The sequence below is a fragment of the Haematobia irritans genome, chromosome 3 (assembly GCF_050003625.1).
Source record: "Haematobia irritans isolate KBUSLIRL chromosome 3, ASM5000362v1, whole genome shotgun sequence".
NCBI classification, from domain to species: domain Eukaryota; kingdom Metazoa; phylum Arthropoda; class Insecta; order Diptera; family Muscidae; genus Haematobia; species Haematobia irritans.
In genome coordinates, this window is record NC_134399.1 from 20,015,981 (window position 1) to 20,088,069 (window position 72,089).

Genomic DNA, 72,089 nt, shown 5'->3' on the forward strand with positions numbered 1-72,089 from the left:
CTATACAAAGTGATGCTAAAATTGGATATGGGTATGGGTATTTCCCATAGCCAAAGAATGGAATCTGACAGGTCTAATTTGAAAGAGGAAGAGAGAGCTCTCTCTCTCTCTCTCTTCCTCTTTCAAATAAGACCTGTCAGAGAGAGGGAGAGTTCAACACTTGTGGCAGCATCATAGCGTAGCAATTTCAGCGAACGACAACTGACAGTGATAACTGATTCATCCTAACGACTCGAATTTCCTACATCCCTCTGAACTTTTCCATTGGAGGCCTTAAGACTGGCTAGATGGATGAATTTTGGAGAGAAAACATAGTCTGCCCTAGGTTAGGTTAGTTGGCAGCCCGATGTATCAGACTCACTTAGACTATCCAGTCCATTGTGATACCACATTGGTGAACTCGATTCCATGTTAAGCTCAATGACAAGGGACCTCCTTTTTATAGCCGAGTCCGAACGGCGTTCCACATTGCAGTGAAACCACTTATAGAAGCTTTGAATCGCTCAGAAATGTCACCACCATTACTGAGGTGGGATAATCCACCGCTGAAAAACTTTTTGGTGTTCGGTCGAAGCAGGAATCGAACCCACGACCTTGTGTATGCAAGGCGGGCATGCCAAGCATTGCACCACGGTGGCTCCCAGTCTGCCCTAAGAACCTCACTCTCTGTAAGAAATCAACTAACTTTTAGTAGCCACACATAGGAGAGAAAAATTTAAGCCACCAATTCTGGTAGACTGCAGACTGTGACTTTGAACATCACGATCTTCCTATTTACGGTTAGATGTTTATCGTTCTACGGTTGGCTATTTGAAAATCGTTCTGCTAATAAGCAATACATTAGTGGGCGCGTAAATCATAGTAACACAATTCCACCATTGAGACTCTTGAGCCTACAACTGAACCTCCGAGTCTAGAGCTTAGAGGTCCACCACTTAGATCTTCGGAACTACAGTTCTTCTACTGAGTATTTCGGTTCTATAGTTCGACCACTGTGACCTTTGGGCCTACAGTTCCACCAGTAGGAGTAGGAGCATCTACAGTTCCGCAACTGAGAACTTGTGGCCTACGGTACAACCACTGAGTCCAACAGGCCTACAGTTTCACCACTTAGACCACAAGGTTTTCACACTGAGACTTTTGGGGCTACAGTTCTCCTACTGAGACCTTAGGGCCGACAGTTCCACCAATCTTCGGACCTACAGTTCCACCATTGAAATCTTCGCATCTTCAGTCCCGCCACTGATTCTTTCGGCTGTACAGTTCAATTTCTTAATCCTACAGGCCTCAAATACCACCACTGAAATCTTCGGATCTACTGCTTCCGACTAAGACTTGCGAGCGTAGAGTTAAAAAGCAGAGTCCTAGAGTTCAACCTCTGAGTCTAGAGCTTAGATCTTCAGATCTGAAATTCTCCTACTGAGAATTTCTGGCCTTTTATTCCACCACTGAGACCTAGTTTTCTACAGTTCCACCAAGGAGATTTTCGGGACTTTCGAGCATGTAGTTCAACCACTGAGTCGGGAGCCTCCGTGGTGCAATGCCCGCCTTGCATACACAAGGTCGTGGGTTCGATTCCTGCTTCGACCGAACACCAAAAAGTTTTTCAGCGGTGGATTATCCCATCTCAGTAATGCTGGTGACATTTCTGAGGGTTTCAAAGCTTCTCTAAGTGGTTTCAATGCAATGTGGAACGCCGTTCGGACTCGGCTATAAAAAAGAGGTCCCTTGTCATTGAGCTTAACATGGAATCGGGCAGCACTCAGTGATAAGAGAGAAGTTCACCAATGTGGTATCATAATGGACTGAATAGTCTAAGTGAGCCTGATACATCGGGCTGCCACCTAACCTAGTCTCACCTAACCTACATACCTACAGTTTAACCTTTGAGTCCCACTGGCCTTAATTTCGACAACTGACGTCTTCGGATCAACAGTTCCCCGCTGAGACTTTCGAGCATGCAGTTCAACCACTGAGTTCTGCATGCCTAGAGTTCAACCTCTGAGAGTTCAGATTTCCATCACTTAGATCTTCGGACCAACAGTTTCCCGCTGACAGTTCAACCACTGAGTCCTACATACTTACCGTTGACCCCTTGAGTTATACAAGTCTAGAGTTCCACTGTAAATCTTCGGATCTACAGTTCTCCTACTGAAAATTTCGAGCATACAATTCAGCCACTGAGTCCTACGTGCCTAGAGTTCAACCTCTTAGTCTAGAGCCTAGGATTCCAACCAGGGCTGTGGAGTCGGAGTCGGAGTCTTGGAGTCGGAGTCTGAAGATTTTGCTGGAGTCGGAGTCGTAAAAATTTTGCTCGACTCCGACTCCGGCTAAACCAAATTTTTTAAAACACTTCACATATTTGTAACTAAGCAAGTTTTTACGCAAATTAGTTTCCATTGCGTTATTCATTCGATCAATGTACAGCATGATTGTAAATGAAAATCAACTTCTAATTACGGCTATCTTTTTATGTTTCCTAGAATGTTTGACTAGCAGATGGACTGGATCGATCCATTTTAATGCCCATATCAATTTATTTGAAATGTTTCGAACAATCGATATGTGGAATATTGGCAGAAAATTTTTTCAAAGTTGTTTTTATAGAAAATTGTGTCAAAATGTTATTTCTATAAAAAGTTTTGTCAAAATTTTATTTCTATAGCAAATTTTGTCAAAATTTTAATTCTATAAAAATTTTATTCAAAATTTTATTACTATAGAAATATTTTTATACCCTGCTCCACACTGTGGAACAGGGTATTATAAGTTAGTGCATATGTTTGCAACACCCAGAAGGAGACGAGATAGATACATGGTGTCTTTGGCAAAAATGCTCAGGGTGGGCTCTTGAGTCGATATAGCGATGTCCGTCTGTCCGTGAACACATTTTTGTAATCAAAGTCTAGGTCGCAGTTTTAGTCCAATCGACTTCAAATTTGGTACAAGTATGTGTTTTGGCTCAGAATAGATCCCTATTGATTTTGGAAGAAATCGGTTCAGATTTAGATATAGCTCCCGATATGGACTTATATGGCCCCAGAAGCCAGAGTTTTACCCTTATTTGCTTAAAATTTTGCAAAAGAAGAACAACTAGTACTATAGTCAAGTGTGCCAAATTTTATTGAAATCGGTTCAGATTTAGATATAGCTCCCATATATAGCTTTCGCCCGATTTACACTCATATGACCACAGAGGCCAATTTTTTCCTCCGATTTAGTTGAAATTTTGCACAGGGAGTAGAATTAGCATTGTAGCTATGTGTGCCAAATTTGGTTGAAATCGGTTCAGATTTAGATATATCTCCCATATATAGCTTTCGCCCGATTTACACTCATATGACCACAGAGGCCAATTTTTAACTCCGATTTAGTTGAAATTTTGCACAGGGAGTAGAATTAGCATTGTTGCTATGCGAGCCAAATTTGGTTGAAATCTGTTCAGATTTATATATAGCTCCCATATATAGCTTTCGCCCGATTTACACTCATATGACCACAGAGGCCAATTTTTAACTCCGATTTAGTTGAAATTTTGCACAGGGAGTAGAATTAGCATTGTAGCTATGCGTGCCAAAATTGATTGACATCGGTTCAGATTTAGATATAGCTTCCATATACATGTTTTTCTGATTTCGACAAAAATGGTCAAAATACCAACATTTTCCTTGTTAAATCGCCACTGCTTAGTCGAAAAGTTGTAAAAATGACTCTAATTTTCCTAAACTTCTAATACATATATATCGAGCGATAAATCATAAATAAACTATTGCGAAGTTTCCTTAAAATTTTAGACTTTCCTTACTTGTTAAATGTATGTATTTGGGACAAACCTTTATATATAGCCCCCAACACATTTGACGGATGTGATATGGTATCGAAAATTTAGATCTACAAAGTGGTGCAGGGTATAATATAGTCAGCCCCGCCCGACTTTAGACTTTCCTTACTTGTTTTCTATAGAAAATTTAGTCAAAATTTTATTTCTATAGAAAATTTAGTCAAAATTTTATTTATTGAGTCAAAATTTAGTTTCTATAGAATATTTTGCAAAATTTTATTTCTATAGAAAATTTTGTTTGTTACACAAAATTTTTTTTTTTTTTAAATTTTATTTCTATTGATAATTTTATTTCTATAAAAATTTAAGTCAAAATTGTATTTTTATAGAAAATTTTGCCAAAATTTTATAGTAATAGATTTTCTTATTAGAAAATTTGGTCAAAATTTTATTTCTACAGAAAATTTGGTCAACATTTTATTTCTATAGGAAATTTTGTCAAAATTTTATTTCTATAGAAAATTTAGTCAAAATTTTGTTTCTGTAGAATATTTTGCAGAATTTTATTTACTATACAAAAATTTTTCTAAAATTGTATTTTTATTGATAATTTTTTCAAAATTTTATTTCTATAAGAAAAAATTGTAAAATTTTATTTCTATAGCAAATTTTCTCAATTTTTTTTCTTACTGATGCTCACTGATACTCACTGCTTTAAAAATGTATTCAAAATTTTATTAATATAGAAATATTTTTTTCTATATAAAATTTAGTCAAAATTTTACTTCTATAGAAAATTTAGTCAAAATGTTGTTTATATAGAATATTTTGCAAAATTTTATTTCTATAGAAAATTTTGCAAAATTTTGTTTGCTACACAATTTTTTTTAAATTGTATTTCTATTGATAATTTTTTCAAACTTTTTTTCTATAAAAAATTTTGCCAAATCCTATTTCTACAAAAATTTTATTCAAAATTGTATTTCTATATATTTGGTCAAAATTTGATTTCTATAGAAAATGTTGCCAAAATTTTATTTCTATAGAAAATTTAGTCAAAATTTTGTTACTGTAGAAAATTTTCCAAAATTTTATTTCTATATAAAATTTTGCAAAATTTTATTTACTAGACAAAATTTTTTCCAAAATTGTATTCAGTGAGCATACAATTTTGGAAAAATTGCTGCTAAGTCGAAAGTTTGTAGAAATGACTCAAATTTTCAATGAATGAATCATAAATGCATTTTTGCGAAATTGTCTAAACAATTATAAATATTTCCCAAATATTGCCCGAGTTTTGTAGAAGTCTGATTTGAGATTTTATCAAAATGTAGATCTAAATACAAAGGTGTGCAGAGTATATTATAATCGGCCCGCCCGACTTTAGACTTTCCTTGCATTTTTATTTTTCGTTAAAATTGTGTTACGTCCCATAACGTTAGATTTAAATTTTAAGAACATAGATTTTGTAGAAGTATATACAATTTTGTCTTCAGATTCAAATTCATGTATATGGAAATATAAACCTTTATATAGCTCGCAACAAATTTAAAGGATTTGAAATAGTATCAATAATTTTGGTCCACAAATAAATATACTGTTGGTATATTCTCATATTATGATGGGTATTTATATCATTATTTTATTTTTTAAACATTGCCATAAATTTGAAATATAGAATTCAATTGGCATCTAATGTGAAATTAAGATCTTTTTTGGCACACATAAATAAACACGATACTTTATATCGTCCACTTACGGTACCCCCACAATAGAACTACAAATTAGTGGTATTAAAATGAGATTTAGTTATATTACCCGGAGTCGACTCCGGAGTCGGAGTCGGAGTCGAGCTGATGAAAAATGCTGGAGTCGGAGTCGGAGTCGAGCAAAATTGGCTCGACTCCACAGCCCTGATTCCAACACTCAGATCCAAAGTTCCAGTTAGTTAGTTCCAAAACTGAGATCTTGGTTCCTACAGTTCCACCAATACGAACTTCGAGCCTACACTTCCACCACTGACATCTTCGGATCTACAGGCATAGAAATCCATCACTATGATCTTCGTATGTACAATTCTCCTACTGAGAATTTCGGGCCTTCAGTTCCACCATTCGCATCTACAGTTTCGCCACGGAGAACTTCAAGCCTAGGTTAGGTTAGGTGACAGCCCGATGTATCAGGCTCACTTAGACTATTCAATCCATTGTGATACCACATTGGTGAACTTCTCTCTTATCACTGAGTGCTGCCCGCTTCCATGTTAAGCTCAATGACAAGGAACCTCCTTTTTATAGCCGAGTCCGAACGGCATTCTACATTGCATTGAAACCACTTAGAGAAGCTTTGATACCCTCAGAAATGTCATCAGCATTACTGAGGTGGGATAATCCACCGCTGAAAAACTTTTTTGGTGTTCGGTCGAAGCAGGAATCGAACCCACGACCTTGTGTATGCAAGGCGGGCATGCTGACCTTTGCACCACGGTGGCTCCAAGCCTACCGTTCAACCAGTGAGTCCAACAGACCTACAGTTTCACCATTTATATCTACCGTTCTCCCACTGAGACTTTCTAGCATACAGTTCAACCACTGAGTCCTGCATACCTAACATACAGATCAACTTCTGAGTCCTACAAGCCTCAAGATCAACCACTGACATATTCGGATCTACAGTTCTCCCACTGAGAATTTTTCGCATACAGTTCAACCATTGAGTCCTAGTTACCTACAGTTCAGCCTTTAAGTTATATAGGCCTAGATTTTCACCACTTTGATACTCGAATCTACAGTTCTCCTACAGAGAATTTCGGGTCCACAGATTTACCACTGAGAACTTCAGGTCTACCGTTCAGCCATTGAGTGAAACAGACCTACTGTTTCACCACTTAGATCTGCAGTTCTCTCAACTGAGACTTTCGACCCTACAGTTCAACTACTCAGTCTAAAGTTTAATGGTGATTTCGATTGGGAAAAAGGTGCAACATTCTCTAAGTTGATTGCAAACTATGATTGACACTGTCATAGATTTTTGATCCTGTATCTCTCACAATATTATGAGTTAATAATAACTTTGGAATGACACTGTCATTTGAGCGAAAATACAACGAGGGAAGAAGTAGTTTAACACCACGGCAACATATTTTTTGCGAAACGAAAACGCCCTAACATATGAGTCCTACAGGCCTTAAGTTCCACCACTGACATTTTCGGATCTATAGTTCTAACACTGAGTGAATAGTCTAAGTGAGCCTGAATCTTAATCGGGCTGCCACTTTAACCTAACACTGGGAGTTTCGAGCATACGTTTCAACAACTGAATCCTACATACCTGCAGTAAAACCTATGAGTCACACAGGCTTAGAGTTCCACAACTTAGATTTTAGGATATACAGTTCTCCCACTAAGACTTTGGGCCCACAGTTCCACCTCTAAGATCTTCGGATCTACAGTTCTCCCACTGAGACTTTCGGGCCCACGGATCAAACACTGAGTTCTACAGGCTTAAAGTTCCATCACTGAAACCTTCAGTTCCACTACTGGGATCTTCAGATCTACATTTCCCAAGTAGATTTGATTGCATGATGATCGTCGGTAATATTACAACTAACCAAGAGCGACCACCGACCCGGGTCCACAGATATACCACTGAGAACTTCAAGTCTACCGTTCAGCCATTGAGTGAAACAGACCTACAGTTTCACCACTTAGATCTGCAGTTCTCCCAACTGAGACTTTCGACCCTACAGTTAAACCACTCAGTCTAAAGTTTAACATCTGAGTCCTACAGGCCTTAAATTGCAACACTGACATTTGCACCATTTGACATTTACATTTCAACAACTGAATCCTACATGCCTGCAGTAAAACCTATGAGTCAAACAGGCTTAGAGTTCCACAACTTAGATTTTAGGATATACAGTTCTCCCACTAAGATTTTTGAGCCCGCAGTTCCACCACTAAGATCTTTGGATCTACAGTTCTCCCACTGAGATTTTCGGTCCCACGGATCAAACACAGAGTTCTACACTGAGACCTTCAATTCCACTACTGGGATCTTCAGATCTACATTTCCCACCAGCAAGATAAAGTAGATTGTATGATGATCGCAGGTAATATTAAAACCAACCGAAAGCGACCACCGAGCCGAAGCCACCGCCATAGCCGACATGACTACCGCACTACTACCGATATCGAAGGTACGGCTAGACCACGTCTACATATCATATCCAAGACAATAGTAACAATCAACTGCATCAACCGTTGGAAGCATCAGGAATTCCCGATCACCTAAAATCGAGGAATAAACCAGTTCCTGATCAACTATAAATCACCGAGAAAACAAGTTTCAGATCAAATGGAAATCTATTACTCCGATACTCAATGATCCAAACAACTCTACAAAGACCAATCATCTACCTATCAACGTATGCAACAGTCTCCGATCTCCAGCGATCGTAATTCTTATTAGCTACCAAACTTAGAAATAAATCAGATATGGTTGTCTAACATTTTGGGAGAAAAAATAAGATACTGAAGCCATAAGCTGGTAGTACTTGCAGAACACATAAGGGAACCTTTGAGTAAATTATTTGTTCATTCATGAAGACAAAGAAACAGCACCCACATATTGAGTCCAAAATGTTTTCACTGCAAACTCCCCAACACCCACCTGATCAAGTGGAATAGAGTAAATCATTGTCGTCGCTTCCAAGAAGTTACGCTCTGAAAAGTCCTAACTAAGTACCTTTTCTGGAGTTAAGAGGATTTGAATCGAGGATGTTGATGATCCGCTAACATTAAAATTTTTGCGAAATCGAGTAACAAAATTGCTTCCATAATATTTGTAACAGGAGAAAGGAAGACTTATTGATTGATACGAGTCTCCCAAATGTGTCTAGTATCGGAACAACTGTTCTTATATTCTGACCGTTCGTCAGGAATATAAGGTGCTACGGCATACATTTAAGGTGTAGAACAAGAATGTGGTTTAATATTATCTTAGCCTGATAGAGGGCTTATGACATATTATTGGATTATTTTAACAGGTCCAAATTTGCTCGCACGCTCAGCCCTTCTGCTGAAGGCCAATGCGAATTTTCACGTATTGCCATTCGAAGTTTGCCCCCCAAATCAGATACTGTCCTTCCGCTTGGAAGATGAGAGATTCAGAATCGCCTACCACAGCCGCTTGAATTCGATATACTTGCGTATGCTTGAACTACGTCGCTTAAATGTAGCTACATGTCAATCGATCTTCTTACTCCATAGACTTAGAGTTCTAGCCTGGATCAGGTTCTATCTAGCATCTTTCGATGTTTCCTTAGGGAAATTCTGCAATGCTTCCTTCTTGTATTCTGCAAAGATTCTTCCTCCAGAGAATATCAGGCTTCCTTATTGAATATGTAAAGCCCCATAATTTTAGTTTAACCCATACATGCCTCTCTTTTACCTATGTGAAATGAAACTTACCTTCGAACTGCAGATTATGGCAGCATTTGTTGGATTGTTAGTCCTTTTGTTCATGATCTGGAGCGGAAACAAAATTATTTGTTAGTTTGGTTCACGTCTCTTGTTGGGAAACATTATGCCTTCGTTTGGTTTTTATTTCATTTTCTGTTTCATTCCATTCTTTCTTTGTTTGTTACCTTTAGTTTAGTTTTCCTTTAAGCTTTTTATGGTAGAACAAAGTAAATATGCATGTGTATGCATACATAAGTTTGTATATGTGCATAGAACAATTTATAAACACTTAGACATTATTTTTGCTCTATTAGGACCTAGACCGAAAATGCAGACCAGGCGATATTCTAACATTTGATTATAAGAACAAATGCATAGGCCAAGCGACAACGTAGATGTTATGGAGGATTCAAGTTACCAGATAGTTGAAAAAAAAAAACAAGTATATATGGCCGTAAGTTCGTCCAGGTCGAATCTTATGTACCCTCCACCATGGATTGCGTAGAAACTTCTACGAAAGACTGTCATCCACAATCGAATTACTTGGGTTGTGGTATCTTAAAACGTCTTAACATCGTTTTCTAAATTGTGAGTTAGTCCATACGTGGTATATATTAGACAAAAAAGGTATGTATTGGTAATTCCACAAATAATTACGAATCGATATGGACTTTTACACGGTACGTACAGAGCTAGAATTGAAATATAGGGGTCGCTTATTTGTGGGCTATATACAATTATGAACTTGATATGGACCAATTTTTGTGTGATTGGGGATCTATTTATCTGAGGGCTATATATAACTATAGACCGATATGGACCTAGTTAGACATGGTTGTTAACGGCCATATACTAGCACCATGTACCAAATTTCAAGCAGATCGGATGAATTTTGCTTCTCCAAAAGCACCGGAGGTCAAATCTGGGGATCGGTTTATATGGGAGCTATATATAATAATGGACTGATAGGAACCAATTCCTGCATGGTTGTTGGATACCATATACTAACATCACGTACCAAATTCCAACCGAATGGGAAGAATTTTTCTCTTCCAAGGGGCTCTGGAGGTCAAATCTGGGGATCGGTTTATATGGGGCCTATATATAATTATGGACCGATATCGACCAATTTTTGCATGGGAGTTTGAGGCCATATATTGACACCACGTACCAAATTTCAACTGAATCAGATGAATTTTGGTCTTCCAAGAGGTTCCGGAGGTCAAATGTGGTGATCGGTTTATATGGGGGCTATATATAATTATGAACCGATCTGGACCAATTTTTGCATGGTTGTTAGAGACCATATACTTACACCATGTACCAAATTTCGGCCGGATCGGATGAAATTTGCTTCTCTTAGAGGATCCGCAAGCCAAATCTGGGGATCGGTTTATATGGGGGCTATATATAATTAAGGACCGATGTGGACCAATTTTTGCATGGTTGTTAGAGATCATATACTAACACCATGTACCAAATTTCAGCCGGATCGGATGAAATTTGCTTCTCTTAGAGGGTCTGCAAGCCAAATTTTGGGGCTCCGTTTATATGGGGGCTATACGTAAAAGTGGACCGATATGGCCCATTTTCAATACCATCCGACCTACATCAATAGCAACTACTTGTGGTGAATTTGGTACATTGCGCTAGTATATGGCCGCTAACAACCATGCCAAAATTGGTCTATATCGGTCTATACATAAAATTTTGTCAAGATTTTAGATATATAGAAAATTTTGTCAAAATTTTATTTCTATAAACAATTTTCTCAAAATTTTATTTCTATTTTGTCAAAATTATATTTCTACACACAAAAAAATTGTTTTCTGATTCAATCACCAAATTAATTGATCCAATTAATTTTTTAATTGAAATGTCTTCAATCACGAAAATGATAGTATCAATCACAGTTTTAATTGGGCATAGAAAAAATTTTTGATTAAAAAATTAATTGATTTTTTCAGCAAATTTCAATTAATTTTTTAATTGATTCAATTAAACATTTAATTGATGTTGATTGCAAAACTCAATTAATTTATTAATTAAAAAAAGGTAACTATTTTTAATTACTTTCTGAATTGGCTTAGAGTTTTTATTTGGATTAACAAATGATTGTTTGAAATACATTTTTAATTAGTCTTCCGAATTAGATTAAAAGGTTAATTGTATCAATTAATTTTTTAATTACAAATTTTAAAATTTTCAATCATTGACTTAATTAACTTAATGTTTCTATCATGATTAAAAAGTTAATTGTATCAATTAATTTATTAATTGAAAAAATGTTCAACTTCAATTAACTTTTTAATTGGAAATATTTTGGTGATATTTTTTTCTGTGTATAGAAAATTTTGTCGAACTGAATTATTTACATATTTAATCGGCCCTTCTTCGTTTAATATATACCCCGTATGGGCTAAGTTACAATTGAGAACACGGTGTTAAAAAGTTTTATGATACCTTGCCATCGGCAAGTGTTACCGCAACCCAAGTATTTCGATTGTGGATGACAGTCTTTAGTAAAAGTTTCTATGCAATCCATGGTAGAGTGTACATAATATTCGACCTGGCCGAATTTACGGCAGTATATACTTGTTTTTTTATTTGTTAAAGAAGTTCGTATGATAAAGGAATAACTACAAAAATGTCTTTAGTACCATGCACACAAAAAAAGTTAACTTGAATCCAAAAATTTCGCTTTCCCTAAGGATTTTGGTATTGATTTCCAGCCAAATATGCGGCTTCTTAAAAATAAATAAAATTTGTTGCGACCTACCTGGCTGTAAATCTAGTATCAAGAAAAATAAAATTAAGAAACAGATTTAATTTATAAAATGGTGCTTCTCTTTTCGTAGTATATTAATTCACGCTTTTCACATATTCAGTGCGCCTACTATACCCTCAAGAAGTGAAATCGGTCTATATGGAGGCCCTACCAAATGGACCGATAAAAACAAAATCCGAAACACGTTTTTGTGAGTGTAAAATACCAGCATATTTACAATTTCAGGAAAATCTGATAAAAACTACGGTTTCTAGAAACCCAAGGAGTTAAATCGGGAAATAGGACTATATAGGGGCTATACCAAAACACGAACGATACCCACCGATACCCACCATATTTGGCACACCTCTTTATGGTCCTAAAATACCTCCAGATTTCCAATTTCAGGCAAATTGTATTAAAACTACGGTTTCTATAAGCCCAAGGCCCCAAATCGGGAAGTCGGTTTATATGGGGACTATATCAAAACCTGGACCTATATAGCCCATCTTCGAACTTGACCTGCCTGCAGACAAAAGACAAGTCTGTGCAAAATTTCAGCACGATTGCTTCATTATTGAAGACTGTAACGTGATTTCAACAGACAGACAGACGGACATGGCTATATCGGCTTAGAATTTCTCCCTGATCAAGAATATATATAATTTATATAGTCGGAAATCGATATTTCGATGTGTTACAAACGGAATGATAAACTTATTATAACCCCGTCACCATTCTATAGTGCTGGGTATAAAAATTGAAGAAAATATTATAAACTATAATTAAATTAAAATTTCATTGTTTTAAAGGAATTTGTCATAAATATTTTGTAAATTGCGCATACTAAAGCTTAGACTGCGTAATATATGCTTTCACGTAAATATTTTTTTTTTTTTTTTGTGTACGAACTTCAAGATGGACGCATTATTGGTAAATTTTACAAGAAATCCTGAATTCTTTTTTGGAGAGACACGAATTTTTATTTCTGTACGTATCGTACACAAAAAAGAAAATTTTCTTAAAACATAACAATTCCACTAAAATATTGTTAAATGGGTTTTAGTGCCACAGTTCATAGAATTCTACCAAAAATGGTAAATTTTTTACTGTTTGGTAGTTTAGTAGAATTCTTTTTGTTTTGGTAGATTTTGCAAGTTATTCCTCTCCAAAAATAAAATTTTGACAAAATTTTTTATAGAAAAAAATTTTTGACAAATTTTTCTATAGAAATACAACTTTGAACAAGTATATAAGGCCGTAAGTTCGGCCAGGCCGAAGCTTATGTACCCTCCATCATGGATTGCGTAGAAACTTCTTCTAAACACTGCCACCCACAATCGAATTACTTAAGTTGAGGTAACGCTTGCCGATGGCAAGGTATCTTAACACCTCCTAACACCGTCTTCTAAATTGTATGTCAGTCCATACGTGGTATATATTAAATCAAAAAAGATCGATCCAATACGTATATAATTCAGTTTGACAAAGTAGACATACAATTTTGACAAAATTTTCTACAGAAATAAAATTTTAACAAAATTTTCTATAGAAATAAAATTTTCACAAAATTTTCTATAGAAATAAAAATTTTCACAAAATTTTCTATAGAAAGAAAATTTTGACAAAAATGTCTACAGAAATAAAATTTTAACAAAATTTTCTATAAAAATAAACTTTTGACAAAATTTTCTATAGAAATAAAATCTTTGTAGTTTATTTTTGGTTCGAGTGGCAACCATGATTATGAACCGAATAAAATTTGAACTAAATTTTCTATAGAAATAAAATTTTGACAATGATGAAAATTTTATTATGAACCGAATAAAATTTTAACAAAATTTTATCTAGAAATAAAATTTTGACAACATTTTCTATAGAAATAAAATTTTGACAAAATTTTCTATAGAAATAAAATTTTGGTAGATTATTTTTAGCTATAGTGGCAAACATGATTATGAACCGATATGGACCAATTTTTGTGTGATTGGACCAATTTTGGTATGGTTGTTAGCGACCATATACTAACACCACGTTCCTAATTTGAACCGGATCGGATGAATTTTGCTCCTCCAAGAGGCTCCGGAGATCAAATCTGGAGAACGTTTTATATGGGGGCTATATATAATTATGGACCGATGTGGACCAATTTTTGCATGGTTGTTAGAGACCATATACCAACATCATGTACCAAATTTCAGCCGGATCGGATGAAATTTGCTTCTTTTTGAGGCTCCGCAAGCCAAATCTGGGGATCGGTTTATATGGGGGCTATATATAATTATGGACCGATGTCGACCAATTTTTGCATGATTGTTAGAGACCATATACTCACACCATATACCAAATTTCAGCCGGATCGGATGAAATATGCTTCTCTTAGAGGCTCCACAAGCCAAATCTGGGATCGGTTTATATGGGGGCTATTATAATTAAGGACCGATATGGACAAATTTTTGCATGGTTATTAGATACCATATACCAACACCATGTACCAAATTTCAGCCGGATTGGATGAAACAAGTTTCTCTTAGAGGCTCCACAAGCCAAATCTGGGGATCGGTTTATATGGGGGCTATATATAATTATGGACCGATATAGACCAATTTTTGCATGGTTGTTAGAGACCATATACCAACATCATGTACCAAATTTCAGCCGGATCGGATGAAATTTGCTTCTCTTTGAGGCTCCGCACGCCAAATCTGGGGATCGGTTTATATGGGGGCTATATATAATTATGGACCGATGTCGACCAATTTTTGCATGATTGTTAGAGACCATATACTAACACCATGTACCAAATTTCAGCCGGATCGGATGAAATATGCTTCTCTTTGAGGCTCCACAAGCCAAATCTGGGGATCGGTTTATATGGGGGCTATATATAATTATGGACCGATATCGACCAATTTTTGCATGGTTGTTAGAGACCATATACCAACATCATGTACCAAATTTCAGCCAGATCGGATGAAATTTGCTTCTCTTTGAGGCTCCGCAAGCCAAATCTGGGGATCGGTTTATATGGGGGCTATATATAATTATGGACCGATATCGACCAATTTTTGCATGGTTGTTAGAGACCATATACCAACACCATGTACCAAATTTCAGCCGGATCGGATGAAATATGCTTCTCTTAGAGGCTCCACAAGCCAAATCTGGGGATCGGTTTATATGGGGGCTATATATAATTATGGACCGATGTGGACCAATTTTTGCATGGTTGTTAGAGACCATATACCAACATCATGTACCAAATTTCAGCCGGATCGGATGAAATTTGCTTCTTTTTGAGGCTCCGCAAGCCAAATCTGGGGATCGGTTTATATGGGGGCTATATATAATTATGGACCGATGTCGACCAATTTTTGCATGATTGTTAGAGACCATATACTCACACCATATACCAAATTTCAGCCGGATCGGATGAAATATGCTTCTCTTAGAGGCTCCACAAGCCAAATCTGGGGATCGGTTTATATGGGGGCTATATATAATTATGGATCGATGTGGACCAATTTTTGCGTGGTTGTTAGAGACCACATACCAACACCATGTACCAAATTTCAGCCGGATCGGATGAAATGTGCTTCTGTTAGAGGCTCCACAAGCCAAATCGGAGGGTCCCTTTATATGGGGGCTATACGTAAAAGTGGACCGATATGGCCCATTTTCAATACCATCCGACCTACATCGATAACAACTACTTGTGCCAAGTTTCAAGTCGATAGCTTGTTTTGGCAAAATCTTCTATAGAAATACAATTTTGGCAGAATATTCTATAGAAATCTTGACCTAATTTTCTATAGAAATAAAATGATGACAAAATTTTCTATAAAAATACAATTTTGACAAAATTTTCTATAGAAATAAAATGTTCACCAAATTTTCTATAGAAATAAAATTTTGACAAAATTTTCTATAGAAATAAAATTTGGACTAAATTTTCGATAGAAATAACAATTTTCTATAGCAATAAAATTTTGACAAATCTTCTATAGAAATACAATGTTGACAAAATTTTCTATAGAAATAACATTTTGACAAAATTTTCTATAGAAATAAAATTTTTACCAAATTTTCTAGAGAAATAATATTTTGACTAAATTTTCGATAGAAATAAAATTTTGACTAAATTTTCGATAGAAGTAAAATGTTGACAAAATTTTCTATAGACATAAAATTTTGACAAAATTTTCTATAGACATAAAATTTTGACAAAATTTTATATAGAAATAAAATTTTGACCACATTTTCTAGAGAAATAAAATTTTGAAAATTTCTATAGCAATAAAATTTTGACAAATCTTCTATAGAAATACAATGTTGACAAAATTTTCTATAGAAATAAAATGTTGACCAAATTTTTTGTAGAAATAAAATTTTGACAAATTTTCCATAGGAATAAAATTTTTACAAAATTTTCTATAGAAATAAAATTTTGACAAAATTTTCTATACAAATAAAATTTTGACAAAATTTTCTATAAAAGTAAAATTTTGAACAAAAAAATTCTACAGAAATAAAATTTTTCAAAATAAGAATTTTTTGTTTAGCAATTTTTTGGTAAAATGTTCTCCAAATTTTTGTAGATTATTTTGGGTCCTAGTGGCAACCGTGCTTATTGCACCAGAGGGTTCACTTTTTTTTTTTGAGTGTGACCACTACATAGTTTAGGGTATTTTAATTATAGTAAAGTCAAAATTTCGTATATGTTTTTTTTTTCAGTGTGGTAAATCAGCTCCTTTTCGTTAGATTAAATAATCCCCTATCATCCATGGAATCTTCAAAACTAGAGAAAATCAATAAAACAGTCTATATGGACAGACAACAACAGCAATTTCCACATCCTACATGCAATCATCATCTGCCAGTGTAGGTGTGTGTTTTAGTGTGCACATAGTTGTATAAAATACAATGACAAACAATAAGTCTTACTCCTTATGGCTCAAACGACCGGAATAATGAGGAGTAGAACCTCATTAACATTTGTTGACGTAATGATGCCAAATAAACATCATTAACGTTCACAAGAAAAAAAAGCAGCAAGTAAAATAACCTAAAAGCAAATAAAACCAAAATGACTCAAACACTGAATGCCAACACCAACACAGATCCAAATCCAAAGACAAATTAACAAAAGGACCCCAACATGACTGTGTCGATGGCGACAAAGTAACCAAAACTTAAGCAAATTTAGGAATAAGAGACGGTAAAACATTGCATTGTAAATGAATGAATGACTGAATGAATGACTGAATGAATAAAGCAAGCATTGAGTCAGATTGCTTTCATCCAAACATTCAGAGACAACCTACTCCACTTGAAAGTCTACACTCTCCCAGCACAAAAAGTAAAAGATAAGGGCTTGCTAATCGCCTAACCAACTCGTGGCATTTGTAACAACAATGACACCAACGCCTCGCAAAAGGTAGAAGTTCTTCTTATAAGGACATTAATGCATCCTTAATGCCATAAAATTAATTAATTAACATCCAAAAGAGATTTTCCGTAATTTGTCATCAAGTGTTGGTTATGGTGGTAGTTAAGGTGCTTCTATGGCCCCTAATCATCAAGTGGGATGGAGCAAGTGAAAAAATTGAGGAAATTCAATATGAGGATATGAGAATCCAATGAAATGGAAATCAATAAAAGGGCACAACCAGAAAATCCAAAGAGTCAAGGATATCCTTAAAATAATTTATTTTAATGTCAAGTTGATAAGGATATTCAACACAGTTAAAAATAAACATAATGCCGAATTTGGTGTTTTGAAGGAAAGAAAACTGGAAAGCCATTTAAAGATGTTTGTGAAAGAGCTACAGAACATCTTCAAGTAATGCACTCTTATTTAATGGGTCCTTTTAAAGAAAAGTCTTTTTCGTGAATTTATTAACATTTGTTGATGACTTTTCACGAATAGTGTTCGTCTATCCCATGAAGCGTAAATCAGAGGTTTTGAAAAATTTTGTGAATTTAAAAATTTGGTCGAAAATGCTCTTCCAAAATACAAATATTGCATACTGATAATGGAACAGAATACGTCAATAACCGACTTTATTCATTCCTAATGCGCTTTACAAACTACCAGTTAGTCCGGACGGAATGTCGGTGTTTGTAAAGAATCTTACAGTGTGTCGAATCGATACGACTTGTCGGCGATGACTAAATAATCTACAAATGTGTTATCGATCCCATAAACATGCAGCAGTTATCGATTATGGATGGTTCTAAGGTTCCTCCAGATAAATCTTCACCATTGTAAAGCCGCTTGTGCTGCCTTAACCCTCCGATGAGTGACAGTTCTGAACTTCACGGCCGTGTAAAGGTCCCTACGGACCTTTTTTGGAAAATATTGTTTTTTTCATATAATTTTTTTTTTTTTTGATTTTTTGTTTTGTTTTTATTGTTTATAACTAAATTCTACATACAAAACTAATTTTTTCAATTTTTTTAATTTGTTTTTTTTTTACTTGAATTTCCTTAAGATTATTATAAAAAAAATAAAAATTATTCTTGATGAGCGTGTACTTCTTGTCCCCTGCCCTATGCGCAAGTGTTGCAACGATGTAAAAGTGTGCTATGTTCTCCGCAAACAGCGTTGCCGCAGCCGAAGCAGTCTGCCCGCGTTTTCCGCTGCCGCCCGTACTCAGAACGGCAAAGCCTACATGACGGTCTACTTGACCTAGCCGCAAATGACGGTACATTGCCTTCCATCGGTCTTGGTAATACCTGAAATGAAAAGAAAAATAAAACCAAATAAATATATATTCTATTCTTGAATTTGAATATGTTTTTCTTACACTGGCATCGAATGCTTCCATCGCATTGCGTATCCTTGGATATGTGGTTATATGGCTGTTCAGGGCACGTTCTTCGATATTTGGTGTGGCCAATTGTTTCGTTAGCAGTATCAAGAACGACCGCCGTCTGTCACTCACACTTTTTATAGGCTTCGTTTCGTTGTAAATCGTAAAAGCAGCCAATACAGCGACGTCCAGCATATTATAATGTTGTTGCTCTTTTGCAGCTGTAAATGCTAGGCACCATTTGATCCATGGTATCAACGCCGCCTTTGTTGGCGTTGTAATCTAATATGGCATAGGGCTTCCGCTTCTCGGTTTGCTCGTCAACGAGGCAGGTGTAGTGCATTGTGGAGAGCACGTTCACCCCTTTATTTTTTCGGCACGTATGAGCATAACGATATATCCCCCTCGTTGAACCCAAATAATGTAATATTGATGGTGCGCGTCGGGTTCTTCTTGAACTCCTGTGGAATGAATGTTTTGTTGTAGCGCACTGTACCAACATATGCGGTCAAGAGTGGTAAAGAAATTATCCGCGTATATAGCACGGCCAGCATCTAAATATTTTTCCACAAGATCCAGCACTACGTTCTGCCCTTGGTTTATCTCCCGCTTTTGGTTTGTTTTCCAGAATATATCATTCCCTTCACTGGATAATAACTCTGTGAGTCGCATAACCACCATACTTAGCTGGCTTTGACGGAATATATTGTGTGAAGCGGGTGCGGCCTCTGTAAGGGAACAACTGCTCATCAACTGTTAGTGCTTCAAGAGGAGTGTAAGCTGCTGCCAAGTTATATTGCAACATTTCCCAAATGTAGTCAATAGCCGCAGTTTTGCTGTTGATGAGTCGCTGTTGTCGAGTGTTTCCATTGTCGAATCGAATAAATTGCTTTATACACATGAAGCGATCGTACGATAACGCAGCTTTGTATATTGGGCAACGCGTCGAGTCCCATAATTCCATAGCTGGTTCATGGTTTGATCTTGTGAGTCCAGCATACAAAAGAATAGCTACAGAGGCGTCAAACTCTTTCACTGTCACTGGCTTCCACTCCTTTTTCTTCGTGGGATTCGCTAAAATCCATGCAGCTGTAACCTCCCTGCCTATACGATTTGTTTTGTTTTTATCACCGTCCCTAATGTCTTTGAGTTTATGTCTTTGTATTCAGAACAAGTAAATTATGTGTTGAAACAATAAAAAAATTATAAGGATGCCCAAAAAGATGCATTAACTAGTGAAATACAGTACAAGGTCCATACAGACCTATTCACACGTCCGCGTACTATTCTCACTAAAATCTCAATAACTCCTAAAGTAATGATCCGATCGGCTTGATTTTTTTCCAAAATATGCGCAACAAAATACCCTTGGAATACAGAGTAACTTTGGGGGTGGGTTGTAGTGGCCGAAGTAGGAGTAATTTCACTTTGAAAAGGCAAAAAGGTCCCTAGGGACCTTCTCACTTATCGGAGGGTTAAAAGTTCTCCTGATGAAATGCGACATAGATATAGTTCTTCTTCAAGAACCATACATATATAATAACAAGATCCGTGAATTAAGCACTCCGGGTTTAAAACTTTTGCATAATACGGGTAAAGATATAAATCGAGCATGTATAATTGCTAAAAACGAACTAAACTTGTTTCTGCTTCCTTCATTGAGCAATGCAGACACTGTCGTAGCCAGTCTAGAGATATCCAAATGCAAATACTGGGTATATTCGGTCTACATGGGACATGATTGGGAGATGCCACCATGTGCCGTTAAGACCTTAGTCTGAAAACAAAGACAAAACTCATTATGGGATGCGATGCAAGTGCACATCATAGTATTTGGGGAAGTAGTGATACTAATGCAAGGGGAGAGTCGCTAAAAGAGTTTATTTTGAGTACTAATTTGGTAGTTTGTAATAAGGGAGATGCCCCAACCTTTGTTACTAAAAACAGGCAAGAGGTTTTGGACGTCACCTTGGCCTCGCAAGAACTGAATGAAATGATATCTGATTGGCAGGTTTTAAGTGAACATAGCTTCTCAGATCATCGCTGCATCAGTTTCAGTTTGGCGGTTCGTACTTCAAAGACCATATTTCCGCCAAATGTTAGGAAAGCTGATTGGAAGAGGTATAGGGAATCGTTCGATATGATGATACCGCAAATACCAGGGACAAATATGAGCACTGTGCAAGATATCGAACACGCAGTGGAGAGGATTACTAAGGCATTCAACATATCACTGAAAGCTGCATACCCTAGAGGGAAGCCAATGGGGAAAAATCGACCACAATGGTGGTCTACGGAGTTAAGTAATATGAGGAAATCCTGCAGGCAGATCTTTACCAAAGCAAAGTCCACCAGAGCTCCTAAGGATTGGGACGCTTACAAGAAGAATCTGAGAGGATACAAGCGAGAACTGAGAAAGGCTCAGCATAATTCTTGGAATGATTACTGCAGCAGTATTGACAATACGTCCGAGGCTTCCAGACTACAGAAGGTACTAGTATCCACTAACTCCGCTACAGGTTTCATTAAAACATCGGAGGCCAATTGGACAACGTCCAGTGAGGAGACGCTGGATGTACTATTGGGCACACATTTTCCCGGAAATCAGACGGTTGAACCATGTTCTGGCGGTGACATAGGGGCTCAGCGGTCATTTCCTATCGAGGAAATTGTATCGAAGTCTGGAATAAAATGGGCGTTAAATAAAGGGTGGTTAAATTGTAAGGGCCGATGTTGAATGTGAACCACACCTAAACGCCAAGTTTTTTTCCGAATTTTATTTGACATTTCTCTATTTCAGACTTACTCAATTTGAACCATGGACGTCGTGAATGGGCAGAATGGTTCCCAGAAATGGCAACAGTGGATGATCAATTTTCGAAGAAAATCATCTTCAGTGATGAGGCACATTTTCACCTCTGTGGATTCGTCAATAAACAGAATTGCCGCATTTGGGCGAATGAGAATCCAAGAGTGATCGTCGAAAAACCAATGCACCCACAAAGAGTGACTGTTTGGTGCGGTTTATGGGCTGGCGGCATCATCGGGCCGTATTTTTTCCAAAATGAGGCCGGTCAGGCAGTTACTGTGAATGGTGTTCGCTATCGTGAGATGATAACGAACTTTTTAAGGCCCGAATTGGAAGATGTGGATGTGGACGATATGTGGTTTCAGCAGGACGGTGCCACTTGCCACACAGCTAACGACACGATGGCTCTTTTGCGCAACAAATTCAATGGCCGTGTTATCTCACGTAATGGCGATGTCAATTGGCCGCCAAGATTATGTGATTTCACTCCGTTGGACTTTTTTCTTTGGGATTATTTGAAAAAAAAGGTGTACGTCGATAAGCCAGCAACAATTCAAGAGCTAAAGGATGAGATAATTCGGCACATTAACGGCATAGAAACTCCATTATGCCTCAGCGTCATCGAAAATTTGGACCATCGGATAAGGTGTGCCACCGAGGTCGCGGCGCCCATTTGTCCGATATTTTGTTCCATACATAATTGAGTAATACCAATATATCATAATAAAATAAAATTACAATAATTTCCTAAATAGTTTGTGTTTTATTCAAAATCAACATCGGCCCTTGAACTTTTAAACACCCTTTAGCTTTGGGCCATTTAAATCCCCCGGACCTGATGGAATTACTCAGGCGGAGTTACAAGCGGTGGCTGACAGAATTATCCCCTGGTTGTCGGCGATATATATAGGATGTATCAACTTAGCATATATTCCAGGAAAGTGGAGGGAATCAAAAGTCGTTTTCATACCTAAAGCGGGTAAAGCCTCTCACTCGAAGGCGAAGGATTTCCGACCAATCAGCTTATCATCATTCCTACTTAAGACTCTGGAGAGGATGATAGATATTTATCTTAGAACTAGCGTCGATTCAAGTTTGCTCTCGAAATGACAACATGCATACTCGAAGGGCAGGTCTACTGAGACCGCTTTGCATTAACAAGTCAGCTTTATTGAAAGCTCACTATCTGTCAATGAATACACAATCGTGGCGTTTCTAGACATCGAGGGGCATTCAATAACGTCCATCCGAGCTTGATATTAAATGGACTGGCGACTCTGATTGTTGATCCATGGAATACTTAGGCTACTAGACGAACTGCTAATGAGGAGACGTATTTCGGCCACACTAGGACAAGCTAACATACAAAGGTATGTGAACAGAGGCACTCCCTAAGGAGGAGTTCTATCACCTCTTCTTTGGAATGTTGCCATAAACAACCTTCTGGTTTCCCAAGAAAAAGAAAGGATAACAGTGGTGGCATACGCAGACGATGTGGCTCTAGCAGTCAGGGGAAAATTCCCATCCACAATCAGAGATGTTATACAGAGAGCCCTCCGGATGACTGAGAAATGGGCGAAGGAGAATGGTCTTGGAGTAAATCCTGCAAAGACAGAGTTAGTCATGTACTGCAAAGATCGCAAAGCTCCCACGTTTAAGCCTATATCCTTAGGGGGTATTGAAATTCCCTTTGGTGAGTGTGCAAAATACCTTGGCGTTATTCTGGACAGGAAGCTGAACTTTAAGCTTAATATTGAAGAAAGGGCGAGGAAAGCCACGATAGCTTTGTACTCGTGCAAAAAGGCAATAGGAAACAAGTATATACGGCCGTAAGTTCGGCCAGGCCGAATCTTATGTACCCTCCACAGTGGATTGCGTAGAAACTTCTACGAAAGACTGTCATCCACAAATTTCAACTCACTCGGATGAAATTTGCTCCTCCAAGAGGCTCCAAAACCAAATCTCGGGATCGGTTTATATGGGGGCTATAAATGATTATGGACTGATAGGAACCAATTCCTGCATGGTTGTTGGATACCATATACTAACATCACGTACCAAATTTCAACCAGATCGGATGAATTTTGCTTCTCCAAATGGCACCGGAGGTCAAATCTGGCGATCGGTTTATATGGGAGCTATATATAATTATGGACTGATAGGAACCAATTCCTGTATGGTTGTTGGATACCATATACTAACATCACGTACCAAATTTCAACCGAATGGGAAGAATTTTGCTCTTCCAAGATGCTCCGGAGGTCAAATCTGGGGATCGGTTTATATGGGGCCTATATATAATTATGGACCGATATCGACCAATTTTTGCATGTGTGTGTTAGGCCATAAATTAACATCACGTACCAAATTTCAACTGAATCAGATGAATTTTGCTCTTCCAAGGGGCTCCGGAGTTCAAATCTGGGGTTTATATGGGGGCTATATATAATTATGGACCGATATGGACCAATTTTTGCATGTTCACTAGAGACCATATACTAACATCATGTACCAAATTTCAGCCGGATCGGATGAAATTTATTTCTCTTAGAGGCTCTGCAAGCCAAATCGGGGGATCGGTTTATATGGGGGCTATATATAATTATGGACCGATGTGGACCAATTTTTGCATGGTTGTTAGAGACTATATACTAACACCATGTACCAAATTTCTGCCGGATCGGATGAAATTTGCTTCTCTTAGAGGCCTCGCAAGCCAAATTTGGGGGTCCGTTTATATGGGGGCTATACGTAAAAGTGGACCGATATGGCCCATTTGCAATACCATCCGACCTACATAAATAACAACTACTTGTTCCAAGTTTCAAGTCGATAGCTCGTTTTCGTTCGGAAGTTACCGTGATTTCAACAGACGGTCGGACCGACGGACGGACGGACATGCTCAGATCGACTCAGAATTTCACCACGACCCAGAATATATATACTTTATGGGGTCTTAGATCAATATTTCGATGTGTTACAAACGGAATGACAAAGTTAATATACCCCCCATCCTATGGTGGAGGGTATAAAAAGTGGGGACTAAAACCGAAAATTGTGTATTGGTTATACACGGTAGTGGTTAGACTTATAATGCTATATGGTGTTGTAGTCTGGTGGCCGGCACTTCAGAAACAGACTGGTTTAGATAAATTTCAGCGTATGGTTAATTTTTTTCTAGAGGGGGCTAAGCCCTATCACCACTATGCATAGTGGTGAAGGATATAATATAGTCGGCCCCGCCCAAATTTAGACTTTACTAACTTCTTTAATCGTAAGTTTCTTCATCTCTCCTCAGAGTTTCTATTGTCATATAATAGACGTTTTATTTAAAAAAAAAAATTACAAAAAATTCATATTCAATTAACACCCATTTTTTCCAGAGCATCTTCGGCAGCCAAAGCCATTTGATATTCCGTGGAACCTTCTGGTTCCATTTTTAATATTCTAGAACTTTCCTTGAGTAAGTAAACAACCTCCTTGATGGTCTTGTTGAATTCGCGTGAAGTAATCAAGTTTTGCATCATTGAATGCTGGGCCAAAACCAACATGGGAGCATGTAATTCATACATAATGAGAGCTAGAAAAGAAAAAAAAAACAATTATTAATTTTTTTATTATTTTCTGTTTTATTTTTTACTTACCCCTTAACCTTGTCAATTGTGGCTCCAATATATCCACTACTTTCAGAAAATCCTTGCAATAGGTTTGCTTCCGTCTTAAATCTTCTAGAGATAAATTGGGTAGAAGATATCCTTCTATTTTACCATATAACTGGCATAGGGAATATTTGGCTGATAAAAGCAAATAATGATTGGGTCCCAAGCTACTCGAATATCTAAATGAGAATAAAATTTTATTTCGCGTAAATATTCCTTTTGTTTTCCTTTTTTTTCTTTCTCTGTCTTATCTTCTCTTACCTTTTTAAAAAGTTTTCTAATCCAGGAACATCATGAGGATCAATCGATTCCAAATCGTTATTGATTTTATCCAAGAGCTGAACAACTTCCTTATAAGTCAAAGTAAATGAACATTTATCACATCTAAAAGGATAATAGGGGTATTCAAGTGTAATATTTACAAAAAGTGCTAACGGAAAGGGGGGTATGATCAAAACAGCAGGATGTATGAAGCAAACGAGGCAGTTGCGCAAAGTTTAGATGGAAAGTAGCTTTTAAATGAACAGATGGTGATAGCTGGCCGAATTTTAAGCCCAGCTATAAAAAAAGCGGCCCAATCAAGAGCAGCCAAGATTGAGGACGTTCTATAAAATCACAAGTATGTGCGAGGACGTCTTTGTGGCATGGCGAACGGATGCCAGTTAAGAAGGCATTGCCCCTCAAGGATATCCAATAGATAGGCGCTGGTTTTGGTATTCTGTAACCTGATGAATTAAAGGGTGATACGGTCAAAATTTGGTCAAGGGAAAACGTGTGTAAATCGGTGAAATCGTTTATTTAAAAAATCAAATTAAATTTATTTTTCAAGTTCAATTAGTATAAAATTCAAGAAAAATATTCAGTTAGGCTTTCGCTTTTCCAAATCCGAATTGCCGAGCCTCACGCTTGACACATGCCATCAGATTTTGTACAGTCACCTTGTCCACCTTCTTCGCCGCAGAAAGCCAGTTTGCCTTGAACTGCTGTTCGTCCTTAGCAGTTTTTTTGGTCTTCTTTAGGTTCCGCTTGACAATAGCCCAGTATTTCTCAATTGGGCGGAGCTCTGGCGTGTTGGGAGGGTTCTTGTCCTTGGAAACCACCTGCACTTTGTTAGCGGCGTACCACTCCATGGCCTTTTTACCGTAATGGCAAGATGCCAAATCCGGCCAAAACAGTACGGAACAACCGTGTTTCTTCAGGAAAGGCAGCAGACGTTTATTCAAACACTCTTTCACGTAAATTTCTTGGTTGACAGTCCCGGAAGCTATGAAAATGCTGCCACAGCTGCAGATGGCTTGCCAAACCAGATATTTTTTGCAAACTTTGACAGTTTTATGTGCTTGAAAATATCTGCTACCTTTCCCCTTCCTTTTGCCGTATAAAACTCCTGTCCCGGAAGCTGCTTGTAGTCGGCTTTGACGTAGGTTTCATCGTCCATTACCACGCAGTCAAACTTCGTCAGCATCGACGTGTACAGCCTCCGGGATCGCGCTTTGGCCGTCGTATTTTGTTTATCATCGCGATTTGGAGTCACTACCTTCTTGTAAGTCGATAGTCCGGCTCGTTTTTTGGCTCGATGCACCGTTGTAGACGATACACCCAGCTTATTTGCGGCATCTCGGAGAGAGAGGTTAGGGTTTCGCATGAAACTACCCGCAACTCTCTTTGTCGTCTCAGCGGCTTCCGGTTTTCGATTTCCCCCCGATCCAGACTTCCTGGTTGTCGACAAACGTTCCCCAAACACTTTAATTACATTTTTAACGGTTGATTTGGCAACTTTTAGCGATTTTGCCAGCTTTGCGTGCGAGTAACTCCGATTTTCGCGATGCGCGAGCAAAATTTTGATACACTGCTCTTCTTGCTTGGACGGCATTTTGACAACTGAAGAGTGAATTCCAAAATCAAAATAGGAGCAACATTCTACACACACGCCTTCAAAATGAGGGGTGTTCAGGTTTTTGAAATGCAAAATTGAAAGAAATACGTCAAGTTTATATTGACCAAATTTTGACCGTATCACCCTTTATGTTATCAGATGAATACAGTACAGAACAATCAGAGGTAAGGGGAAAGGGATAAGATTAGACATACACCATAATCCTTGGGGACAAGAATACAAAATTCGTATGCAAAACCTGGACATGAAAGGCCGATAGACAAGAGATGGACGAGAGTGTAAGGCGAAACAACGTGGAAACTTGTCTCTACCGTAAAAGTGCTGCAAAAAGCCTGTCCTCAAAACATATCCACAGAAGTCTTTAAAAAGATAGTAATCATAGCGACCCGGAACAAAACTTGGGTATCTTCACTAATGTGCAGTATTATTTGATTATTAGATTTGATCAGTATGGGGCGATCAAGCGTCGCCATAGCTATACAGACTATGGTGCATACTGGACACGGTTGCTAAGCTCTTCGAATGGCTCATCAAACTAAGACTTGGCGAGGCTATCAGATCTGTTCCCGTTTAAGACGGATTCAGACCTGGAAAATCAACACTACCGAAGTAGGAAGGAAGTATCAGATGCCATGCCAGCAACACAGCTAAAAAATGCTGCCAAAAAACGTTAAGGAAAAGAAGGTACCCGGTCTTTATAGCGTATCCACGGAAGTCTTTAAAGAGATAGCAACCAAGCGACCCGTAACCTTACTTCCCCAATGTAGGGTAAGACAAAACAAACAAAGTTCTGATCAGCATGAGCAAGGAAACCAAGCCTCGTCATCGCCTTACAGTCTATGGTGCATGCTGGACGCAGCTGGTGAGCTATTCGAACGGCTCAACAATCCAAAACTAAACGAGGCTATCAGAACATTTGATGGTGTGCGATTCAGTCGGATTAAGACTTGGGAAATGAACACTACCAATGACTGCCGCTAATCTCTCAACGAGATGACTGATCAGTACAATATTCACCGACAATGGGTGCCTGGCCACAGGAACATACGGGGGAACTGCGAAGCAGAGGCTACGAGCTGCCTTACATATTCCAGGGGAACTTGCCTCTGGCTCCCTACAAGCTCATACTGCCTGTTGGAAGAAGAAAATAATCGTGTGGGTAAAACCCAGAAGCGCCTGTAAGCAGCAAAGATACGAATGCGTGGGCAAACTTTAGTTTTTGATCAGCATAGGCAACTGACCGGGGGTCTGTTCGCATTTCAGACGGATTCAGATCTGGAAAACGCCACTCCAGGCTAAAATCCCATTTCTCTTCCATCGGGGTATAATTTCAGCCTCGAAACCGCTTTTGCATTACTTCGAATTGGACCCTCCCGTGGTCCGGCTTAGCCTGCATCCAAACTAACGATTCAATTTCTTGTAGCGATGTGTCCATATCAATTTTTTTTGGCAGAGATCGTGTACGACAAATCGCCTTCCATCAACATCTTGTGGATTCTCGGTGATTCATGTTCAATTTCATTTTCAAGCTCTTTCCGTCGACATCATTTGCAACCCCCTCATGTTCGTAGGTTAGGTTAGGTGGCAGCCCGATGTATCAGGCTCACTTAGACTATTCAGTCCATTGTGATACCACATTGGTGAACTTCTCTCTTATCACTGAGTGCTGCCCGATTCCATGTTAAGCTCAATGACAAGGGACCTCCTTTTTATAACCGAGTCCGAACGGCGTTCCACATTGCAGTAAAACCACTTAGAGAAGCTTTGAAACCCTCAGAAATGTCACCACCATTACTGAGGTGGGATAATCCACCGCTGAAAAACGTTTTGGTGTTCGGTCGAAGCAGGAATCGAACCCACGACCTTGTGTATGCAAGACGGGCATGCTAACCATTGCACCACGGTGGCTCCCTCCTCATGTTCGTAAATGCAGTTGCCTAAGCTCTATTTCCCCATAGGATATTTAGGTTAGGTATAGTGGCTGCCCGTTATGTCAGGCTCACTCACACTATTCAATCCATTGCGATACCAATAGGCATTCAATCAAATACTTGGGTCCAAGGCTGGACTCCAAACTAACCTACTCGAAGCAGATAGAGTACCCAACGTAAAAAGTTTCTATGGTAGCGACAAGACTGGCAAGACCTTCTTCCTAGCCAGAAAAAGGATAATCATGGAGATGAGCAACAGCGTATTCCTCTATGGATGTGAGATCTGGGCGTCGATCCTAACATACATAGAGAAACTAGAGTGAACAAGCTGCTTTCAGAGAAGAAGCTCTGAGTGAATCTCAGCTTACCTCACAGTATCAGAGGAAGCCTAGTAATACCAAAAATGATCCCAATAGACCTCCAGGCTATTCAGCGGACAAGAGTATTTGATATGAAATAACAAGTATATACGACCGTGGGTTCGGCCAGGCCGAATCTTATGTACCCTCCACCATGGATTGCGTAGAAACTTCTACGAAAGACTGTCATCCACAATCGAAGTACTTGGGTTGTGGTATCTTAAAACTTCTTAACATCGTTTTCAAAATTGTGAGTTAGTCCATACGTGGTATATATTAGACAAAAAAGTTATGTATAGGTAAGTCTACAAATAATTACGAATCGATATGGCTTTTTGCACGGTACATAGAGAGCCAGAATTGAAATATGGGGGTCGCTTATATGGGGCTATATACAATTATGAACTTGTGATTGGAAATCGATATATCTTAGGGATATATATAACTATAGACCGATATGAACCTAGTTAGGCATGGTTGTTAACGACCACATACTACCACAATGTACCAAATTTCATGTCACTCGGATGAAATTTGCTCCACCAAGAGGCTCCAAAACCAAATCTAGGGATCGGTTTAAATGGGGCTATATATGATTATGGACTAATATGGACCACTTTTGGCATGGTTGTTAAATATCATATACGATCACCACGTACCAAATTTCAAGCAGATCGGATGAATTTTGCTTCTCCAAAAGGCACCGGTGGCCAAATCTGGGGATCGGTTTATATGGGAGCTATATGTAATTATGGGCAGATAGGAACCAATTCCTGCATGGTTGTTGGATACCATATACTAACATCACGTACCAAATTTCAACCGAATGGGAAGAATTTTGCTCTTCCAAGGGGCTCTGGAGGTCAAATCTGGGGGTCGGTTTATATGGGCCTATATATAATTATGGACCGATTTCGACCACTTTTTGCATGGGAGGTTGAGGCCATATATTAATACCACGTACCAAATTTCAACCGGATCGGAAGAAATTTGCTTCTCTTAGAGGCCTCGCAAGCCAACTCGGGGGATCGGTTTATATGGGGGCTATATATAATTATGGACCGATGTGGACCAATTTTTGTATGGTTATTAGAGACTATATACTAACACCATGTACCAAATTTTAGCCGGATCGGATGAAATTTGCTTCTCGTAGAGGCCTCGCAATCGGGGGATCGGTTTATATGGGGGCTATATAAAATTATCGACCGATGTGGACCAATTTTTGCATGGTTGTTAGAGACCATATACTAACACCATATACCAAATTTCAGCCGGATCGGATGAAATTTGCTTCTCTTAGAGGCCTCGCAAGCCAAATCGGGGGAACGGTTTATATGGGGGCTATATATAATTATGGACCGATATGGACCAATTTTTGCATGGTTGTTAGAGACCATATACTAACACCATGTACCAAATTTCAGCCGGACCGGATGAAATTTGCTTCTCTTAGAAGCCTCGAAAGCCAAATCGGGGGATCGGTTTATATGGGGGCTATATATAATTATTGACCGATGTGGATCAATTTTTGCATGGTTGTTAGAGACTTTATACTAACACCATGTACCATTTTTCAGCCGGATCGGATGAAATTTGCTTCTCTTAGAGGCCTCGCAAGCCAAATCGGGGGATCGGTTTATATGGGGGCTATATATAATTATGGACCGATGTGGACCAATTTTTGCGCACTTGTTAGAGACCATATACTTACACCATGTACCAAATTTCAGCCGGATCGGATGAAATCTGCTTCTCTTAGAGGCCTCGCAAGCCAAATCGGGGGAACGGTTTATATGGAGGCTATATATAATTATGGACCGATGTGGACCAATTTTTGCATGGTTTTTAGAGACCATATACTAACACCATGTACCAAATTTCAGCCGGATCGGATGAAATTTGCTTCTCTTAGAGGCCTCGCAAGCCATATACGGGGGATCGGTTTATATGGGGGCTATATATAATTATGGACCGATGCGGACCAATTTTTCTGTGGTTGTTAGAGACTATATACTAACACCATGTACCAAATTTCAGCCGGATCGGAAGAAATTTGCTTCTCTTAGAGGCCTCGCAAGTCATATACGGGGGATCGGTTTATATGGGGGCTATATATAATTATGGACCGATGTGGACCAATTTTTGCATGGTTGTTTGAGACCATATACTAACACCATGTACCAAATTTCAGCCGGATCGGATGAAATTTGCTTCTCTTAGAGGCCTCGCAAGCCATATACGGGGGATCGGTTTATATGGGGGCTATACGTAAAAGTGGACCGATATGGCCCATTTGCAATACCATCCGACCTACATCAATAACAACTACTTGTGCCAAGTTTCAAGTTAATAGCTTGTTTCGTTCGGAAGTTAGCGTGATTTCAACAGACGGACGGACGGACGGACGGACATGCTCAGATCGACTCAGAATTTCACCACGACCCAGAATATATGGGGTCTTAGAGCAATATTTCGATGTGTTACAAACGGAATGACAAAGTTAATATACCCCCCATCCTATGGTGGAGGGTATAATAAGGCGCGACAAACTTTAGAACATGGATGAATGGCAAGAACGTTGGAGAAACGAGACAAAGGGCAGAGAGAGAAGACATGGGGAAGTAACATACTACACAACTAGATGCTGAGGGTAACATATCCGTGTTGTATTCCCAGGGTCTTGGGTACAATTCCAGTTTCGACCAAACATCAAAAACTTCTACAGCATTGGATTATGTCCTATCAGTAATGCTGGTAAACTTTTCTAGGAGGTTTCACCGTAGTGTGGTAAACGCCCTTCAAATTCGGCTATAAAAAGGAGGTCGCTTGTTATTGAACTGCAGAACTTACTGGTAAGACACAAGTTCGCCATTTGTGGTGTCACATAAAATAAGATAAATATGGACTTGGGCAGTACTCAGCAATAAGTGCGAAATTCACAAATGTGGCATTACATTGGACTTAATTTCGGACCATTTACGAAAAGGAAGTGGCCAAAGATGATGCCGAGTTTTTTGAGTTAACCAGGGATCAGAATAAGGGAAAGAGCATGGAAAAGAAGTTGAGCCTGTCTCTCTTTCTCTGTAAAAAAGATTGATTAAAGCTTCAATTTGGACCAAGGGGAGATAGTAACGGATCACGAAGGCGTCCTCCAAGAATTGAAAATGCGTTGCGAGGTGAAAATCAAAACCCGGAAGAAGAGAAATGGGATTTTATTCGGTACGGTGGATTGTGATAGACAGATTCTCAGGTGAATAAAGCATTTTCCAAATCGTACACTTAAAAAAAAAATTAATTAATTAGTAATCTATGTTTCTGCGTTAGTAAAGACAACGTGGTGAAATGGTTCGCAAGTCCGCCTTGAAAACAAAGGTTCTAAGTTCAATCCCAATATCGATCGACAAACTAAAAGTTGTAAAGCGGTGATATTTTTTAGCGTTTCTCCTTTGGAGAGCTCCTAATACTAGACTTTCCCTAGGAAATTCTCATACCACGTCTTGGTCATCATTCCCACCTCAGTAATGCTGGTGATATTTCTGAGGGTTTCAAAGCTTCCCTAAATGGTTTCACTGCAATGTGGAACGCCGTTCGGACTCGGCTATAAAAAGGAGGTCCCTTGTCATTGAGCTTAACATGGAATCGGGCAGTACTCAGTGATAAGAGAGAAGTTCACCAATGTGGTATCACAATGGACTGAATAGTCTAAGTGAGGCTGCCACTATACCTAACCTAACCTAACCATCATTCCAAACGATTCCAAAATCTTGCATTTGCTCTCATTTCAAAAAAGCTTTTAGCATACCAAGCCACAATAAAATTATGAACAAAATTAGTAGCGACATGTTAGATTTGATATAAAACGGCAAAAAAAAATATTAACGATTCCAACCTACTTCCAATCAGCTTCTTGCTCTAAAGGCTTCAAAGGTCTTATTAATCCAGTCCTACAACTGGCACAAAATAAAGCACTACAATCGGTACCCAATTCATAGGGATCTGAGCATCGCTTACAACAGCACCAGAATAATTTGCCAGCTTGCATAAATTCGCGGCGTTTTAAGGTTCCCTAAATAAAATCAATTTATGATTAACCAAAAAAATATTCCATCTAAAATACAATCAAAATTCTATCACTTTACCTGCAGAGTATAAGCATAGCTCAGGGTAATAGCCTCATTTTTGCGAACATTTCTCGATGTCCTTAAGATGATATCATAGGTCTTTGGATCATCCGTATGCGCTGTATTCGGGCAACAATCATGAGCCAATAGGAAAGCACTTGGATATAAAGTACGCGCTTTGGCAAAATTCTGACCAATTTCAAAACAATTGACATCCAATATGCCACAAACGGTATGGATTTCTTCCGAGGTGAATTGGTCTGCTAAATGCCATTTTTCGCGTAAATATGTCACAACATTACTTTCATAGTGACTCCAGAGTTCAGCGTTTTTCTTGCGCATTTCCAGATGTGATTCCATGATCATAATACGAGCATACATTTCGGGATCCAATTGTTTTTTCAGAAGGATGCGTAAAATTAAAATCAACTCATAGAGATTTTTCACTCGAACTGGCGAAGCGGTGGGAGTTAAGGGTTCGGCAGTATTTTCCTTTTTAAGTAAATCACATTCAGCTGATATATGTCCATTTGGTTGATTAATGCCACGACATTTGGGTCCACATAAAGGCCAATGGCAAGAGGGACATCTGCCGGGAATAACGAGAGAATTTAATTCTTTCACTATCCTATCTGCTGTCGGAGCTTACCTATATTGTGTAGATTTCAAAGTCACCGGCATATAACAACCCAGACACACAGGATCTGCTGAAACACAAGGACCTATTGCCAGAGCTGATTCTCTTATAAGAACTTCTCCGGGTTTAAGATCCCTAGTTGCTACCAGATATCGACCATAGATCTCTGAAATTGCCACGCGATAAGGCTCATCCGTTTTCTTATCATCGATAATGAGATTCTTTAGTTCATCTTCGATTCCATTTTCTTCGTTACCATTTTGACAATGTTGCGTTGCCGGCTGCTTTTGATGGTGCTGGTGGTGTTTTTTCTTATTTTTCTGGAAAGACAGGAAATAGTGGTCTCATTAATGATGATTGAAATCTAATGAAAACATTCCTTAGGATAGCCGGGCCAAAGCTCGTACATCGTAAAGGATGTCACTCTACACCTGCGATATCTGTGTAGCCTCGGCGAGGGAACTTCTCACTAGAGTGGTAAAAAAGCCGGGTTGCCTGAAAACCTGATTGAACCATGCGTTTTCAAACAATACTAACCGGTATGATTGTCTAAGAAAAGTCTTTGAAAATCAATATTAAAAACCAAAATCTAATTAGTTTTCTTAAAAACTAGACAAAATAAATCAGAAAGCTCAAATTTACGTTGATCTCTTTAGATGTGTAAATATTGATATGTCCATTGTTTTGCACACGGCCGTAAGTTCGACCAGGCTGAAGCTTATGTACCCTCCACCATGGACTGCGTAGAAACTTCTACTGAAGACTGTCATCCACAATCGAATGACTTGAGTTGCGGTAACACTTACCGAAGGCAAGGTATCTTAAAACTTCTTTTAAATTACAAGGAAGTCCATACGTAGTATATATTAAACTAAACAAGTATATACGGCCGTAAGTTCGGCCAGGCCGAAGCTTATGTACCCTCCATCATGGATTGCGTTGAAACTTCTTCTAAACACTGCCATCCACAATCGAATTACTTAAGTTGCGGTAACGCTTGCCGACGGCAAGGTATCTTAAAACCTCCTAACACCATCTTCTAAATTGCATGTAAGTCCATACGTGGTATATATTAAATAAAAAAAATATCGATCCAATTCGTATATAATTCAGTTTGACAAAGTAGACATAAAATTTTGACAAAATTTTCTACAGAAATAAAATTTTAACAAAATTTTCTATAGAAGTAAAATTTTCACAAAATTTTCTATAGAAATAAAAATGTTGACAAAATATTCTATAGAAAGAAAATTTTGACAAAAATTTCTACAGAAATAAAATTTTAAAAAAATTTTCTATAGAAATAAACTTTTGACAAAATTTTCTATAGAAATAAAATCTTGTTAGATTATTTGTGGCTCGAGTGGCAACCATGATTATGAACCGAATAAAATTTGAACAAAATTTTCTATAGAAATAAAATTTTGACAAAATTTTCTATAGAAATAAAATTTTGAAAATGATGAAAATTCTATTATGAACCGAATAAAATTTTAACAAAATTTTCTCTAGAAATAAAATTTTGACAAAATTTTCTTTAGAAATAAAATTTTGACAAAATTTTCTATAGAAATAAAATTTTGACAAAATTTTCTATAGAAATAAAATTTTGGTAGATTATTTTTGGCTCTAGTGGCAACCATGATTATGAACCGATATGGACCAATTTTTGTGTGATTGGACCAATTTTGGTATGGTTGTTATACTAACACCACGTTCCTAATTTGAACCGGATCGGATGAATTTTGCTCCTCCAAGAGGCTCCGGAGGTCAAATCTGGAGAACGTTTTATATGGGGGCTATATATAATTATGGACCGATATGGAGCAATTCTGGCACGGTTGTTAAAGATCATATAATAACACCATGTTCCAAATTACAACCGGCTTGGATGAAATTTGCTTCTCTTGGAGACTTCGCAAGCCAAATCTTTGGATCGGTTTATATGGGGGCTATATATAATTATGAACCGATGTGGACCAATTTTTGCACGGTTGTTAGATACCATATACCAAAATCATGTACCAAATTTCAGCCGGATCGGATGAAATTTGGTTCTCTTAGACGCTCCGCAAGCCAAATCTAGGGATCGGTTTATATGGGGGCTATATATAATTATGCACCGATGTGGACCAATTTTTGCATGGTTCTTAGAGACCATATACTTACACTATGTACCAAATTTCAACCGGATCGGATTAAATTTGCTTCTTTTAGAGGCTCCGCAAGCCAAATCTAGGGATCGGTTTATATGGGGGCTATATATAATAATGGACCGATGTGGACCAATTTTTGCGCACTTGTTAGATACCATATACTAACACCATGTACCAAATTTCAGGCGGAGCGGATGAAATTTTCTTCTCTTAGAGGCCTCGCAAGCCATATACGGGGGATCGGTTTATATGGGGGCTATATATAATTATGGACGTATGTGGACCAATTTTTGCATGGTTGTTAGAGACCATATACTTACACCATGTACCAAATTTCAGCTGGATCGGATGAAAATTGCTTCTCTTAGAGCGATCGCAAGCCAAATTTGGGGGTCCCTTTATATGGGGGCTATACGTAAAAGTGGACCGATATGGACCATTTTTTGCATGGTTAGTAGAGACCATATACCAAAACCATGTACCAAATTTCAGCAAGATCGGATGAAATTTGCTTCTCTTTGAGGCTCCGCAAGCCAAATCTGGGGATCAGTTTATATGGGGGCTATATATAATTATGGACCGATGTGGACCAATTTTTGCATGGTTGTTAGAGACTATATACCAACACCATGGACCAATCGGCCGGATCGGATGAAATTTGCTTCTCTTAGAGCAATCGCAAGCTAAATTTGGGGGTCCGTTTATATGGGGGCTATACCTAAAAGTGGACCGATATGGTCCATTTTCAATACCGGCCGACCTACATCAATAACAACTACTTGTGCCAAGTTTCAAGTCAATAGCTTGTTTCGTTCGGAAGTTAGAGTGATTTCAACAGACGGACGGAAATGCTTAGATCGACTCAGAATTTCACCACGACCCAGAGTATATATACTTTATGGGGTCTTAGAGCAATATTTCGATGTGTTACAAACGGAATGACAAAGTTAATATACCCCCCATCCTATGGTGGAGGGTATAAAAACATCCAAACCTTTTTTTTGGTCTCTCTCCAAAAATGGGATTGTGAGAAAAATCGACAATCAGTGCAAGTGGAAAACACGGTCCACTGCGTTTGGTCTACCCGTTTTATACATTCTACATCTCATCCAACACCAACTAATAAATTGCAGTGGGTTAAACCATGCCACCTTCAGAAAGGAACCGCTTATGGTAAACCGGTTTTGATAGTTCTTTGAAAGGTCCACAGACATCTGGTTCGATTTCCGAAGGGCTAAACAACCAATCGCCTAAACTGTGATACCAGTGAAGAGGCAGTAAGAATGTACAGCGTATTCGCACACAATTATCACCGCTCCACTGCTTTTGATAATAAATTGCAGTGGGGTAAATCATCCAAGCCATGTAACCTTAAGAAAGGCGCCCTTTGAAAGGTCCAAGGCCATTTGGTTCAACTTCAGAAGCAAAAAACAATCAATCCACTAATCTGCGTACCAGTGGAGAGGCTGCGGACTACATTTCCAAAATTAATTTTCAACGCTTTATGATTTTCGTCGACCACGTTTTTGATTATTGTAGTCCTCACCCAACAGCAACTAATCAAGTGCAGTGATATAGACCATCCAAACCATATCACTTTAAGAAAGGCACCTTTGAAGGGTCCAAGGTCATTTTCCGAAAGCAATTTCTACCGGTTTTGATAATTCTCTACCTCATCCATCATCAAATAATAAAATTCAGTGGGGTAAACCACGCAAACTATTTCACTTAAAGTAAGGCAAACAACGACCTAATCTGCAATATCAGTGTAGAAAGATGAAGGACGGTATTGGAGGCAACAGCGCTTCCGAAGGCATTTTCATCCTATCAGTACAGCATTGTTTTCTGACACGACCATAATTCAGCGAAGATGAGAGATGGCTGCCAGATCGATATTATTCCAGCTATGATAAGATATCTCCAGGTACGTAGACATTGTAGAGCCACCCCTATACATGTCATCTCAAGGAATGCACCTTTTGAAAGGTGCAAGTCCAACTGGTTCGACATTAGAAGGGTTAAAAATAGGTACGACATTGCAGGCAGCGAATACAGCAGCGTTTTTCAAAACAATTTCATCCTATCAGTACAGCTTTGTATTGGTGACAAGGCTACTATCCATCAACGAATATGAGAGATAGCTGCCTAATGTTAGGAACCCACCGTGGTGCAATGGTTAGCATGCCCGCCCTGCATACACAAGATCGTGTGTCCGATTCCTGCTTCGACCGAACACCAAGAAATTTCCAGCGGTGGATTATCCCACCTCAGTGACATTTCTGAGTCGTGCAAAACTTCTGTAAGTGCTTTCACTGCAATGTGGAACGCCCTTCGGACTCGGCTATAAAAAGGAGGTCCCTTGGCTTTGAGGTTAACATTGAATCGGGCAGCAGTCTGTGATAAGAGAGAAGTTCACCACTGTGGTATCACAATGGACTGAATAGTCTAAGTGAGCCTGATACATCGGGCTGCAACCTAACCTAACCTACTTAGGTTATTCACCACGGTGGCACCCAACCTACCTAACTGCCTAGATAGACCAGATTGGTCCTATTCCAATTGCGATCCGTTATCTACAGACAGGTACTATTTACCGGAGCAAAACGTTTCTCTGTCCGACAGACCTGACTCCTACTTCACTCTGGAGGCATCTAGTAGAAGTAGCTCAATTCCTCGAACCAGTGTTGTCGGACTAAGGGATTTTTCGTGTTTAGTGATATTTTTACATTGGGGGTTAGAGGACTTGTCTTCAGATAATATGATGGGGTGGCAATTTTCTGGGGTTATTTACAGCTTCTATCAAATAGAAATGAAATTTGTTCTAGAAAGTGTGTCTTCCCACTCCGCCGAAATATAGTCCACAAAATGTTACTAAATGAGATGTATTGGGAGACTGTAGGCAGATATGTGGAACACGTTTCTCGCATCAAAAAGATGGACATTAATTTGCAATGCGAGAAAGGAAAGCGGGCTTCTGGACGCAGACTAAGTAAGACATGGACATGAGCCACGGCGGGGTCCACATCGAAAAACGACGCAGAAAACTCGAAAATGGGGTCTGTTTTGTCTCCCCCCGAAATATAGTAATCCAGACGCTACAAAACGAGAGGTACTGAGAGGCTGCAGACAGACATGTGGGAGCCATTTTTGGAAGGTCGACATGCAATGTGAGAAATGGAAGCGAGACACAAAAGCATGAGCCATGATTGGCTTCACCTCGATGTAACGATAAAGCGGTTCCGAGACGGAAAATATACACCGGGGTCACACAGTTTAAGTTTTTATTGGGTATCGTTAACTGTAACTAAAAAACCGACAGTCAGTGGGGTATGAAATCTTTTGACCTTCCAGGATTGGCTTTACCTCGATGTAATGATAAAGCGGTTCCGAGACCGAAAATTTACACTGGGGTTAAGTTTTTATTGGGTATCGTTAACTGTTAACCGACAGTCAATGGGGTGTGAAATCTTTTGACCTTCCTCACTGAGAAAACGTAGAGTTCATTCATCGATCTGTGAGATTATGGCACTACAGAACTTGGATAGATGCAACGAGAGAGTCCAGGGCCTTCATGTAAAAGAACGAAACATGGCAGCCCTACCAACCGATCTATCATTTCTATTAGCAATGAAGCAAATTGATGTTATCGCTATAAATATTTTATAAAATATTTTCAAGTAAATATTTGGCATAGTTTCAAATATTTCATCGTATGCGAAAACCAGTTCACCTATTCGTTGAAAAAATGTAGGACAACATATTCGACATCCAAACATAAGGTTCTTTTTAGTGTTCATCATTACATTTTGTATACAATGTTGCAGAAGCGAATACCTATCTTCGTTTTCTCCTCTCTCTCACATTCTCCCTGACACTCCCTTTCTCTGAATAGCACCCAACACATATTCACACTTTGGCAACGTTTTTTGTGCCTAATTGAATTGTGTCTTTTACTTGCTAGCGACGCTGAAGTTTTCCATAGCGTTTCACTGTTTTCCCAGAGTTTCCTTAATTTTATGCTTATTTACCATCACCCAAGTTGCTGCTATTAAAATCTCATTTAATGTATGGTGGCTGCCGCATGATGGAGATGCCAGCATGAATCTGTGCAACAGGTGGTTTGTTTATCATCAAGGCACAGTGGATAAGATTCATTCACGATTAGATTGAATACAAAATAATCTCTCAAAATTAAAAAAAAAAAAAATTACACAAAAAGGTGGCAAATAAAATATCTCAATTTGCAGTGATTGATCAAATTTTTGCAGTTAACTTATTACAAAAAAATGTTTCTTTCGAAGAAATTATTTTTTTAGAAGTTTTTTTTTTATTTCTATAGAAAATTATAGATAAATTTCTTAAAATTTTATTTCTATAGAAAATTTCCTCAAAATTTTATTTTTATAGAAAATTTCCTCATAATTTTATTTCTATAGAAAATTTTCGGACATTTGTTTTTTAGAAAGCGTTCTAAAAGTTTTATTTCTATAAAAAATTCTTTCGTTTTGTTTGTTATTGTTGGTTTATTCTTCAAGCCCTATTGTTGTTTTTTGATTTCAGCTTAAAACCATGAATTGGCTAAACTACAAGGGTATCTTAACCAATAGAGGAAATGTAATTCTGAAAAATTCTCTGAAAATTATTTCTATAGAAAATTTTTTTCTATAGAAAATTTTCGTAAAATTTTATTTTTGTAGAAAATTTTCTGAAAATTGTATTTTCATAAAATATTTTCTGCAAATGTAATTTTTATAGAAAATATTGTCGAAATTTTATTTCCACGCAAAATTTCTTCAAAATTTCAATTCTATTGAAAATTTTGTCAAAATTTTATTTCTCTAAAACATTTTGTCAAAATTTTATTTCAAAAGAAATTTTTGTCAAAATTTTATTTCAAAAGATGTTTTTGTCAAAATTCTATTTTTATTTTTATAGAAAACTTTTTTCAAAATTTATTTCTATAGAAAATGTCACAATTTATATCTATAGAAAATTTTGCAAAAAATTAATTTTTGTAGAAAATTTTGTTAAAATTGTTTTTCTATACAAAATGTTGTCAAAATTTTATTTAAAAAGTAAGATTTCTCAAAATTTTATTTCTAAAGAAAATTTGTTAAAAAAGTTTATTTCTGTAAAACATTTTTTGAAAAAATTTTTCTATATAAATCAAAAATTTCTGAAAATTTGATTTATACAAAAAATTTTCGTTTTGTATAGAAAATTTTCTCACAAATTATTTTTATAGAAAATGTTTTCAAAATTTTATTTCTATAGACAATTTTCTCAAAATTTTATAGCTATAGAAAATTTTCTCAAAATTTTATTTCTATAGAAAATTTTCTGAATATTTTATTTTTATAGAAAATTTTGTTAAGAATTTATTTCTATAGAAAAGTTTGTCAAAAATTTATTTCCCTAGAAAATTTTGACAAAACCTTATTTCTATAGAAAAATTTACCAAAATATTATGTTTATATAAATTTTTGTGAAAATTTTATTTCTATGGAAAATTTTATCAACATTTAATTTTATAGAAAATTTTATCAACATTTTTTTTTATAGAAATTTTTTTAAAGAAAATTTATTTCTGTAGAAAACTTTGTAAAAATTTTATGTCTATTGAAAATTTTCTCAAAATTTTATTTCTATAGAAAATTTTCTCAAAATTCTATTTCTAAAGAAAATTTTATTTCTATAGAAAATTTTGTGTTCATAAAAATTTTCTCAAAATTTTATTTCCATAGAAAATTTTCTCAAAATATTATTTCTAAAGAAAATTTTCTGAAAATTTTATTTCTATAGAAAATTTTCTAAAAATTTTATTTCTATAGAAAATTTTCTGAAAATTTTATTTTTATAGAAAATTTTGTAAAAATTTTATGTCTATAGAAAATTTTGTTAAAATTTTATGTCTATAGAAAATTTTGTCAAAATTTTATTTCTATAGAAAATTTTACCAAAATTTTATGTTTATATAAATTTTTGTGAAAATTTTATTTCTATAGAAAATTTTGGCAAAGTTTTCTTTCTATATAAAATTTTGTTAACCCTAGGATAGGCTACTTGGTCTGGCCAGACCAAATTTGACTTTGAGCGCTTAGTGATCGAAAGCTTATCGCCTATCGTAGAGTTAAAAACGTATTTGTATAGAAATTTTTGCAAAAAATTTATTTCTGCAGAAAATTAATATTTATAGAAAATATTGTCAAAAATTTATTATAGGAAATTTTGTCAAAAATTAGAGGATGCTGATGAGGAATGTGGTAATTCCGAAACGTGTGTCCATCCAACCATATTGCACAAATAAATTTGACAAACTTTATTTTCCTATGTTGGTTAAGCTACACTTGTAGTTTAGTCAATGCACTATGCATGAAAGCTGAAATCAAAAACAACAATAATTAAAATTTATTTCTATAGAAAATTTTCTGAAAATTTTATTTTTATAGAAAATTCTATCAAAATTTTATATTCTGAAAATTTTATTTCTACAAAAATTTTAAAATATTTTTTTTTCTGTAGAAATTTTTTTTTTATATTTTATTTCTATTGAACATTGTTATCAAAATTTTATTTCTGTAGACAAGTTTCTGAACATTTTTTTCTAAAGAACATTTAATTTCTATAGACAATGTTTTCAAACCTTTATTTCCATTGAAAATTATGTCAAAATTTTATTTCCATGGAAAATTTTGTCAAAATTTCATTTCTATAGAAAATTATCTGAAAATATTATTCCTATAGAAAAATTTTCTTGAAGTTCTATTTCTATAGAAAATTTTGTTAAAATTTTATTTCTATAGAATATTTCTCTCTTGCTATGGAAAATTTTCTCAAAATTTTATTTCTATAGAAAATTTTCTGAATATTTTAGTTTTACAGAAAATTTTGTTAAGAATTTATTTCTATAGAAAATTTTGTCAAAAATTTATTTCTCTAGAAAATTTTGACCAAACCTTATTTCTATAAAAAATGTTGTCAACATTTTATTTCTATAGAAAATTTTATTAACATTTTATTTTTATAGAAAATTTTATCAACATTTTTTTAAAGAAAATATATTTCTGTAGAACACTTTGTCAAAATTTTACGCCTATAGGAAATTTTCTCAAAATTTTATTTCTATAGAAAATTTCCTCAAAATTCTATTTCTAAAGAAAATTTTCTGAAAATTTTATTTCTATAGAAATTTTTATTTTTATAGGAAATTTTGTTAAAATTTTATGTTTATAGAAAATGTTGTCAAAATTTTATTTCTATAGAAAATTTTATAACAATTTTATTTCTATATAAAATTTTGTTAAAAACGTATTTGTATAGAAAATTTAGCAAAAAAAATATTTTTATATTATTTAATTTTTATTTAATTTTATCAAAAATTTATTTCTATAGGAAATTTTGTCAAAAAGTTGAGGATGCTGATGAGGAATGTGGTAATTCCGAAACGTGTGTCCATGCAACCATATTGCAGTCTATAGGGCGTTGCACAAATAAATTTGACAAACATTCTTTTCCTCTGTTGGTTAAGCTACACTTATAGTTTAGTCAATGCATGGTTTTAAGCTGAAATCAAAAACAACAATAATTAAAATTTATTTCTATAGAAAATTTTCTGAAAATTTTATTTCTATAGAAAATTTTCTGAAAATTTTATTTTTATAGAAAATTCTGTCAAAATTTTATTTTCTGAAAATTTTATTTCTAGCCAAAAATTTTCTGAAAATTTTATTTCTATAAAAACTTTTTAAAAATTGTATTTCTGTAGATTTTTTTTTATATTTTATTTCTATTGAACATTGTTATCAACATTTTGTTTCTGTAGAAAATTTTCTGAACATGTTTTTTTCTAAGGAACATTTAATTTCTATAGACAATGTTGTCAAACTTTTATTTCCATGTAAAATTATGTAAAAATTTTACTTCCAAGGAAAATTTTGTCAAAATTTCATTTCTATAGCAAATTATCTGAAAATTTTATTCCTATAGAAAATTTTTCTTGAAATTCTATTTCTATAGAAAAATTTGTCAAAATTTTATTTTTATAGAACATTCTTCTCTTGCTACACTGGAAAAATATTTACGTGATGCAAAATTTTCAAAATATTAAGGACAAATTTCTTAAAAGTAATGCAATTTTAATTAAAATAAAGTTTATAATCTTTGCCTCAAAAATTTTTTTCAGTAAATTTAGGACACAAATATTGCAACTTTGCCCATGTCTCTGAACTAGGGCTAATTTTCCTTAAAGTAAAGAAACACATTTTTGATTTAAAGAAATTTTCCTTAAATCAACTGAAATATTGAAACTTTAAATTTAAGATAAAAGTTCTTCAAATATAGGCTAAGACTTATTTTGAGGATTTAGTATCTTTGGTTGAAAGTTTTTTTGGAATTAAGAAAACATTTTTTACTCTGAAGTATCCGTTGTAATTTGGATTTTTAAACTGGCATTTGTTTTTACGTGAGTACCTTTATTAATAAACCGCGAAAAAGGGAATAAAAATTTGATAAATGAAATCTGTATCCTAATTTTAATTTTATTGGTCTTAGATTTAAAGCCAGATAGGTCGCTAAAAATGTCTTTATTTTGAAGAAGCCGCATCATTGGCTCGGAATCAATACCAAAATCCTTAAGGGAAGATCAAAATCTTTGGATCCAAGTAAACTTTTTTTTGAGCGTATGGAATATTTTCTCAAAATTTTATTTCTATGGAGTTTTTTTAATTTAAATTTTTTTTTGAAAATTTTGTCAAAATTTTATTTCTATAGAAGATTTTCTTAAAATGTTATTTCTATAGAAACTTTTCTCAAAATTTTGTTTCTATAGAAAATTTTTTTAAAAATTTTGTAAAATTGTATTTCTATAAAAAAAATCTCAAAAGTTGTATTTCTATAGAAAATTTGGTGAATAAATTTATGTCAATATATTAAAGTGGCACAACACAGCAAAATTATGGCTTAAAATTGGCAAATTGTCAACGAAAGGTGGCAGATCGGTTACACTGGCACCGATCACATCTGGAATGAAAAATAGCATGGCAAAACGGAGGCACTTAAATGTAAAATGTATGTCATTAATTGACAAAAATATCATCGCTGAGAAAAGTGGCACATTTGTTATTAAAGTGACATAATGGTAACTCTAGTATGAGCAGCGATGTGGATGAACATCAATCTCCAAGTTCGACTTTAAACTTTTTAAATATTTCCTTACCCATTCCATTGTATATCCTGGGATGGTTAAAGTCCAGGATGATTGTCGCCATATCACTAAGTTCTAGAGGTATAAAAAACCTTTATGGCATGTCAAGGAAAAAGTGCTGCCAAATCTTGTTTTTGACGAGTAACTTCAATTATTTTTTAGCGTTGCCTTTGAAAATTTCTAAAATGTAGCACAAAAAGTATCACTTGAAATAGAAAGTGACACTATTTTTAAAATTAGAAACAAAACCACGAATTAAATTAAATTTTCTATGGAATTATAATGTCGCGTTTTTCCTCAATTTCTTCGAAAATAAATCCTTGAAATTAAAAATTCATTCCAGAAAAAATTCTATGAAAAATATTGCACTACAAAAGGAATTGATTAAAAAGTGGCCCAAATGGCACAAAATTGTAAAAAGTATGGCATTTAGGGGCAAAATATATTGGGGCTTACAAAAAGTGTCAAATTTACTATAAAAGAGGCATAAAGGTAACTCTACTCTGAGAACCTTAAAAAATGTCAAATATTTCCATATCCCTCCCATTGTGCATGATTACATAGATGAAAATGGAATGGTTAATGTCTAGGATGATTGCCCCTATTTCGCTGAGTTAGTACAGGTATAGGAACCCCAACATCAAAATAGCAAAAAAAAAAATAAAAAAAATTAACATCGTTGTCTTGATCAGAGCCAGGGTAATTGAGCGGGTCGACACATGTTATTGGCTGGCAACGTCAATAGATAAATCTTGTCATGCTGATGCTGATGCCGTGTTCAACAAGCAATTTGCCCTTTTCAGTGTTGCTGATGCTGTTTGTTAATGTCGAGCCGCCGCGAAGGCTGTTGCTCCTTGTCTCGCTAATTATTTTCACAAATTGTGGTTGCAAAGCACGCACGCACCACTGCCAAATGGGAAGACAGCCAGTCAACAAGCAAACCAGCCGAAGATTGCCAGTGGAAATGCGGATATTTATAAATGTTTGGCACGCGCATCTCTTGAATAGTTTCCTTGTCGTTAGCATTAGCTTTGGCAAATTGCGGTTGTTTTGATTGCAATGGAGAGTATCCCAATCTATGGCATGGAAAATTGATTTCATTTGAAGCTGGGAGGGAAGAAATAGGTAAGCCTTAAAGATTTATTGTCATGTCTATAGGCTGCATGGTTTGGAAATGCCAAAGACTTAGGTGCTATCATCACAAGTCAATTAGGATTTATCTAAGAGGGCTAATTGTGAGTGCGAAAATTTGTGTCAAAATAGTTTTATGGATGCCTTAATTTCTTTCGCCGAAAACCATCCAGGGTTTTCATAAGGGAAGGGGAACATTCGTCACAGGAATAGGGAACTATAGTATCAAGAAAATACTGTAGATTTCGTAGGTCCATATGGATATGTTGGGTTTGATAAGGTTTTACTACAATAACTGATTTGAATTCCTCTGGCATATTTAACGAGAAACGTTTGTCCGTTGTAGGAGAGATATTCGGAATACCAAACCACATTTAGACTTTACTAAAAATATTAACACTATAGAAAATTTTCTGAAAATTTTACTTCTATGGAAAAATTTCCGAAAATTTTATTTCTACAGAAAATTTTGTCAAAATTGTACTTCTATACAAAACTTTCTCAAACTTTTATTTCTATAAAAAGTTTTATTAAAAATATTAACACTGTAGAAAATTTTACTTCTATTGAACATTTTCTGAAAATTTTGTTTCTACAGAAAATTTTGTCAAAATAGTACTTCTCTACAAATTTTTCTCAAACTTTTATTTCTATAAAAAGTTTTCCTAAAATTTTATTTCTATAAAAAATGTTTCTAAACTTTTATTTCTATAGAAAATTTTATTCAAAATTGTACTTCTTAAAAAAAATCTCACAATTTTATTTCTATAGAAAATTATGTGAAAATTTTATTTCGGTATTAAATTATAAATATTAATTTTCTCAAAATTTTATTTTAAAAATTTTTAAAATTTTATATCTATGGAAAATATTCTGAAAATTTTACTTCTACAAAAAATTCTCTCAAAATTTCGTTTCTACAGAAAATGTTGTGAAAATTTTTCTTCTATACAAAATTTTCTCATACTTTTATTTCTATAAAAAATTTTTATAGAATTTTTATTTTTATAGAAAATTTTCTCAAAATTTTATTTCTATAGAAAACTTTCTCACAATTTTATTTTCATACAAAACTTTCTCACAATTTTATTCGTATAGAAAATTATTTCAATTTTTTTTTTAATGGAAATTTTTCTCAAAATTTTATTTCTATAGAAAATTTTCTCAAATTGTATTTCTATAGAAGAATTTTGTGAAAATTTTCTTTCTATAAAAAATTTTGTGAACATTTTATTTCTGTATTAAATTTTGTTAATATATAATTTCTACAGAAAATGTTCTCAAAATTTTAATACTATAGAAAATTTTCTCAAACTTTTATTTCCATAAAAAAAATTTCTCAAAATTTTATTTCTATGGAAAATTTTCTGAAAATTGTATTTCTATAGAAAATTATGTGAACATTTTATTTCTTATTAAATTTTGTCAATATATAATTTCTATAGAAAATTTTCTCAATATTTTTTTTCTATAGAAAATTTTCTGAAAATTTTATTTCTATAGAAAATTTTCTCAAAATTGTATTTCTATAGAACAATTTTGTGAAAATGTTCTTTCTATAAAATATTTTGGGAACATTTTATTTCTGTATTAAATTTTGTTAAAATATCATTTCTATAGAAAATGTTTTCAAAATTTTAATTCTATAGACAATTTTCTAAAAAAATTATTTCTATAGAAAATTTTCTGAAAATTTTATTTCTATAGAAAATTTTCTGAAAATTTTATTTCTATAGAAAATTTTCTGAAAATTTTATTTCTATAAAAAATTTTCTGAAAATTTTATTTCTATAGAAAATTTTCTGAAAATTTTATTTCTATAGAGAATAATATCAAAGTCTTGTTTCTATAAAAAAATTTTAAAAATTTTATTTTTATAGAAAATTTTCCAAAAATTGTATTTCTACAGAAAATTTTCTTTCTATAGGTAATTTTCTGTAAATTTTATTTCCATAGAAATTTTTGTGAAAATTTTATTTCTGTATTAAATTTCGTCAATATATAACTTCTATAGAAAAATTTCTAATGATTTTATATTTTTTATTTCTATAGAAAATTTTGTCAAAATTTTAATTTTTGTATATATTTTAAAATTTTCGTTATTCCAATAAGCAAATTTTTCTAAATTTTAATTCTATAGACAATTTTCTAAAAAAAAATATTTCTATAGAAAATTTTCTGAAAATTTTATTTCTATAGAAAATTTTCTCAAAATTTTATTTCTATAGAAAACTTTCTCTCAATTTTATTTTTATAGAAAATTTTCTCATATTATTTATATAGAAAATAACCTAAAATTTTTATTTCTATAGAAAATAACCTCAAAATTTTAATTCTATAGAAAATTTTATTTTTATTTTTATAGAAAATTTTCCCAAAATTGTATTTCTACAGAACAATTTTGTGAAAATTTTATTTCTATAGAAAATTTTCTTAAAATTTTATTTCTGTATTAAATTTCGTCAATATGTAATTTCTATAGAAAATTTTCTAATAATTTTATATCTATAGAAAAATTTTATTTCTATAGAAAATTTTGTCAAAATTTTAATTTTATATATATTTTAAAATTTTCCGTACTCCAATAAGCAAATTTTTAAAAATTTTAATTCTATAGACAATTTTCTAAACACATTATTTCTATAGACAATTTGCTATAAAAAATATTTCTATACAAAATTTTCTCAAAACTTTATTTCTATATAAAATTTTCTCAAAATTTTATTTCTATAGAAAATTTTCTCACAATTTTAATTTTTGTAGAAAATTTTCTCATTTTATTTCTATAGAAAATAACCTCAAATTTTTTATTTCTATAGAGAATAACCTCAAAGTCTTATTTCTATAAAAAAATTTTTAAAAATTTTATTTTTATAGAAAATTATCCAAAAATTTTATTTCTACAGAACAATTTTGTGAAAAATTTCTTTCTATAGGTAATTTTCTGTAAATTTTATTTCCATAGAAAATTTTGTGAAAATTTTATTTCTGTATTAAATTTCGTCAATATATAATTTCTATAGAAAATTTTCTAATAATTTTATATTTATAGAAAATTTTTATTTTTATAGAAAATTTTGTCAAAATTTAATTTTATATATATTTTAAAATTTTCCTTACTCCAATAAGCAAATTTTTTAAAATTTTAATTCTGTAGACAATTTTCTAAAATAAATTATTTCTATAGAAAATTTTCTGAAAATTTTATTTCTATAGAAAATTTTCTCAAAATTTTATTTCTATAGAAAACTTTCTCACAATTTTATTTTTATAGAAAAGTTTCTCATAATTTTATTTTTATAGAAAATTTTCTCATTTTATTTCTATAGAAAATAGGGAGCCACTGAGGTGCAATGGTTAGCATGCCCGCCTTGCATACACAAGGTCGTGGGTTCGATTCCTGCTGCCACCTAACCTAACCTAACCTTCTATAGAAAATAACCTCAAAGTTTTATTTCTATAAAAAATAACCTCAAAGTTTTAATTCTATAGAAAATGTTCTCAAAATTTTATTTTTATAGAAAATTTTCCGAAAATTGTATTTCTACAGAACAATTTTGTGAAAATTTTCTTTCTATAGGTAATTTGCTGAAAATGTTATTTCTATAGAAAAGTTTGTGAATATTTTATTTCTGTATTAAATTTCGTCAATATATAATTTCTACAGAAAATTTTCTAACAATTTTATATCTATAGAAAATTTTTATTTCCATAGAAAATTTTGACAAAATGTTAATTTTTGTATATATTTTAAAATTTTCGTTACTTCAATAAGCAAATTTTTCAAAATTTTAATTCTATAGACAATTTTCTAAAAAAAATTATTTCTATAGAAAATTTTCTGAAAATTTTATTTCTATAGAAAATTTTCTGAAAATTTTATTTCTATAGAAAATTTTCTGAAAATTTTATTTCTATAGAAAATTTTCTGAAAATTTTATTTCTATAGAAAATTTTCTCATAATTTTATTTCTATAGAAAATTTTCTCACAATTTTAATTTTTGTAGAAAATTTTCTCATTTTATTTCTATAGAAAATAACCTCAAATTTTTATTTCTATAGAGAATAACCTCAAAGTCTTATTTCTATAAAAAAATTTTTAAAAATTTTATTTTTATAAAAAATTATCCAAAAATTTTATTTCTACAGAACAATTTTGTGAAAAATTTCTTTCTATAGGTAATTTTCTGTAAATTTTATTTCCATAGAAAATTTTGTGAAAATTTTATTTCTGTATTAAATTTCGTCAATATATAATTTCTATAGAAAATTTTCTAATAATTTTATATTTATAGAAAATTTTTATTTTTATAGAAAATTTTGTCAAAATTTAATTTTATATATATTTTAAAATTTTCCTTACTCCAATAAGCAAATTTTTTAAAATTTTAATTCTATAGACAATTTTCTAAAATAAATTATTTCTATAGAAAATTTTCTGAAAATTTTATTTCTATAGAAAATTTTCTGAAAATTTTATTTCTATAGAAAATTTTCTCAAAATTTTATTTCTATAGAAAACTTTCTCACAATTTTATTTTTATAGAAAATTTCTCATAATTTTATTTTTATAGAAAATTTTCTCATTTTATTTCTATAGAAAATAGGGAGCCACTGAGGTGCAATGGTTAGCATGCCTGCCTTGCATACACAAGGTCGTGGGTTCGATACCTGCTGCCACCTAACCTAACCTAACGTTCTATAGAAAATAACCTCAAAGTTTTATTTCTATAAAAAATAACCTCAAAGTTTTAATTCTATAGAAAATGTTCTCAAAATTTTATTTTTATAGAAAATTTTCCGAAAATTGTATTTCTACAGAACAATTTTGTGAAAATTTTCTTTCTATAGGTAATTTGCTGAAAATGTTATTTCTATAGAAAATTTTGTGAAAATTTTATTTCTGTATTAAATTTCGTCAATATATAATTTCTATAGAAATTTTCTAACAATTTTATATCTATAGAAAATTTTTATTTCCATAGAAAATTTTGACAAAATGTTAATTTTTGTATATATTTTAAAATTTTCGTTAATCCAATAAGCAAATTTTTCAAAATTTTAATTCTATAGACGATTTTCTAAAAAAAATTATTTCTATAGAAAATTTTCTGAAAATTTTATTTCTATAGAAAATTTTCTCAAAATTTTATTTCTATAGAAAACTTTCTCACAATTTTATTTTTATAGAAAATTTTCTGATTTTATTTCTATAGAAAATAACCTAAAATTTTATTTCTATAGAAAATAACCTCAAAGTCTTATTTTAAAAATTTTATTTTTATAGAAAATTTTCCCAAAATTGTATTTCTACAGAACAATTTTGTGAAAATTTTCTTTCTATAGATAATTTTCTGAAAATTTTATTTCTATAGAAAATTGTGTTAAAATTTTATTTCTATATTAAATTTCGTCAATATATAATTTCTATAGAAAATTTTCTAATAATTTTATATCTATAGAAAAATTTTATTTCTACAGAAAATATTGTCAAAATTTTAATTTTATATATATTTTAAAATTTTCCTCACTCCAATAAGCAAATTTTTAAAAGTTTTAATTCTATAGACAATTTTCTAAACACATTATTTCTATAGACAATTTTCTATAAAAAATATTTCTATACAAAATTTTCTCAAAACTTTATTTCTATATAAAATTTTCTCAAAATTTTATTTCTATAGAAAACTTTCTCACAATTTTATTTTTATGGAAAATTTTCTCATTTTATTTCTATAGAAATAACCTCATATTTTTATTTCTATAGAGAATAACCTCAAAGTCTTATTTCTATAAATTTTTTTTTTAAAAATTTTATTTTTATAGAAAATTTTCCAAAAATTGTATTTCTACAGAAAAATTTTGTGAATTTTTTTTTTTTAGGTAATTTTCTGTAAATTTTATTTCCATAGAATATTTTGTGACAATTTTATTTCTGTATTAAATTTCGTCAATATATAATTTCTATAGAAAATTTTCTATTAATTTTATATCTATAGAAAATTTTGTCAAAATTTTAATTTTATATATATTTTAAAATTTTCCTTACTCCAATAAGGAAATTTTTTAAAAATTAAAATTCTATAGACAATTTTCTAAAAAAAATTATTTCTATAGAAAATTTTCTGAAAATTTTATTTCTATAGAAAATTTTTTCAAAATTTTATTTCGATGGAAAACTTTCTCACAATTTTATTTTTATGGAAAATTTTCTCATTTTATTTCTATAGAAAATAACCTCAAAGTTTTATTTCTATAGAAAATTTTCTTAAAATTTTATTTTTTATAGAAAATTATACAATAATTGTATTTCTACAGAACAATTTTGTGAAAATTTTCTTTCCATAGGTAATTTTCTGTAAATTTTATTTCCATAGAAAATTTTGTGAAAATTTTATTTCCGTATTAAATTTTGTCAATATATAATTTCTATAGAAAATTTTCTAATAATTTTATATCTATAGAAAATTTTTATTTCTATATAAAATTTCGTCAAAATTTTAATTCTATATATATTTTAAAGTTTTCCTTACTCCAATAAGCAAATTTTTCAAAATTTTAATTCTATAGACAATTTTCTAAAAAAAAAATTATTTCTATAGAAAATTTTCTGAAAATTTTATTTCTATAGAAAATGTTCTCAAATTTTTATTTCTATAGAAAACTTTCTCACAATTTTATTTCTATAGAAAATTTTTTCAAAATTTTATTTCTATAGAAAACTTTCTCACAATTTTATTTTTATAGAAATTTTTCTCATTTTATTTCTATAGAAAATAACCTAAAATTTTTATTTCTATAGAAAATAACCTCATAGTTTTAATTCTATAGAAAATTTTCTCAAAAAAAAATTTTTTTTTGAAATTTTCCAAAAATTGTATTTCTACAGAACAATTTTGTGAAAATTTTCTTTCTATAGGTAATTTTCTGTAAATTTTATTTCCATAGAAAATTTTGTGAACATTTTATTTCTGTATTAAATTTCGTCAATATATAATTTCTATAGAAAATTTTCTAATAATTTTATATCTATAGAAAATTTTATTTCTATAAAAAATTTTGTCAAAATTTTAATTGTATATATATTTTAAAATTTTCCTTACTCCAATAAGCAAATTATTAGATACTATAGACAAAGATCCTGTCAAGCCAAAAAATTGCATTCAAATATATAAGGCAACTTTAATTACCAGTTTATTTTGCTTTATAATGAAAATTGACAAAATTGTCTTTGAAAATTTCTATCCTCAAAACTGTCACATTTGAAAACCTGTCAAATGAAAATTGAACGAATGTACGGCATGCAACATGTGGCATTTTAAAGTATTCAGTGGCAGCATACGCATGGTGTTCACAGGGAAATTTATTTACATGTAAATACCATCTTGAAAGCAATTGCTTTTGCTGCCAAAAAAAATTCTCTGTTGGAAACGTTTAATAGCCAATATATGAAAATCTATAATTTTTTTAAAATTTACGCGAGAGGACATAGGCAATATGGTCTCAGTCTCAAAAAATGAAAATTATAAATAAATCCGAAATATTAGAAACGCAACAAATATTGAAACTCAAAGCACCATTCGACGATATTGTAGATGGATAAATTTATAAATAAACACCCATGTTCTCAGAGAAGAAAAACAAAACACCACAAGGCATGGTAGCAGCTTTCCAAAGCCATACAATTTTCTAATAGCTTCAGGTAATGCAGCATGCATTTACGCACTAAATTCAAAGCGACAAAAAATTATATATAAAAAGAAATTATTATTTTTTTTATTTTTGAGTATTTTTTTTAAATTTTTTTAGACATTTGATTTTTTAAAAAAGTTTTCACTTTTTCTTATTTATTTTTTACAAATTGTCACAGAGCATGAAATTATTTTTGATTTCTTGTTTTCATTTCCCTCATATTTCCATTTTGTTTATATTTTTCATTTTAATTACATTTTTCTTATTCGGCATATTTTGTTTTTAATGATTTACACTTTTGTTGTCGCTATAGTCTTCAAAATCGTTTCACTTGTTGTTCTCACAAAATTTTCAAAATTTATTTTCGTGAAAAAAAAACCGAAATAAAATTATTTATAGTGTTGGCCGTTGGTCTCTTTGTCTTGATGGTTGGGTGAGAACTGAAGAAACATTTCTATTTGAAATATTCGGCCATTCGGTCATGAGTTGCCACATGAATGAAGAATCGATTTTCTTTTGTAATAAAAGTGGGACAAATATTTTTATAATGGATGTGGTTTGATCTGCAAATGAGTGGGGGAAAAGAAAAACTATAAAAAGACGGGAAGAACTCTACAATAGATTTGAACCCTTGGAAATAGTTAAGGAAAATCTTTCCCAATTTTAGAAATGGACCGATAAAATTTAAAATACAAATTTCGTATTTTACTTAAATTATTATACCCACCACCATAGAATGGTGACGGGGGTATAATAAGTTTGTCATTCCGTTTGTAACGCATCGAAATATCGATTTCCGACTATATAAAGTATATATATTCTTGATCAGGGAGAAATTCTAAGACGATATAACGATGTCCGTCTGTCCGTCTGTCTGTCTGTCTGTCTGTCTGTCTGTCTGTCTGTCTGTTGTAATCACGCTACAGACTTCAATAATGAAGCAATCGTGCTGAAATTTTGCACAAGCTCGTCTTTTGTCTGCAGGCAGGTCAAGTTCGAAGATGGGCTATATCGGTCCAGGTTTTGATATAGTCCCCATATAAACCGACCTCCCGATTTGGGGTCTTGGGCTTATAGAAATCGTAGTTTTTATCCAATTTGCCTGAAATTTGAAATCTGGAGGTATTTTATGACCATAAAGAGATGTGCCAAAAATGGTGAGTATCGGTCCACGTTTTGGTATAGCCCCCATATAGACCGATCTCCCGATTTTATTTCTTGGGCTTATAGAAACCGCAGTTTTTATTCAATTTACCTGAAATTTGAAATCTAGAGGTATTGTAGGACCACAAAGACGTGTGCCAAAAATTGTGAGTATCGGTCCATATTTTGGTATAGCCCCCATATAGACCGATCTCCCGATTTTACTTCTGGGGCTTATAGAAAACGCAGTTTTTATTCAATTTACCTGAAATTGGAAATCTAGAGGTATTGTAGGACCACAAATACGTGTGCCAAAAATTGTGAGTATCGGTCCATATTTTGGTATAGCCCCCATATAGACCGATCTCCCGATTTTACTTCTTGGGCTTATAGAAACCGCAGTTTTTATTCAATTTATCTGAACTTGGAAATCTAGAGGTACTGTAGGACCACAAATATGTGTGCCAAAAATTGTGAGTATCGGTCCATATTTTGGTATAGCCCCCATATAGACCGATCTCCCGATTTTACTTCTTGGGCTTATAGAAACCGCAGTTTTTATTCAATTTACCTGAAATTGGAAATCTAGAGGTATTGTAGGACCACAAATATGTGTGCCAAAAATTGTGAGTATCGGTCCATATTTTGGTATAGCCCCCATATAGACCGATCTCCCGATTTGGGGTCTTGGGCTTATAGAAACCGTAGTTTTTATCCAATTTGTCTGAAATTGGAAATCTAGAGGTATTTTAGTACCATAAAGAGGTGTGCCGAAAATGGTGAGTATCGATCCATATTTTGGTATAGCTCCCATATAGACCGATTCCCCAATTTTACTTCTTGGGCTTCTAGAATCCGAAGTTTTTATCCTATTTGCCTGAAATTGGAAATCTAGAGGTATTTTCGGGTCACAAAGAGGTGTGCCGAAAATGGTGAGTATCGGTCCATATTTTAGTATAGCCCCCATAAGAACGATCTCCCGATTTAACTCCTTGGGTTTCTAGACACCGTAGTTTTTATCTGATATGCCTGAAATTGTAAATATTCTGGTATTTTAGGCTCACAAAAACGTGTATCGGATTAAGTTTTTATCGGTCCATTTGGTAATGCCTCCATATAGACCGACTTCACTTCTTGAGGGTGTAGAAGGCGCACTGATCATGAAAATTGCTTGAAACTCAATGTAAAATTTCCAGATTTTGCTTCTACAGATTTAAGATTTCAAATCAAGACGTTATTTTATAATTTTCTTGCACACTTACAAGAGATGTTAATGATTCCTCTAAACCTCAAACAAAAATGGTTCTTATAAATCCAGAATCTGATATAGTCCTCATAGGTGAAATCTTTACATTTATCTTCGGGTTGTGTCCTCAAGTCCTCAAGCCCTCCTGAAATTTCAAAGGAAACCCTAATATTTGGTTCATGGTGGTGGGTATTTAAGATTCGGCCCGGCCGAACTTACTGCTGTATATACTTGTTATTATTATTATTATTATTATTATTATTATTATTATTATTATTATTATTATTATTATAATTATTATTATTATTATTATTATTATTATTATTATTATTATTATTATTATTATTATTATTATTATTATTATTATTATTATTATTATTATTATTATTATTATTATTATTATTATTATTATTATTATTATTATTATTATTATTATTATTATTATTATTATTATTATTATTATTATTATTATTATTATTATTATTATTATTATTATTATTATTATTATTATTATTATTATTATTATTATTATTATTATTATTATTATTATTATTATTATTATTATTATTATTATTATTATTATTATTATTATTATTATTATTATTATTATTATTATTATTATTATTATTATTATTATTATTATTATTATTATTATTATTATTATTATTATTATTATTATTATTATTATTATTATTATTATTATTATTATTATTATTATTATTATTATTATTATTATTATTATTATTATTATTATTATTATTATTATTATTATTATTATTATTATTATTATTATTATTATTATTATTATTATTATTATTATTATTATTATTATTATTATTATTATTATTATTATTATTATTATTATTATTATTATTATTATTATTATTATTATTATTATTATTATTATTATTATTATTATTATTATTATTATTATTATTATTATTATTATTATTATTATTATTATTATTATTATTATTATTATTATTATTATTATTATTATTATTATTATTATTATTATTATTATTATTATTATTATTATTATTATTATTATTATTATTATTATTATTATTATTATTATTATTATTATTATTATTATTATTATTATTATTATTATTATTATTATTATTATTATTATTATTATTATTATTATTATTATTATTATTATTATTATTATTATTATTATTATTATTATTATTATTATTATTATTATTATTATTATTATTATTATTATTATTATTATTATTATTATTATTATTATTATTATTATTATTATTATTATTATTATTATTATTATTATTATTATTATTATTATTATTATTATTATTATTATTATTATTATTATTATTATTATTATTATTATTATTATTATTATTATTATTATTATTATTATTATTATTATTATTATTATTATTATTATTATTATTATTATTATTATTATTATTATTATTATTATTATTATTATTATTATTATTATTATTATTATTATTATTATTATTATTATTATTATTATTATTATTATTATTATTATTATTATTATTATTATTATTATTATTATTATTATTATTATTATTATTATTATTATTATTATTATTATTATTATTATTATTATTATTATTATTATTATTATTATTATTATTATTATTATTATTATTATTATTATTATTATTATTATTATTATTATTATTATTATTATTATTATTATTATTATTATTATTATTATTATTATTATTATTATTATTATTATTATTATTATTATTATTATTATTATTATTATTATTATTATTATTATTATTATTATTATTATTATTATTATTATTATTATTATTATTATTATTATTATTATTATTATTATTATTATTATTATTATTATTATTATTATTATTATTATTATTATTATTATTATTATTATTATTATTATTATTATTATTATTATTATTATTATTATTATTATTATTATTATTATTATTATTATTATTATTATTATTATTATTATTATTATTATTATTATTATTATTATTATTATTATTATTATTATTATTATTATTATTATTATTATTATTATTATTATTATTATTATTATTATTATTATTATTATTATTATTATTATTATTATTATTATTATTATTATTATTATTATTATTATTATTATTATTATTATTATTATTATTATTATTATTATTATTATTATTATTATTATTATTATTATTATTATTATTATTATTATTATTATTATTATTATTAGTTTATTTAAAATCATAATAAATTATGAAAATAAATACAAAATAAAGATACTAACAACTAATGACGTTTTTTTTCTTGTAAAAAATGCGCACTTTTTTTTGCATTTTTCCAGGAAAATTTACTTTTTAGGTTTTTTTCTAAAAAAAAAACAGGCAAAAGTGCGAAAAGGCTTCGAATTCTGTTGTGAAAATAGTGCCACACATAGAGACAAATTACGGGCATTTTCAGCACTGCCAAAAAACGAGAGTGCTGTGATTGCCCTGTTTCCTTCTTTGAATTCTTTTCTGTCCGCTGAAATGATAGCATTTTTTTTAGGTTGCTGGTAACATTTTAAAAATGCGCATTCTGTACAGACAAAATGACGGCAAAGCACTTTTTTCAGAAAACAAAACACCATAAGTTTTCGACCTATCTACCTAAATTAAAATGGCCGCGACTTCAAATGGAAAAGATTGGTAACGCTCAAAAGTCGGAAGGACTCCATTTTTACGCCACCTGTATGACGAAATTATTTTTGTATTGTCCTTAATCCATAATACATTTTTATATCCACCACCATTGAATTATTAATGGCGGTATTTTATGTTTGTCATTCCGTTTGTAACACAGCGAAATATCGATTTCCGACTAAATAAAGTATATATATTATCGATCAGGGAGAAATTCTAAGACGATATAACAATATTCCTCGGTCTGTCTATTGTAGTGACGCTACAGTCTGAATGAAGCCATCGTGCTGAAATTTTGCAGAAACTCTTTCGTCTGCAGGCAGGTCATGGGCTATATCGGTCCAGATTGTTATATAGCACTCATACTAACCGACCCAAAGTGGTTCCAAATCGTTTTTTTTTTTTTTTGGAAATAATTCTGCAATATTTGATTGGATAAAGATATCAACATAATTCTTTGTGTGAAAGCTGAGATGTTTTCCTCTACGTTTGTAAGTTTGTGGGTCCGTAGAGGGCCCACGTGCTGACCCATAGATCTTGAAAGTTGTTCATCTAGGTATAATGAAATTTTGCTTTATCTGTCAAATCTGTATTTATGAACCGACTTCGATGATTTTTCTAACTTTCGAACGAAACAAGCTATCGACTTGAAACTTGACACAAGTAGTTGTTATTAATGTAGGTCGGATAGTATTGCAAATAGGCCATATCGGTCCACTTTTACGTACAGCCCCCATATAAACGGACCCCCAAATTTAGCTTGCGGATCCTTTAAGAGAAGCAAATTTCATCCGATCCGGCAGAAATTCGGTACATGGTGTTAGTATATGGTCTCTAACAACCATGCAAAAATCGTTCCACATCGGTCCATAATTATATATATAGCCCCCATATAAGTTAATTTCATCCGATCCGGCAGAAATTCGGTACATGGTGTTAGTATATGGTCTCTAACAACCATGCAAAAATCGTTCCACATCGGTCCATAATTATATATATAGCCCCCATATAAGTTAATTTCATCCGATCCGGCAGAAATTCGGTACATGGTGTTAGCATATGGTCTCTAACAACCATGCAAAAATCGTTCCACATCGGTCCATAATTATATACAGCCCCCATATAAACCGATCCCCAGATATGGCTTGAGGAGCCTCTAAGAGAAGCAAATTTCATCCGGTCCTGCTGAAATTTGGTACATAATGTAAGTATATGGTCTCTAACCACCATGCAAAAATCGTTCCACATCGGTCAATAATTATACATAGCCCCCATATAAACCGATCCCCTGATTTGGTTTGCGGGTCCTCTAAGAGAAGCAAATTTCATCCGATCTGGCTGAAATGGTATTAGTATGTTATATGGTCTCTAATGACCATGCAGAAATTGGTCCATATCGGTCCATAATTATATCTAGCCCCAATATAAACCAATCACCAGATTTGACCTACGGAGCCTCTTGGAAGACCAAAATTCATCTGATTCAGTTGAAATTTGGTACGTGGTGTTAATATATAGCCTCAAACACCCATGCAAAAATTGGTCGAAATCGGTCAATAATTATATATAGCCCCCATATAAACCGATCCCAGATTTGATCTTCGGAGCCCCTTGGAAGAGCAAAATTCATCCGATTCGGTTGAAATTTGGTACGTGATGTTAGTATATGGTATCCAACAACCATGCAGGAATTGGTTCATATCAGTCCATAATTATATATAGCCCCCATATAAACCGATCACCAGATTTGACCTCCGGTGCCTCTTGGAAGACCAAAATTCATCTGATTCAGTTGAAATTTGGTACGTGGTGTTAATATATAGCCTCAAACACCCATGCAAAAATTGGTCGAAATCGGTCCATAATTATATATAGCCCCCATATAAACCGATCCCAGATTTGACCTCCGGAGCCCCTTGGAAGAGCAAAATTCATCCCATTCGGTTGAAAATTGGTACGTGATGTTAGTATATGGTATCCAACAACCATGCAGGAATTGGTTCATATCAGTTCATAATTATATATAGCCCCCATATAAACCGATCCTCAGATTTGACCTCCGGAGCCTCTTGGAAGAGCAAAATTCATCCGATTCGGTTGAAATTTGGTACGTGATGTTGGTATATGGTATCCAAAAACCATGCAGGAATTGGTTCATATCAGTCCATAATTATATATAGCCCCCATATAAACCGATCCCCAAATTTGACCTCCGGAGCCTCTTGGAAGACCAAAATTCATCTGATTCAGTTGAAATTTGGTACGTGGTGTTAATATATAGCCTCAAACACCCATGCAAAAATTGGTCGAAATCGGTCCATAAATATATACAGCCCCCATATAAACCGATCCCAGATTTGACCTCCGGAGCCCCTTGGAAGAGCAAAATTCATCCCATTCGGTTGAAATTTGGTACGTGATGTTAGTATATGGTATCCAACAACCATGCAGGAATTGGTTCATATCAGTCCATAATTATATATAGCCCCCATATAAACCGATCCTCAGATTTGACTCCGGTGCCTTTTGGAGAAGCAAGGTGGTCTATATCAGCCCATAATCATATCAAGTTCATAATTGTATATAGCCCCCATAAAAGCGACCCTTATATTTCAATTCTGGCTCTCTACGTACCGTGCAAAAGTCCATATCGATTCGTAATTATTTGTAGACGTACCTATACATACCTTTTTTGTCTAATATATACCACGTATGGACTAACGCACAATTTAGAAAACGATGTTAAGAAGTTTTAAGATACCACAACGATTGTGGATGACAGTCTTTCGTAGAAGTTTCAGCGCAATCCATGGTGGAGGGTACATAAGATTCGGCCTGGCCGAACTTACGGCCGAACCTGGTCTACAAATTTGGTTAGTGTGTCGGTGCTAACGTTGTTAAAAGCTGAATGCCAAAATATACAGCTGGCATGTACATTTTAATAGAGAAATATCTCTCTATAGTACCACTTTAGGTAGGACCACATTTTGCGGCATTTTACTTTGTTGTCAACCACGTTGTCTATGGTCCTCAGCAGAAATGATGTTAGACCATGGGGTTCCCTAGCTCGGGTATGAAGACTACTCTTGCCTCCTGCCAAGACATTAGAGCGTATTCGAATCCAAGGCATATCGTACAAATTTCGGTTAAGCGGACACTTTATAGTCCATCTTCTTTTGAAATAGTACCAGAGATATCCCATGGGTTTTAGGGAGGAATTTCTTCATTGAGTTACATGCCAACCTTTACCGACACATTCCAATGTGTCGGTAAAGGTTGAGTTACATGTCATGCGTTAATGCGTCCGTTGATAGAAGAGTTGAATTTTCTTGTTGAAAGCAAAAGTGTTGTTAGAGTGCTTCAAACTGAAAAATATCAACCCCTTCCATCAACGCACGGATTAACGCATGATATGTAACTCAACTTTAACGCTGTCTACCTGGTCGCAGAATAATACTTCATTCTTTTTGCGACGTGCCCTGTTGCAAAGTCTTTCGACCTCTTTCTCAATGTTACGAATCTCCCCTGTCACCCAGGATTCTTCTTGTGCAGATTTCCTTTCATGGAGTGAAAGCCCTTATTAATACGGCCTTTGAGTGTCAACATGTCTATCAATGTCCTGTACCACTGTGCAGATTGGGCTAAATAGCGCCAGATGGAGTCTCATCATTGCTCCGAATTTTGTGCAATGGGTCTTAGCCATACTTCGGAATCTTATTGGGTCCGATTCTGGCCCAGTTATTCTAAACCTTTCATTTCATCAGTTGTTGCAACTCATGTGACATGTACACTGACAGCCTCTCATAGTCGATGACCAATTGAGTTTAATTCCTTCCCTCCATTGCTACGCCATTCTTTAAACTGCTGGTGGATCAGGGTGATATGGGCCTTCTATAACGCCATTTTCTAATAGCGCCAGAGGTTTTTTTCAGAATTCAGTCAGCCTGGATGAATAAAGTTATCTATACGAAATCTTGAATTCAGCCTGGCTGTATAACATTTCCTATAGGAAGCCGTGAATTCAACCTAGCTGAATAAAGTTTTCTATGGGAAAACTTGAAATTCGGCCTGGCTGAATAAAGTTTTCTATGGGAAACCTAAAATTCACCCTGGCTGAATAAAGTTCTCTATAGGAAAACATAAATTCAGCCTGGCTTAATAAAGTTCTCTATAGAAAAACTTAAATTCAGCCTGGCTGAATTAGGTTTTCTATAGGAAAATTAAATTCAACTTGGTTGAATTAATTTTTTCATAGTAAAAGTGGAATTTAGCCTAACTGGTATAAAGTTTTCTATACGAAAACTTAAATTCAGCCTGGCTGAATAAACATTTCTATAGGAAAACTTAAATTCAGCATGGCTGGAATAAAGTTTTCTGTAAGAAAACTTAAATTTCAGGATGGTTCACGAAAGTTTTCTATAGAAAAACTTAAATTCCAGCCTGGTTCAATAAAATTTTCTATAGGAAAACTTAAATTCAGTCTGGCCGAATTTGGTTTTCCATAGGAAAACTTAAATTCAACCTGGCTGAATAATGTTTACTATAGGAAAACTTTAAATCAGCCAGGCTGAATAAAGTTTTCCATAAGTAAAATTAAATTCAGCCTGGTTTTCTATAGAAAACTTAAATTTTGCTTGGTTAAACTTATATTCAACCTCGCTGAATAATGTTTCTGATAAGAAAATTTGAACTCAGCCTGGCCGAACAATGGCTTCTATAGGAAAGCTTGAATTCAGCCTGGCTGAATACAATTTCCTATACAAAACATAGAATCCAACGTAGCTGAATAAAGTTTTCTATATAAAAACTTAAATTCAGTATGGCTGAATAAAAATTTCTATAGGAAAACTTTAATTCAGCTGGGCTGAATAAAAATTTCTATAGGAAAACTTTAATTCAGCCTGGCTGGAATAAGTTTTCTATACGAGAACTTAAGTTCAGCCTGGCTGAATAATATTTTCTATAGGAAAACTTAAATTCAGCCTGGCTGGAATAAGGTTTTCTATACGAAAACTTAAATTCAGCCTGGCTGAATAAAGTTTTCTATATTAAAACTTAAATAGGACCTGGCTGAATTTGGTTTTCCATAGGAAAACTTAAATTCAACCTGCTGAATAATGTTTACTATAGGAAAACTTTAAATCAGCCTGACTGAATAAAGTTTTCTATAGGTAATATTAAATTCAGCCTGGTTTTCTATAGAAAACTTAAATTCAGCCTGGTTAAACTTAAATTCAACCTCGCTGAATAATGTTTCTGATAAGAAGACTTGAACTCAGCCTGGTCGAACAATGGCTTCTATAGGAAAGCTTGAATTCAGCCTGGCTGAATACAATTTCCTATACAAAACATAGAATCCAACCTAGCTAAATGAAGTTTTCTATACGAAAACTTAAATTCAGCCTGGCTGAATAAAAATTTCTATAGGAAAACTTTAATTCAGCTGGGCTGAATAAAAATTTCTATAGGAAAACTTTAATTCAGCCTGGCTGGAATAAGTTTTCAATACGAGAACTTAAATTCAGCCCGGGTGGAATAAAGTTTTCTGTAAGAAAACTTAAATTTCAGGATGGTTCAAGAAAGTTTTCTATAGAAAAACTTAAATTCAGCATGGCTGAATAAAGTTTTCTATATTAAAACTTAAATTCGACTTGGCTGAATTAGGTTTTCCATAGGAAAACTTAAATTCAACCTGCTGAATAATGTTTACTATAGGAAAACTTAAATTTAGCCTGGCTGAATAAGGTTTCCCATAGGAAAACTTAATTCGTCTTGGCTGAATAAAGGTTTCTATAAGAAAACTTTAAATCTGCCAGGCTAATTAAAGTTTTCTGTAGGTAAAAATAAATTTATCCTTGTTTTTTATAGAAAACTTAAATTCAGCCTGGTTAAACTTAAATTCAACCTCGCTTAATATTGTTTTCTATAGGCAATTTTGAATATAAGCATTACTTAATAAATGTGTCTACAAAAGTTTTAATACAGCCTGGCTGAATATAATTTTCTATACAAAACCTAGAATCTAACTTAGCTGAATAAAGTTTTCTATAGGAAAACTTAAATTCAGCCCAGTTTTATAAGGTTTTCTATAGGACAACTTAAATTCAGCTCAGCTGAATAAAGTTATCTATACGAAAACTTTAATTCGCCTGGCTGTATAAAAATTTCTATAGAAAAACTTGAATTCAGCGTGGCTGAATAAAGTTTTCTATAGGAAAATTTGAAATTCAGCCTAGCTGAATAAAGTTTTCTATGGGAAAACTTGAAATTCAGCCTGGCTCAATAAAGTTCTCTATAAGAAAACTTGAATTCAGCCTGGCTGAATAATGTTTTCTATAGGAAAACCTAAATTCAGCCTGGCCGAATAAAGTTTTTAATAGAAAAACTTGAATTTAGCCCGGCTGAATAATATTTTTTATAGGCTGATTTCATGTTTTCTATATAAAACTTTATTCAGCCATGCTGAATTAGAGTCCATGGTCATAATGTTTGTTTCTCTCTCACCACTAACTGGTGAATTGTATACAAATTTAGATTTATATTAAAATTTATGTTGTAAAAACGTGACCACATTTAACACTCCACAAAGGGTTGGCCATTTAATATTGATGAAGGCGGTCAAATAGTTATGAGTTCTATTGCAACCAGTTTCGCAATACTCAATTCTTAAATGAAAATTGAAAATTTCCCATTCGTAACTTAAATTCAATTTTCTTGATTATATGGCTTCCTTTATGCAATATCCTTATCCTAGAGCATTGTGTTGATGAATTCAAAGGCGAAGAATATAAATTATTTACCTGATTGCCAGACGTGTATCAATCAATAGAACAGTTCGTCAAGTGAAAAACACATTTCATCGGTCCATAAAACTTTCGAAGTGAAGAAAAAAACAACAAGACCTCTTCAAAATTTATTGGCCAGTTTTGAGACAAAACATATCAACATTTCAATAACAGAAAAGAAAAAGAAAAAGGATACCGAACCCTAATATAGCACTGGACAAGACAGGACAAGTGTTGGCCACCTGCAGGGATTTCTTCGAAAACAAAAAACGAAAAAATGTTACACAATGTTTCATGGCTTTCATCCATGCCAGCCATGTTGAAGGCTAGTGAAGAATCTGTTGAAAAGTGTTCACTCACATAAAACCCATCAACTAAATTTCCGTAACGAACATTGGACACAAAAAAGTCAAAGTGAGAAAACTTAAGCTGAGGAGATGCAGCGAACCCGGTTGAATTCTAACAAAACGAATGACAAGCAAGTGTTTGCCAAATCCTTGGAAATTTTTCATTGAAGACAAAAAAGAACCTCTATCTCAAAGAAGAAGAAAAAAAACGAAAAATTTATGTATTTCCGTTGTAGCTTTTATACAAAGTGTCTTTTCACTTCCTCTTTCTATATTGCTGCAGTTTCATGTTGTGGAGTAAAAATGGAACAACATATCCTGCAAACTTAAATGCAGTCATAATTTAGAAAATGCTACCAGCAGGTGTATAGCTAGGTGGTGAGTTCTTTAAGGGAAATACTAAAAAGTGAGAATAAGGAGAAAAACCAAAAGGAACAAATAAAAGAAAAAAACCCAATGCAATCAATGCCATATTTAATTGAGAATGAAATCATAAAAAAACCATTAAACAGCCCAGCTGAATTAAATTCGGCCAAACTGAATTTATGCTTCACTACACAAACATAATTCAGCAGGGCTTTATTCAAGTTTTCTATAGAAAACCTAATTCAGCAAGTGTTAATTTAAGTTTTCCTATAGAAAACTTTATTCAGCAAGTCTTAATTCTAGGTTTCCAGTGGAGAACCTAATTCAGCCTGGATAAATTTAAGTTTTGCTGTAGTAAACTTTATTCCAGCCAGGCTGAATTTAAGTGTTTCTATAGAAAACTTTATTCAGCTAGACTGGATTCTAGGTTTTGTATAGAAAATTATATTCAGCCAGGCTGTAATAAAACTTTTGTAGACACATTTATTAAGCAATGCTTAAATTCAAAATTTCCTATAGAAAACAATATTCAGCGAGGTTGAATTTAAGTTTAACCAGGCTGAATTTAAGTTTTCTATAAAAAAACAAGGATGAATTTATTTTTACCTATAGAAAACTTTAATTAGCCTGGCAGATTTAAAGTTTTCTTATAGAAACCTTTATTCAGCCAAGACGAATTAAGTTTTCCTATGGGAAACCTTATTCAGTCAGGCTAAATTTAAGTTTTCCTATAGTAAACATTATTCAGAAGGTTGAATTTAAGTTTTCCTATGGAAAACCTAATTCAGCCAAGTCGAATTTAAGTTTTAATATAGAAAAATTTATTGAACCAGGCTGGAATTTAAGATTTTCTTTAGAAAACTTTCTTGAACCATCCTGAAATTTAAGCTTTCTTACAGAAAACTTTATTCCAGCCAGGCTGAATTTAAGTTCTCGTATAGAAAACTTATTCCAGCCAGGCTGAATTAAAGTTTTCCTATAGAAATTTTTATTCAGCCCAGCTGAATTACAGTTTTCCTATAGAAATTTTTATTCAGCCAGGCTGAATTTAAGTTTTCGTATAGAAAACTTCATTCAGCTAGGTTGGATTCTAGGTTTTGTATAGGAAATTGTATTCAGTCAGGCTGAATTCAAGCTTTCCTATAGAAGCCATTGTTCGGCCAGGCTGAGTTCAAATTTTCTTATCAGACTTAACCAGGCTGAATTTAAGTTTTCTATAGAAAACCAGGCTGAATTTAATATTACCTATAGAAAACTTTATTCAGCCTGGCTGATTTAAAGTTTTCCTATAGTAAACATTATTCAGCAGGTTGAATTTAAGTTTTCCTATGGAAAACCTAATTCAGCCAGGTCCTATTTAAGTTTTAATATAGAAAACTTTATTCAGCCAGGCTGAATTTAAGTTTTCGTATAGAAAACTTTATTCCAGCCAGGCTGAATTTAAGTTTTCCTATAGAAAACATTATTCAGCCAGGCTGAATTTAAGTTTTCCTATAGAAATTTTTATTAAGCCCAGCTGAATTTAAGTTTTCGTATAGAAAACTTCATTCAGCTAGGTTGGATTCTAGGTTTTGTATAGGAAATTGTATTCAGCCAGGCTGAATTCAAGCTTTCCTATAGAAGCCATTGTTCGGCCAGGCTGAGTTCAAATTTTCTTATCAGAAACATTATTCAGCGAGGTTGAATTTAAGTTTAACCAGGCTGAATTTAAGTTTTCTATAGAAAACCAGGCTGAATTTAATTTTACTTATGGAAAACTTTATTTAGCCTGGCTGATTTAAAGTTTTCCTATAGTAAACATTATGCAGCCAGGTTGAATTTAAGTTTTCCTATGGAAAACCAAATTCAGCCAGGTCCTATTTAAGTTTTAATATAGAAAACTTTATTCAGCCAGGCTGAATTTTAGTTTTCGTATAGAAAACTTTATTCCAACCAGGCTGAATTTAAGTTTTCCTATAGAAAATATTATTCAGCCAGGCTGAATTTAAGTTTTCGTATAGAAATTTTTATTCCGCCCAGCTGAATTTAAGGTTTTATATAGAAAACTTTATTCAGCTACGTTGGATTCTATGTTTTGTATAGGAAATTGTATTCAGCCAGACTGAATTCAAGCTTTCCTATAAAAGCCATTGTTCGGCTGAGTTCAAGTTTTCTTATCAGAAACATTATTCAGCGAGGTTGAATTTAATTTTAACCAGGCTGAATTTAAGTTTTCTATAGAAAACCAGGCTGAATTTAATTGTACCTATAGAAAACTTTATTCAGCCTGATTGACTTAAAGTTTTCCTATAGTAAACATTCAGCCAGATTGATTTTAAGTTTTCCTATGGAAAACCTAATTCAGCCGGGCTGAATTTAAGTTTTCCTATAGAAAATTTTATTGAACCAGGCTGAAATTTAAGTTTTTCTATAGAAAGCTTTCTTGAACCAACCTGAAGTTTAAGTTTTCTTACAGAAAACTTTATTCCAGCCAGGCTGAATTTAAGTTTTCCTATAGAAATGTTTATTCAGCCAGGCTGAATTGAAGTTTTCCTACAGAAAACTTTATTCAGCAGGGCTGAATTTAAGTTTTCCTATAGAAAACTTTATTCAGCCAGGCTGAATTTAATTTTCCTATAGGAAACTTTGTTTCAGCTAGGCCGAATTTAAGTTTTTCTATAGAAATCTTTATTTACTTTAGCTGAATTGAATTTTTCTTATAGAAACCCTAGCCTATTCATTCTGGCTGAATTTAAATTTTCCTAAAGAAGATTTTATTCAGACAGGCTGAATTTAAGTTTTCCTATGGAGAAGTTTATTCAGCCAGGCTGAATTCAAGCTTTCCTATAAAAGCCATTGTTCGGCTGAGTTCAAGTTTTCTTATCAGAAACATTATTCAGCGAGGTTGAATTTAATTTTTACCAGGCTGAATTTAAGTTTTCTATAGAAAACCAGGCTGAATTTAATTATACCTATAGAAAACTTTATTCAGCCTGGTTGATTTAAAGTTTTCCTATAGTAAACATTATTCAGCCAGATTGATTTTAAGTTTTCCTATGGAAAACCTAATTCAGCCAGGCTGAATTTAAGTTTTCCTATAGAAAACTTTATTGAACCAGGCTGAATTTAAGTTTTCCTATAGAAAACTTTCTTGAACCATCCTGAAATTTAAGTTTTCTTACAGAAAACTTTATTCCAGCCATGCTGAATTTAAGTTTTCCTATAGAAATGTTTATTCAGCCAGGCTGAATTTAAGTTTTCCTATAGAAACCTTATTCCAGCTAGGCTAAATTCCACTTTTACTATGAAAAAAGTAAAAGTGGAATTTAATTTTCCTATAAAACTTAATCTTCCTATAGAAAACCTAATTCAGCCAGGCTTAATTAAAATTTTCCTATAGGAAACTTTGTTTCAGCGAGGCTGAATTTAAGTTTTTCTATAGAAATCTTTATTTACTTTAGTTGAATTTAATTTTTCCTATAGAAACCCTAGCCAGAATGAAGTTAACTTTATTCATTCTGGCTGAATTTAAATTTTCCTAAAGAAAATTTTATTCAGCCAGGCTGAATTTAGGTTTTCCTATAAAGAAGTTTATTCAGCCAAACTGAATTTAAGTTTTCCTGTAGAAAACTTTATTCAACCAGGCTGAATTTAAGTTTTCCTATAGAAACCGTAATTCAGCAACGCTGAATTTAAGTTTTCCTATAGAAAAATTTATTCCAGCCTGGCTGAATTTAAGTTTTACTGTAGAAACCGTAATTCAGCCAGGCTGTATTTAAGTTTTCCTGCAGAAAACTTTATTCAGCCAGGCTGAATATAAGTTTTCCTGTAGAAAACTTTACACGACCAGGCTGAATTTAAGTTTTCCTATAGAAACCGTAATTCAGCTAGGCTGAATTTTAGTCTTCCTATAGAAACCCAAATTCAGCTAGGCTGAACTTAAGCTTTCCTATAGAAAACCTTGTTCAGCAAGGCAACAATAAGCCACCTTCGCATCTCTTCACACGGACGAAAAAGACTGTTTTTCATATGTTTGGTTGTAAAAATTATATGTTTGGAACTCAAATTTTTTAACACAATATTTTTAGGTGCAAGCATAATATGTTCATAAACTAGCATAACATGTTTGGGACATATATGTTAATATGTTAGAACATACTATGTTTTTGGACATAAAATGTCTGTAAATATAATATACTTAGATGCAAACATATATTAATTTGGAAATAGCCTATAAACATATATGTGTTTAGACAGAGACACCTAGAGAATATGCTGCAAGTAAAATAATGGAAGTAACCAATTGGCGCCTTAAAAATATATCCACACAAAGAAAATTTCATTAAAATTTTTTACTACCAGTGTATGCCCTAAGGTGAAACATAATATGTTTGAACAATACAAACAATATTTTGTTTGCACCAATCCTGAAAATATATATGCTTGAAGCAAAATGTGTTTGGGGTATATGGTACAGAAGCAATTTTTTGTGAGGATGCTTTTTCTACATTATAAATTAATTTACTTAATCCTCTTGATTTAATTATAACAAACAAATTTCAGTAGAAGATTAATTGCTTTTAATGTCAAGTTAAAAAGTATTTCCGTTTCCAGAAAATGACCTTAAATGGACATTTTTACAAATTGCCAAAGAATGCTTAAAAGCTTTTTGTCATTAGGGAAAGTTGAACATGAAAACTTTCCCAAAAAATTCGTTGAAGTTTCCAGGTGCTTGGATTATAATAAAAGGCTTCACATAAACAATTGCTGGAAAATAGTCTTGATTACATTTTATAATGGTGCCCAAGGAGAGGGGAAAACGAAAAAGAATATCCTGTGCAAAGGAGAAGGCAAAGAGAAGAAAGTCCTGCCAACTAGTGGGCACCATATGATTTCATTAATTTTGTTGCCACTCAATTTGATTTAGTTGTTGTTGTCGTTGTTCTTCGTTGCCCGTTGTTCCTTTGGTTCAATTCAATAACCCTCTTTTGATTTAATTGAATTTTTTCGTTAAGTTAACACCTTTGAAAAGCAAGTGGAATACCTTTGGAAATTAGTGGTGTTGTCAATTTTTTCCCCTACAGTGTACAATGGTTTGTGATACCCTTAC

The 72,089-nt window shown here is 33.1% G+C and overlaps 1 protein-coding gene across 1 annotated transcript; it reads right to left on the bottom strand.

Annotated features, from left to right (window-relative positions):
- Positions 1-24,928: 24,928 nt before the first annotated feature.
- Positions 24,929-54,849, bottom strand: SmydA-4 (SET and MYND domain containing, arthropod-specific, member 4). Its single transcript, XM_075300952.1, has 7 exons — positions 54,679-54,849; positions 34,254-34,561; positions 33,623-34,193; positions 33,377-33,549; positions 25,555-25,677; positions 25,279-25,472; positions 24,929-25,214 (listed from the first exon to the last, which is right to left on the bottom strand). Exons 1-7 carry the CDS (start codon positions 54,694-54,696, stop codon positions 24,994-24,996), a joined length of 1,608 nt encoding a protein of 535 aa, XP_075157067.1. The 5' UTR covers positions 54,697-54,849; the 3' UTR covers positions 24,929-24,993.
- Between the last annotated feature and the right edge of the window lie 17,240 nt (positions 54,850-72,089).

Coding starts and splice junctions, on each gene's coding strand:
- SmydA-4 (XM_075300952.1), bottom strand. Junction 34,194..34,253: donor TTGAAATCTACACAATATAG/GTAAGCTCCGAC, acceptor TATTCCCGGCAG/ATGTCCCTCTTGCCATTGGC. Junction 25,215..25,278: donor ACAATTGACAAGGTTAAGGG/GTAAGTAAAAAA, acceptor TTTCTTTTCTAG/CTCTCATTATGTATGAATTA.